Source organism: Panthera pardus, unplaced genomic scaffold, assembly GCF_024362965.1.
Source record: "Panthera pardus isolate Hobbes unplaced genomic scaffold, ASM2436296v1 HiC_scaffold_3, whole genome shotgun sequence".
Taxonomy (NCBI): Eukaryota; Metazoa; Chordata; class Mammalia; order Carnivora; family Felidae; genus Panthera; species Panthera pardus.
Genome location: NW_026526876.1, coordinates 21,430,304 through 21,502,392, shown reverse-complemented (window position 1 = coordinate 21,502,392; position 72,089 = coordinate 21,430,304). Strand labels below are relative to the sequence as shown.

The 72,089-nt window shown below is 42.8% G+C and overlaps 1 long non-coding RNA gene across 1 annotated transcript; it reads right to left on the bottom strand.

Moving 5' to 3' along the window:
* Nucleotides 1–20,729: 20,729 nt before the first annotated feature.
* On the bottom strand, nt 20,730–37,450 carry LOC109277016 (uncharacterized). Its single transcript, XR_002084944.2, has 3 exons — nt 36,306–37,450; nt 31,034–31,121; nt 20,730–21,814 (listed from the first exon to the last, which is right to left on the bottom strand). It is a non-coding gene; the product is annotated as an uncharacterized LOC109277016 (long non-coding RNA).
* Nucleotides 37,451–72,089: the final 34,639 nt, after the last annotated feature.

The window sequence follows — 72,089 nt, the reverse complement described above, 5'->3', positions numbered from 1 at the left end:
TTCTTAGACTCTCTTGGTGTTCACTTCTGGGCTGATTGAAGCTGTATCTTAGCTGGAGGATAAGCTCAAAAAGTGAATGAATCCATAAGCCAGTCAGTTGTAAGGGGGCACATTCCCCGAACCCCATATCTAGAAACATGGTGGAGATCCCTGCTGAGATGTTTATATCTGAGGTTCCCATATCTAAGACTGTTGTGCCCTGTCAGCTCTGGATGGTGGCATTTGATAAGTGCTTCCCTGTGATGTCAAAGGTACGCTCCATAGGGCTTTGCAGCAGGAATGCAGAGCCCCGGAAACCTGCCAGAAGTGTAGGAGGTGAATATACTCTGCCCTACAAATCTCGTTTCCAGGCACAAAAGATGCCAGCAGCGACTCAGCCTGTGACTCAGTGATTCCCAGCTGTGTGGGTGCTAATCACATGAATCCCAAAGGTGAACCATGGGCCACAGGGCATTGAGTATTGATCTTGAATAACACAGGAGTTTGGTAGAAGCAAGAAGGACCACTGAGCGGAGGTCATACTGTGCCTCTTCGGGATCCAATAACAGGCATGGTAAGGTTAAGATGGATGAGGGAGAATGAATAAGGAAGCACCACACACCCACTTTGATCTTCTTATCCGGCAGTAAGTCATTCTCCTGAAGGCAAGTATCACATTGTGGTTAAAAGCTCAAAATCTGCCTCTGACGTAGTAACTTCTATTAGTCAGCCATGTTGGTTCATCTTTTCACCAAGGCATGGGGAGGAGTACCAGTGCACTTGGTTGCCTTTAGGCAGGGCCATGTGACTCGTTGCGGCCAATGGGCTATGAGTAGAAGTGATGCATGTCATTTCCAGAACATAACTGCTATTGAGAAACTCTCTAGCATTCTCTTCACTGCCATTGTAACCAGAAGGCTGTGTTCCCAGATTTTGAAGCTTCAAGATGGTAAAGGCTCCCTCAGTCTAGGTCTTTAATTATGTGGGCCTGTAGTGTACATGAGAAATAAACTTGGTTTAAACCATGAACTTTGGGGACTGTTTGGTGGGCTTTGAGGATTATTGACCACCATGGCATAACCTAGATTATTTCGACCAAAACAGTGTCTTATGAACTGAGTGATCATAAGTCACTCTCCAAACCTAAGTATTGATTTCCTCATCTGTCAAGGAGAGAAAATTGTGGCATTTACCTTGTAAAAGAGATTTTTTAAATATTGCCTGTCAAGTGATAACCAATGTGTCTAGCATATAATAAGCGCATTGCAAATGTTACCTCTTAGCTGTATTTGATTCTCCAGAAGGTAGAAAGTAAAAAGAATATTCTTCTGTCAAAGTATCTCAACTCACATCTGAAAAGAAAAATCAAGAAAGAGAGAGAGAGAATCCTTTGGACACATATTTCATGTACAGAACAACTAATGGGCTCCTCAAGAAAACAACCAGAACTATATTGCCCAAGTCTCACATGCCAATGTGTTCAAGGTCCCATGAGATCTGAACTACTTAAACTATTTTCAGATAAATATATGAGGAGAATAAGGGTTCCAACTAACTTCCCAGGAAAACATTCCCACATGCCAGTCTTCTCTCTCGTCATTATATCCCAAGATGGTAGGGTAGACCTCTGGGAAAGCAAGAATGATTTCTGGAGGCTCTTTTCTATTTTCTCACAGCAGGGAGGGAAGCTGACTCAGGGTGTGGTGTCCCTGCCTGCCACACATGCTCCTTGGGGTGTCACAGCATACCAGAGGTGTGGTTGGGTGAGTATCACTCCACCCATGGGGTGTCTACTTGGCCAAGCCTCATATGACCCAAACTCTCATAAACAGGACTGTGCAGTGGCAGGAATGATAGGATATGTTTAGTGTCCTCCACGGTCTCCCCCAATAGACTGTTGGATGTATCTGCCAAGGGCAATTTGACGTCAATAAAACCCCCTTTCTAAGCAATTCCTTGAAGATCTCCTAGTCAACTATTCCCCTGGCCCAAGTAGGCTTCTTGGATGAGGCCTGACACCATCACAGCCCAAATAGTTAGGAAAGTTAGGGACAGCCTCACACTGAGGCTGCAGGGTACTTCCCAAACATCACACCCAGGAGAGCCAGCCTCTCAACAGGTGCTGTTTAGGCTTGTCCCAAATATAATCACACAGTGGAGTCACCAATGTCCCAGGACAATTATGCAGCCCTTTGGAGCTAGTGATTATAGTTGAGCTCAAAATCCAAACTCCTTCTCCGGTAGGGATAATAGTGCAAAGAACAGTTTTTTCCAAACTCACATGTAGCTACAGAAAAATACATGAACCTCACATTTCCATCCAGGTGGTATTGTTAATGTCCTTCCCTGACCAGTTTATTCTCAATGAACACAACCGTGAAATTTTTTCTAGCAAGTGAACATCCAAGGAGGACTCCCCTTAAAGATCAAAGGAGACAGAGCCTCCCTGCAAAGCTGAGAGCAAAGCCGTATGTATATGTCATGCATATTTATGACATAGATGGACACATTGGACATTGGTGACAGATAGGGGTGTGTGTGTGTGTGTCTGTGTGTGTGTGTGTGTGTGTGTGTGTGTGTATGTGTGTGTGTGTGTACAAAGCCTATACTTAGAGATCTATCAAAATAACAGAGTCAAAATGTAATAGGTAGACCCCAGGCAGGGTCTTTTCCAACTTTATTTCAAAGAGAGCAACATATTTTTGGATTCTTTACAAAAACAGGACAAATGGTACTATTGTCCTGATTCTATAAATATTAGCATTGGAGGATAATGTGAAGACCCTCTATTATCATCCATCTGTACTTTGATTTTTTATAGTCTTGTGTCCCTCCACTCCTATCTTCATCAGGGGTAGAGAGAAAATGGTAACTTCTGCCAGCAGCCTGGACCACAGATTGGAAAACCTCATCAGTTAAGACCAGGAGGCCCCCAGATGTGAGACCCTGCAAACTGCGAGCCTCACTCCAATGGGACAGTAGGTTGAGGGGCCTGAGAAGGAATATGGGAGGAAGATTCATGGGATACTTGTGTACTTCGGGATGACCCTGAGTCTGTTGGCTGTTTCCCTTCCTCCCTGGAAGAAGGTAGATTCACACTATGATAATTTGGGGACATTTAAAAGAACGTAGCTAACCTCATTTTCTGTGTTATGGAGTCAGTGCTCTTTAAGCCTCATTAGAAAATCCAGAAGCATCCTGGGAAAGCAGAGTGAACAGGATCTACTTTTTAGTTTATCAGTAAAATCCTCCTTTTCTTACCTCCAAGAAGCTAAAACATAAAGTAGTAACTATAGCCTCTAATTTCTCTGAAGATTCTATAATATTAAGATCATTTGAATCTACAGTTGACAAACCAGTGATTCTCACTGACCTCTCGATAGCATGTCTTCAAGATAAACAGAACTGGATTCTTCCTTTTAATACTTTATGAATGCTTACATTCCTGAAATGGATTTCTATAATTCATAAAAGTCATAAAAAATCCCATGTAACCAGCCTCCTTTGGTCCAATATAGTCATTCCCCAGGCTCCCTCTGTTGTGTAAACTCAGTAAAAAGTTTGGTGGTATTTCTTTCCTGAACTTTTTGTCGGTTGACTTTATGGATGGAGCCGTGTGACACACAGCGTCTTGTGATTCACAGCTAAGAGAAAGCATTTCTATGTAGAGAAGCGTTTAGCTACACTGAGCTGTTGCAGATAAGGTACACATTTTCAGGGGAAGAGTATTCTTTGACTTATGCAGGGTATCATCCATCCACAGTCAAATCCCCACATTATAAATAAGCACACTGATCACCTCGTGTGTGCAAAGAAAAATTTGGCTTCATATACTTCTCCTATAATACTTTAATATTTCATCTATTTCTGTCTGTTCTCCATCAAAAAAAAAGCGCCATTATTTGAAAGGAAACATTAAAAAATAATTAAATTTTTTAAAATTTTTAATGTTTATTCATTTTTTTAAAAATATTTTTTAACGTTTATTTATTTTTGAGACAGAGAGAGACAGAGCATGAACGGGGGAGGGTCAGAGAGAGAGCGAGACACAGAATCTGAAGCAGGCTCCAGCCTCTGAGCTGTCAGCACAGAGCCCGACGCGGCGCTCGAACTCACGGACCGCGAGATCATGACCTGAGCCGAAGTCGGCCGCTCAACCGACTGAGCCACCCAGGCACCCCTAATGTTTATTCATTTTTAACAGAGACAGAGAGAGAGAGAGAGAGAGAAAAGCGCTAGTTGGGGGTTGGGGGGACGGAGAGAGAGGGAGACACAGAATCCAAAGCAGGCTCCAGCTTCGTGCTGATAACAGAGAGTCCAACGTGGGGCTCGAACTCACAAACCATGAGATCCTGACCTGAGCTGAGGTTGGACACTTAACCAACTGAGCCACCCAGGCGCCCCTAAAAAATTTTTTTAAAGCAAGCAAAAGGCAAATTTCCTCATCCTCCAAGCCCCTTCTAGATCCGTAAAACTGCAGGGAGCTGTCCCGTCAGTCCTGCTCACCACCACCACTTTTCAGGGGATGATAAATCATTCATTTCCACACTGAAACTACAACTGACAACTGCTGAGAGTTTCTGCCAAAGGGTGTGTCATAGCCAAAGGCAGTCAGAGTCCCTATAGGAATCTAGTTCTCAGACCTGGGGACCCTGAGATACCACTGGAATTTGCCTACAGGCCAGAATCAATACCAACAGAATTCCCAGTGGAACGCTCATGGCTTCCTCCAGACTGCTCCCTCACCCTGCTCTAAAAAGTGCTTCTTGAAAAAAGATGCTGGGTATCAATAGAGACCCTAGAGCTGCTCTATCAGCAATCAGGCAGAATCTGCACCTCTCATGGCAACATGTTTGCATTATTTCTCTCACTTTCTATTTTAAGATTCACGGATCAATCCTTGTAGTTCTTAACACTGTTGGAAATAGTTGCTTTTAACATGCACCCTCCTTTATTAAGGGTGCTTATTGGCTGACACCCTACTTTCTCTATTTACTTTTACTTGACATTCGGTCTTTAAGAAAGTACATGGCAACCCAAAATATCACCGTCACAGAATTCTAGGCAAGTTTTAAGACAGGAAAGCTTGATTTAATTTGCTGCGTTACATCAATTTAATGGATGAGAAACATGTTCCTTAGATGGAATGAGTTGCAGAAAGAAATCAATCAGAGGATTGATGGAGAAACCAGATTGCCTTCCAGGTCCCTCCAAGTTAGTGGAGTCACAGAGTGGCTTTATTGTTTAGTTTAGAGGAAATTCCCACTATATCAGCAGGAAGATGTAAAAAAAAAAAAAAAAATGATAATGCTAAACAGAACTTTTTTCTTTAATAATCTGCAATTTTTTTATAATCTCAAAATCAAAATTACCCAATTTGGGAGGACTTTGATAATTTGTACACATGCATACAACGAAGGAGAGCCATATGGTGATACAAAATGATTAGTACTCCAGAGAGGTGAAACACTGAAGATAAATAAAGGAAGGCTTTATGGAAGTCAAGCAACTTGGCTAAAGTTTTAAAAGAAAAGAGAGAGACTTGGAATCAATCCTAAACTCTCAGCCCACAAGAGTTGCGAACCAATACTCTGCTGAGGCATACAACAGGTGTAATGCCACAGCCTACAGCTAATAGCACACACAAAATAGCTTCTTTGCTTACCCAAGTGATGCTAGTTTTGACAGGGTAGGATAGCAGAATAAAATAATAGAGTGGAATAGAGTGTAGAAATATGAATTGCCTATGTTTACACCTGATTTTCATACTCAGCTTGGCCAATCTGAAAATGTGTTCTCCAAGATTGCATTTTTAACTGGCTTCTCTTCCTTTTTGCCAGAGTTCCTGAGAAGGATATGTACTGCTTTTAAATGCATAGAACCCATTTTTAAAATAAGACTGGTTTTTGTTGTTGTGGTTTGGTGTTGAGCAGTAGAAGTTCTTTGTATCTTTTGGACATTAGCCCCTTATCAGGTATATCACTTGCAAATATCTTCTCATTCGGTAAGTTGCCTTTTGTTTTGTTGATGGTTTCCTTTCTGGTGCAAATGCTTTAATTTTGATGTAGTCCCGATACTTGATTTTTGCCTTTGTTTCCCTCGCCTTAGGAGACAGATCTAGAAAAACATTGCTATTGCCGATGTCAGAGTAACTGCTGCCATGTTCTTTTCTAGGATTTTTATGGTTTCAGGTCTCATAGTTAGATCTTTAATCCATTTTGAGTTTATTTTTGTATATGGTGTTGGAAGGGGTCAAGTTTAGTCCTTTGCATGTAGCAGGACAAAGAAGATGTGTAACACATACACACACATGTACGTATATACACATACACACACACACACACACTGACACACACAACAGAATATTACACATCCCTCAAAAAGGATGAGACCTTGTCATTTGTGACTACATGGATAGACCTAAAGGTTATTATGCTAAGTGAAATAAGCCAGAATGAGAAACACAGACACCATATGTCAGTCATATGTGGAATCTAAAAAACAAACCCAATGAATAAGAATACATACATACATACATACATAAATGGAGTGAACCAGATGTAAAACAGAGGTGTCTGGCTGGATACTCATGTTGCAACTAAAAACGATACTGCCATCTCTCATTGACTTTTAATGCTTAGAAATGCCTGTCCTCAAGGTGCATATGGACACCTCGTTTGGGACTCTGCTTGGACAGACTCTTGCTAGGAGAATGTAGCCACACCCTCCTTTGCAACTGTCACCCATATGCCATTGGTGGATAACTCTCAAATCTACCTCTCCAGGCACTGTATCTCTGCAGAGTTTCAGGACTACATCTGACCACCTGGCAAACATTGAACATCACCATTTAGGGTGTCTGACAAGCATCAGCGTCTCTAAAACGTAAATGAGGGCGGCTTCGCAAGGGGAGTGAATGCCCTGAGATGTGCATATCAAGGACAAGTCTGCAGTCTGAACAACAGCCTCATCCTTACCCTCTCCTATGACCCCCTGAAGGTCCATCGTCTCCTCCTACTCGTTCTTCTCCAGTCACATGGACCTTTCCGTTAGCTTAGTAGTAAGTCCACCTTATTCCAACCACAGGGCTGACACCTGCAGTTCACTCTTTCTAGATGCTTCTCGGATTTTTGCATATCTAAGTTCTGATCAGCACATATATCTCAGCTCAAATGCCAGATCTTCCAAGAGGATTTTTCTGACCTAAAGCGTTCTTCTTTCCCTTACTTTTATTCTCTGTCACTCACTAGACCCTGTTCTGTAGTCTTCAGTATCTAAAATTCTTATTCATTTTTTAAATGATTTATCCAAAATCATGCAAGCAAGAGCCCATGCAAGCAAGAGCTTGGCCTGCCTCGGTCACTACTTCCCTGGAACAGAACATAGTAGGCATTCACTAAATATTTGCTGAATGAGTGAATGAATGATTGAATGACACTGTGAATCATCATCCCCTACAGACCTGTCCTTCCCATTATCTCTCTTCCTCAGCAAATATTACTGCCATTATCCTTTTACTCCAACTCAAATAAGGGTTCTTCCTGGTACTTCCTCCTTCCTAATGCCATCATAAGGCACCTGGGTGGCTCAGTCGGTTGAGTGCCAACTTCAGCTCAGGTGCGAGCCTTGTATCAGGCTCTGTGCTGACAGCGCAGAGCCTGGAGCCTGCTTCAGATTCTGTGTCTCCCTCCCTCTCTCTCTCTTTCTGTGTCTCAAAAATAAACATAAAAAAATTAAAAATAAAAAAGTAATAAAACTACCCCCCTCCTCCAATTTTCCTCTGAAATACTTCTCAAATGGACGTCCTCCTCACGGCCTCCAGGTCACTGCCCTAAGCTGAAAGATTTCTCTTGGCTCACCATGATGATTGGCGCCTCTGATTTGAGTCCCCCACTCAACCGAACCTTTCCTATTTACCTTCTAGATTGTTCTAAAAGCTCGTTTTGGTCCTATCAGTGCCTTTCTCCACAATCCTTCAACAGCTTCTCATTCTCTAGGGATAAAACGTGAACTCCCTATTATGTCCTGTTACGTTGTTCATGAGCTGGGTCTTTTTTACCAGTCCAGCCTCTTCTGCCATCTCTTGCTTATGAACTTGAGTCACAGAGCACACATTCTCCCTCTCTACTACCTGGCACCTGTGTTCGGATGATCTCCTGCCTGAAATGCTCGGAACATTTGAATGATAAATTGCTACCAACTAGTAAAGGCTTAGTTCAAGCATTTTCTAACTTGTCTGTGCCACATCCCATCTCACGTCCTTTATGGGATTTTTCACACCATTACAGTGCTCTGTTTTTCAAGGTTATTGTCTTCTGCCAGGCTATGAGGTCTTGGAAGTTCTGTGCCTTCTTCACTTTCATATTCTTAGAACTTAGCGTAGGGCCTAGAACTTAGAAGGAGCTTTGAAAATTTTGTTCTTGTTGAATTAATAGGTAGAGGGATGTCAGTGAATCTATGGGAGATCAATGTTGTGGTGGGTTTTAATCAATTACAATCCTCTGGAATTTCTTGTTGACATATTGGCTTCTGACTAGAAGCCATTATTCAAATGTTGAAAACATTACAATTCCCATAAGAGCATCTGTTTTAGGCTGAGCATACATAGAGGGCTCTGGTAATCATTGCAGAATGTGATAAAGGAGGCCACACCCAAGCTCTGTTGGCTCAGAGCCCTCCTTACTATAGCCATGTGAGATACCATTTGAACGGGATTAGTCTTTCTCATTTCTTATACAGCACAGCCATTGACTTTTACATTTAAACAATGAGAGATGACTTCTTCAAGCCCTGATGACACAGCTGCTATGAGAGTTGCTCTTTCCTGTAAACAAAAATAAAATCATCGGTCAAAATACATAAGGTACCTATTTTCAGCCATTGGAAGATGAATGTCCCTGGATTAAGATCCTTGAGATAAGGGAAGTGTATGAGATAAGCTCCCCACGTTCAGTGGGCTCTCTGCCAGGGAGAATTTCCCAAGCATGGCACAAAGAGGTAGAACCCAAAGAGCCTGGCAGTCCTGCTGAGCTGAGGGGGCAGAGACCAGAGTCAAGGAATACTAACGTGGGGCGCCTGGCTGGCGCAGTCGGCCAAGCATCAAACTCTTGGTTTCAGCTCAGGTCCTGACCTCACAGTTCCTAAGTTCAAGCCCTGCAGGGGGCTCTGCACTGGCATCACAGAGCCTGCTTGGGATTCTCTCTCTCTCCCTCTTTCTCTGCCCCACCTCACTCATGCTGTCTCCCCCTCTCTCAAAATAAATAAATAAATAGACAGACAAATAAATAAATAAAGGAATACTAATGCAAGTAGAAAATTTCAGGGCAGGGTTCTAGAAAGGGTTAAAGTACATGTGGCAAGGGAGAGTGAGGAATGGTACAGGTGGCCTGTGTAGGGTTCTGCACGACCTTATTTAGCCAAGGGCTGGGCTGCAGATTTGCTTGGTGAGACGCTGAGTCCTTACAGAGAGAAGCTACTTCAGTATTAAGAATGGAAGGGACTGCCCCTCCCCCCACTCATGCTCTGTCTCTGTCTCTCTCTTAAAAGTAAATAAACATTTAAAAAAAGAAAAAAGAATGGAAGGGAGACTCTAGGGGTTACATAGTACTGGGAGACACTGAATTATTGTTACACCCAGAGTAGAGAGATATTATTAATGTCTCGTGCATGCTATTGGATACCTGTGAGGCCATTCCTTAGGAAGAAGGCCCGTGATCTACAGCAGGGATCAGCAAACTATGGCCTGTGGACAGACCATATGTTTTTGTAAATAAACTTTTCTTGGAACACGGTCATGCCTAGTAACTTATATATTTTTATGGCTGCTTTCATGCTACAGTGGCAGAGTTGAGCAGTTCCAACAGAGACAATAGAGCTTACAAATCTAAAATATTTATTTGAAATATTTATATTTTAAGAAAACTTTGTCAATGCATGTGCTACAGTAAGGACTACTTTAGATTGCCCTAACAAAGCCTAAACTGAAGCTCCAGCAGGATCGAGGAGAACATCTAGTATATTATTTGCTTGCCAGGGTAAAACGTAACACCTTTGAAAACAGACAATATAATCCAGCCTCCTTACAATGTATTATACATAATATTCATCAAATGACTAAGAAAAATGCGAACCATGCAAAGGAAAGGAAAATGTGACTCATAATCAGGGAAAAAACAAAAACAAAAAAACAGGCAACGGAAAGTGATCTCAAGGTTACCCAGATGTTGTAAATAGCAGACAAGGACTTTAACATAGGTATTAAACATTTGCTTAAGAACTTAGGGAAAACTACAGTCTTAATAACTACCAGTCATAAGAAAAAGAACCAATTGGGAATTCTAGAACTGTAATTTAAAAAAGCAAAAACAAAACATGGGGAGGCATAACAACACACTGGATTTAGAGGAAGAAAAAGCAAATTTGAGTACAGATAAATAACAGTCTAAACTGAAGAACACAGAGGGAAAAAAAAAAAAACAAAAAGATTGAGATACATGGAACCCAAGTAGCTTGTGGGAGAATACCAAGGAATACCAAGGAGTCTAATATATATATATATATATATATATATATATATATATATATATATGGTATATATATACATATTATATATTATTATATATTATATATAATATTATATTATATATTATTAATATATATTATTATATATTATATATAATATATATTATATATTATATTATATAATAATATATATTAATATAATATTATATTATATATTATATATTATATTATATAATAATATATATTAATATAATATTATATTAATATATATTATTATATAATATTATATATATAAATATAATATTATATTAATATATATTATTATATATTATATATATAATATTATATATATGGTATCCCAGGAGGAAAACATAGCAGATGAGAAAAAAAATAAACAAAAACAAAAACAAACTAAAAAAAATTTTTTTAATTTATAAAAACTAAAAGAAAAAAAAGCCTTGAAGGAAAAATGGTCAAATAATTTCCAAATTTGGTGAAAAACATCAATCTATACATGCTAGATGCTGAGCAAACTCCAAGCAGGATAAATACAAGGAAAATCCCTCCAGGGCACATCACAGTCAAAGTTTAAAAACCAAAAATGAAGAGAAAATCTTGAAAGCAGCCAAACAAAAATAGCATGTTATGCAGTGGTGACTACCAGCACAAATTTTGCTAACCTCTCATCAGAACAGCGGAGGCCAGAAGACAATGGAATGACATCTTTAAAGTGAAAGAAATAAAAAGGGTCATTGCATATTATTTTTTTATGCAGGGAAAATATTCTTCAAAAATGAGGATAGAATAAGAATGTCAAGAGAACAACATTACAAGAAATACTAAGGACTTTCTTCAGCCTAAAGATGAACAAATACAAGACAGAAGTTGAATCTACAGAAAAGAGAAAAGTGCACCAAAAATGGTACCTATAGGGGTATATAATAAAATATCAGCTATTTTTCTTTAATTTCATTAGAAGACAAATAACTATTTACAACAGAAATAGTATCCAATCTAGGGTTTATAACATATGTACAAGTAAAGTATAGGGAAAAGGATTAAGGGCGTGGTAACTGAAATTATTCTGCTATCAGGCTCTCGTGATGGTTAATTTTATGTGTCGATGTGACTGAACCATGCGGTGCCCAGATTGTGATTTCGGGGTGTGTCTACGAGGGTGTTTCTGGATAAGATTAGAGACTGAATGTGTGGACTCAGTGAAGGCAATTGCCCCCGCCTCAGTGTGGGCATCACCCAATCCACTGAGAGTCTGAATAGAACAAAAAGGCAGAGGAAGGAGAAATCTGCCCCTTTGTCTTCTGGCCTACCTGTTTGAACTGGGACCATCAGTCTTTTCCTACCCTCGGACTGGGATTTATACCATCAATTCCCCCTGGTTGTCAGGCCTTTGGACTCAGACTAGAATTACCCACCTGGTGTCCAGTTTACATTCAGCAGATGGTGGGACTTCTCAGGCTTCACAATCACATAAGCAATTCCTCATAATAAATCTCCCTTTATATAAACATGAGTTAGGTTTCTCTGGAGAATCCTAACTAATACAGCTCTTATATTTATGATGTATGGTAAATGAAGTGGTATAACACTAATTCTAACTAGACTATCAAAATAGAGGAAGTAAAATAGGTAAGTAAAAGTGTTCAGTCAATCCCAGCCTCACCACAAAAAGAAGAAAAAAGAACACAGAAAGAAACAATGTATAGGACAAATAGGAAACACATAGTGAGATGGCTATGTGTATGGTCTCAATAATGATACTAAATGTGAATGGCCTAAATATTCAGAGTAGAGGGTGTGCTAAATTGTATAGAAAAGCAACACCTTACTATCTGCTATCTGTGAGGAACTCATATAGATTGCCTATATTTTAAATAGAAAACAAACTGAGTAAATACTGCCAATAAATATATTTATACCCTCTCAAAACTTTTGTATCAATTTATTTGCTTGGCTTGTTTATGACTTCTAAATAGAGAACTAAAGTGTGCTCTATAAGTAGGTAGGTAGGAGGGTAGGTAGGTAGATAGATGATAAATAGATAGATAGATAGATAGATAGATAGATAATTCCCTCTCCGCCCCAAACATGAATGAGTATATTATTTGGGGTCTTTCTCTGTCTTCCAAATTCTTTTTTTTAATATTTATTTATTTATTTATTTGAGAGAGAGACAGATTGAGAGAGAGAGAGGCAAAGAGAGGGAGACAGATGATCCAAAGCAGGCTCTACACTGTGAGCGCAGAGTCTGATGTGGGGCTTGAACTCATGACCATGAGATCATGACCTGAGATGAAATCAAGAATTGGCCTCTTAACTGACTGAGCCACCCCGGTACCCCTCTGTCTTCAAAATTCTAATAACTCCTTTGTGGCAGCCCCTCAGCCCAACATAATATTTTTGTAGTTGTTGTTGTTTACATGTCTTATCTTCCTTCTCAGATTATAAGGTCACTGAGAGTTCCAACACTGAATAAATATTTGCTGAGTGCTTATTATGCCAGGCATTGAAGATACAACTGGGAACAAGTTTCACCAGAAGCTTCCAGACTAGCGGAGGGACTCAATAAGTAAGCAGGCAATTACAATAAAATTATTATAAATATGGTAGATAGTTCATAAATAGATGACAGAATAAAGGAATGGGCAAATTTCCCCCATTTAGAAGTTTCAGTTTCCGGATTAAGTCCAACCAGAGCCTGAGCAATCTTCAGACATCTCCATGCAGTGGCAGCTAGCAGAGAACAAAGTAAAATATCAGGCAGGAACTAAAGCCCTTAATAGGATTTGCCCTGAAAACTTGGCATTTCATAAGGCAACAAAGTAAAGGCATTCTATCCTTTATTCCAATCGAGTGCTAGCAATATCTTTCAAATGCATCATATGAATGATAATGTCTTTGTTGTTCTTTAGCTTTAATTTAATTGTAAAGAAATGTGGTATCATGTTTTGTTCCATGAAGAGGGAAATAATCCATGCATTATGCCAGCCAATAAAAACAACTCAATATGAGGTCTAAACTTCTGATTATCTCCATTTCCCTCAATTCTGGTTCTTTTTTGGAGGATTTGGCACTAAATCAAGCTTGAAACTTAATGCAGGTCATATATAGCTTGCTACTATTGTTCATGTTAGAGGTAGGTATCCAGCAAAAACTTGAAAGGACTCCGATTCATCATGCTGTGGCTTTGGCAATAACCAAATTGCAAGAATTCAATATCACTTCCTCTAACAGTACCCGATGTCATAGTCTTCTTCTTTTTATTATTATTTTTTTTAATGTTTATTTATTTTTGAAAGAGAGAGACAGAATGCTAGTGGGTTAGGGGCAGAGAGAGAGGGAGACACAGAATCAGAAGCAGGCTCCAGACTCTGAGCCATCAGCACAGAGCCCAAGGCAGGGCTTGAATGCATGAACCGTGAGATCATGACCTGAGCCGAAGTCGGATACTTAACTGACTGAGCCACCCAGGTGCCCCAGTCTTTTTTTTTTTTTTTTTTAATGTTAATTTACTTGTTTTGAGAGAGAGAGAGAGAGAGAGCAAGGTGGGGGAGGGGCAGGGAGAGAGGGAGAGAGAGAATCCCAAACAGGTTCTATGCTGTTAGCAGAGCCTGAAATGGGGCTCTAGTTAACAAACTGTGAGATCATGACCTGGGCCAAAATCAAATCAGATGCTCATCTGAGCCAACTGTGAGATCATGACCTGAGCCAAAATCAAGAGTCAGACGCTCATCTGACTGAGCCACCCAATGTCATAGTCTTACAAGGGAGACACAGAGGCAATCAAACAATGCAGAATGTGGAATCCACTCATCTAAGCCCACAGCCCTGAATATTGTAGCAAGGGTATGTGTCTAACTCTTAAGAAGTCAACTAGCCTTTGTCAACTTTTAGCAGAGCTGTTTGTACCTTATCTCAATGGAGACATTCCATAAGCCTCTTTTGTGGTACATTCTTCAATATAGCAAGCACTATCCTTTACTGATGGCCTTACCCACACACCCACCCATCCCTCACCCTTCTATGCCAGCCTGCCTGGATTTTGTTCAACTGTTCATTCCTTCAGCTTGTGACCAAAGGGGGATGAATACTGATTAGTCTCACTCGATTGTATAATCCTTTTCTCCTGGAGAGTGATTGGTTTAGAAAAGGACATGTGGCCCACTTCTTACCAATGGGATGTAAGGTAAGTCTGAGAAGGGAGAGGTTTCAAGGAAGAGTTTCCTTGTAACTAAGAAGAGCTAGAAAGCGGAGGCCCCTTTCTGCCTCATGGTGATGGGTCTGTCTGTGACCCCTGAAGCTGTGGCAGTCATCTTTCAAATGCAAGACGAGTTGGGTAAGAACAAAGATCGTATTAAATGATATGCTAAGATTGACAAAGCCTTCAGAAGGAATCCAAACCCCGGAAGACCATTTCTAAACAAAAGAATTAATCACACCTTCATTTCCTTATCCCAGGTCATTTTATTGTTTGACTTTATAAACTTTTCTTTTTTTTTTTTTAAGTGTTTTTTAAATGTTTATTTATTTTTGAGAGAGATAGAGAGACAGAGTGCGAGCAGGGGAGGGGCAGAGAGAGAGAGGGAGACACAGAATCCGAAGCAGGCTCCAGGCTCTGAGCTGTCAGCACAGAGCCCAACACGGGGTTCGAAACCACAAGCCATGTGATTATGACCTGAGCCGAAGTCGGACACTTAACTGACCCAGGAGCCCCTATAATAAATCTTTCTTAATAAGACCATTGTGTCATGATTTTCTTTCCCCTGAGCCCTAGGGGATTCTGATATAATTCTCTTGCTGTCCATTTCTAGGATAAGCACTGATTCAGGATTGTAAAGGACCAAAGATGAAGAGGGGCTCTGATGAATAATATGTGCAGGAAAAAGGATTTAAATTACCATTGAACTGAAATCTAATGGTAACATCCAATGGTGAACTGTGACATCACCCCGAAAATGTTTTGTTCATTTGGGGATAATGCACCCAGTTAGCATCCCCAACTTTGCACCAGAACCTACAGGTCACTAGGCAAGAATACAGTACAAAAGTTGAATCCTAAAGCCATGTAATTTCAGTAGGCCAGGAGCTGGTGCAAACTTCCAGGAGGGTAACCAGATTCCGCTTTTATCTCCTTAAGCTTCAAGAAGACAAACTTCAGTTCAAAACTTAGTCTGATATTTGAGAACTAATTGCTTTGCTGTCCTTCATGCATAATAATGGCATTTTTAAATCAAAATCTTCTGTTCTCAGCCAATATAGTCTAAAGTGAGCAGCAAAGTTAGTTGTGAACCAAGCAATAGGACAAGACCAAATAGGTAATTCTGTAACTGTTTTTTTGTTTTAATACAATCAAATAAATTCACTCCAACAGGCATTACAAAGTTGCCTATTATGTGATCAGTATAATGCTATGTCCTATTACTGTGCGATTAATATAACATCTGAACACAACCTCTTGCTTTCAGAATTGTTATTGTTGAGAGGGAAGGAGGAAATAGGTCTGTGTTTAATAATTATAACTGGAAAGAAAATGGCAGTGTTATACTATAGTTCATTCTACATACCTGAGTATGAATAGAACAATGACTAAGTGATTGGTCATGAAATGTAATTGGTCAGGGAAAATTTTTGGAGGGTTAAGTGTTGAGCCTGCAAATGACGTAGTGAGTATGGATTGAAGACACAGACCTGGGCAGGAAAACCCATTTGGATAGGTACTAGTAGAAGCAAAGAGAGCCAGGCATGGAGCAAGCCATGGAGGGTCTTGCCTTGGTCTGCCAGGATGCTAATCCTCAGGGTAAGCAAACCCCTCTTTCTTCCTATTCTCTATTTTGCAGTTGAACCACTTCTAGTCTCTCAAATATAGCCCTGCTTGAGAGTATCCTTTAGTCCTTAAGAAGAGGGTTCCATATATCCTCTGTCTTTAAACCTCTTTATCTGCCCTCACTTGTTTACCTGAGTCTACTGTTCCCTTCCCCCCTCATTCTCTCCCTGATACAGAACAAAACAAAACAGGGGTGCCTGGGTGGCTCGGTTGGTTAAGCATCTTGATCTCGGCTCAAGTCATGATCTCATAGCTCTTGAGTTTGAGATCTGCATCGGGATCTGTGCTGACAATGCAGAGCCTGCTTGGGATTCTCTCTCTCCCTCTCTGTGCCCCTCCCCCACTTGCTCTCTGTCTCTCTCTCTCTCAAAATAAATAAATAAATAAACAAACAAACTTAAAAAAAACACCTCAATGTCCCATCTTCTGACCACTCCAGCTTCATGGAAAATTCCATGGAGTCTTCATAAAGGTATCATGTAGTTTTGTTTTTGAAAAGATTCATAAATTCATGGACTATTCTTTTAGGAGCTCAACTAATCATATCCATGCTATTCCAATTTCAGGGTATGGTTGACCAGGCAAGCACTCCATGATGTTTTTTTTCACAATTTAAATAACTTAGGTTGTTAAAAAAAAAAAAAACAATGAACAAAACTACACAGCAGAAAAAGAACTCAATATGTCCAGGGACGGATAAGGAGGATTTAAGTGCCTAAAACAAAAATGGCCACATTTTGAAATACTGAAATGTGAGCTCTGATATGGAAGTAATATTTACTAATATATTGTATACATAATTTTTTTCCCATTAATTCTCAATACCAACATATAGGAATAATATAGCCATGAGGAAATTGAGGCTTTATAAGGTTGAGGGCCTCGCCTAACTGGGCACAGCTAATAAACGGTAAAACTCAGAACCCAACTTATTTCTCTCTGACACTGAAATCCATACTTTTCTCATCATATCTCCGCCTGGCAAGAATATAGTTATCAGAAGCCTCCAATTTCCTCCTGACAAGGAGGAAAAAAACAAAATAAAACAACTCCACTTGATCAAAGATGCCAAGGAAATTTCCAGAGGTAGCACTTAGTGGAGAGTGCTCATGCAGTACATTTTCCCATTTCTGTATAAATTATATACATGAAGCATTGCACTCTAGACATGTTAACATTTTCCCAGACATGACCGATGGCCAGTGTCATTTCATAATTTTGCAAGGTAGTGCAAGACCATTCTTCACATGCTGTCCTCCTCGTACGCAATTTCTTTCTCATGGCTTCTTCACATCTCAAAATTTCCACTCCATTTTTTTTTCTTTTGTTAGGACGAGAGGTTCTCTAAGACGAATACCTAAATTTACCAAAATAGTCTTTAAAGTTTGATGCTTTATCACCATAACAGAGCATTGCCTTCAAACATGTTTACCTTCTTTAAAGTCTACTACTTACTTGGTGGTCAAAAGTGGGGCTCAGAGCTCATGGATAAGAGCCTACCAATCTTCCTTCTCCAGGATGGCCAAACCCATGTGTACATCTGCAAGCTGAAACTAAAAAAGAACTACCCATGTGCTTCAGGGTTTGAGGAGTAGCAGCAGAGTTACGGCAATGAGGACAAAACTGGCATTTACATACAGTTACCATCAAATGAATTAATGGCAAATTAGCATCATTTCTCTTGAGTTAGCAATTCAGATGTTTGATTCTAGGGCCATATCAATTTACCACAGATCAACCTATGAAAAACTATTCCAGAAAGCTACCGGCTCCAAATCGAACTCCAGGAGCAATTAGGAAGAGAACAAATGGAAGCATTTGTATTTCAGGAAACAATTTCTGGTCTGTCCCATTTGCAAACACAGAGGCAGCAAAATTGAATCTTACAGAGATCTGATGGGGGGGGGGGTGGGGGGTGGGCCGTGGTGAGAGGCGGAGGCGGGACCAGGAAAAAAAAGCAGTCTGGGTACTGGACCCCCTGCCGTTGGTCAGATTCAATTGCTAAGTCTCAGGAAACCCTGAACTATTTCTCCTGGAAATTAAATTGAGATTTGAAACTAATGAGGGGCCAAAGCATAGAAGAGTGTTGGATAGCATGTGTAGCTAATTATTTCATTCGGAGGGGCCAAAGAGACGTTTCCATGCAGCCTATAAACTAGGGATATTAATCCTAAAAGCTTGGAGGAAAAAAATTAGGATCCCATCATAAAACTACAGATATTAAATCTGCTGATAATGACTCCTCACCTTTCTAGGAGGTTACATTAAGGCCAGATAGGAATTTTCAGTCTCAGTGAGGGTCCGTCTGACTCCTTTGTGAAAATTTGGTCAGGAACAAAAGCTGCAACCTGGGCCAGTCCCAGACTGCCCTAAATATTTTCATGTAAGCATTCAGTGTTCTGTGGGTACTGTTTTATTTTCATAGATAAGTTCTTTCCCAAGCAGGGGGAGGAGGTCAACACTTATTATCAGGAACTGTGCTATCTAGTCAGTCAAGTAACCACGTTTGGGCACCTCCTATGTGCAAAGTCCTATCTTATTACCCTTGTGGCAATGGAGGGCATGGGGCGGGGGGGGGGGGGTGGAGTTGGGGGAATTTGGGGCTCGGGAGGCCAGAGATTAAGAAAATAGGGACATGAGTTTTACTCTCAAAGAGTTCCCAATCAGGTGGTATTCACAATACAGGCTTTATCCTTCTGAAGGGTGTACAATAAAATAATAATCTTGGCCGGTTTTTTCCCAAATCAGGCTGAATCTAAGCATCACTGGTAAAGCCTGAAAATGAAAACCAAACAAACAAAAGTTCTGGGTTCCATCCGCAGACCCTGCTTCATTAAGTACAGGCATCTTCTAAGTTTCCCCTGGTCATACTGATGAGTAGCCAGTTTTGTTTAATACCTAATTTACCCAGCATCAAATATCTGGAGCGATGGTAAAATTTGAAGGAGTAAAAAAAAAAAAAAAAAAAAAAAAAAAAACTATGACTATTTTTATTTCTTCCTGATAATTGTTAACATTTTGAAAAGTCCAAATCTGGAGGCGTAGAAGTAAACAACGGTAAGGTCCCTAAGGATGACAAACCCACAAACACTTAGCAAATATAATTGTTTATGTGGAAATTAACATACTGCACACCGTGTGCTGAAGGGGCAGGCAGTATGCATCCAGTGGGCACAATGTAAAGAAGCCATCAATAATTGCTAGCCACCATTGTCATTATCACTGTGCAGACTGCATTGAGCAGGGGGCCGCAAACTTCTTCCACAAAGAGCCAAAGAGTACATATTTGAGCCTCTCTGTGCCACAGAGCCACCACCACAACTACGCAACTCTACGACTATGTTGAAGAGACAGCCACAGACCCCACACAAGTGAACGAGCATGGTTGTGTTCCGATGAAACTTCACGGAGACCAGAGTTTGAATTTCATAGATTTTTCACATGTCATAAAATGCTATTTCCCTTTGTTTTAAAATTTTTTTAAATGCTTATTTATTTTTGAGAGAGAGATAGAACATGAGCGAGGGAGGGGTAGAGAGAAAGGGAGACACAAAATCCAAATCCCAAGCAGTCTCCAGGCTCTGAGCTGCCAGCACAGAGCCTGACGTGGGGCTTGAACCCACAAACCGTGAGATCATGACCTGAGCCGAAGTCAGAAGCTTAACAGATGGAGCCACCCAGGTACCACTTCCCTTTTCTCTATTCTTTTCAACCCTTTAACCTTTCTTAGCTTGTGTACCATGCAAAAACAGGCAGTGGGCAATTCAGTATTGTTAATGACAGACACTGTGTTCTACAGAAGGTACTCTTCTTCCATAACCAAAACTTATTTCCATTAAACGCCTTCCCCTAAAAATGTGGTAAGAGGGTAGATCTCACATTAAGTGTTCTTCACCCCAAAGTACAAAAACAAAACGAAACAAAACAAAACCAAAACAACAAAAAAAAAACCCAATGGGACACAAGGAAACTTTCGGGGGTGATGGATGCGTCTATCGCCTTGATTGTAGTGACAGTTTCGCAGGTGTGTGCTTATGTCCAAACTCATAAAATTGTATACATTACATATGTGCTATTTCTTGTATATCAATTATATTTCATGAAAGTTGTTAAAAAGACAATCTGTGGGCCTGATTTGGCCCCTAGACCTTAGTTTGCCAGTAACCAGTCTAGAATGTAACCTGCCATTCACGGGGAGGTATACAAAGCAACAGCTGAGGATCTTTTAACTTGCACGGGATCTGGCATCTGTGAACACCCAGTCCCCTGGGAGAGCCCTGGGCCTGTGCACGTTAGGGATGCACCTGCCATTCAGAGGGAAAACCTTGCCATATTTAAAGGTTTTCCCAATCCCTGCTGCAAAGAACATCTGATTTTCAGAATGATGTAAATCCCAGCTTTGCCGGCCAGTAAATTCATGTACATCGTGTTAACATCAGGTTTATATTAAACATTTACATTAAGGATTGGATTGGAAGATTAAATTGTTTGCATACGTTGCAGCCCCGAGGGAATGCCCCCCCTTCCCGCTTTCTCTGCCAGTGGCGTTGAGTTGGTAACCCGTCCAAAAGGTGTGTGAGACAATAGCTTATGGTCCTTGGTGAAGCTGGGCAACCTTGGACCACGCTGCCTGTGTCCTTAGCAGTTGTCAGGCAAGCTATGAGACATACTGTCACCCCCACGGAGAGAGGATTAAATAACACCACTGAAGATAATGATTTGCTCCAACCTGAATATCAGAATTGTTGTCTTTTCCCCCTAACACTGGTATTTTCCCATCCACAGAGTCATAGCTTTTTTGTTAGTTTGATTCAAGTCAGGCAAATGACAGCACCGGCTGTTGTAGGTTGGGGACATTTGGTCGCGCAGCTCAAATACGCTGCAGTAGACCGCGCTGGGGAGAGACCGAGGTGGTTCTAAGTCGGGTTCCGAAGAACCACTGTTGTCTCTCGAGTCTGAAGTTCAGAGCTGGAGAGACTGGACACGGGGGGAACTCAGGTTTGCAGTGTCTCTTGGACCAGCTCTCCCTGCCATAAATGAAGAGTTGCCCAGGACACTCTAACCAGCAAATGGTCTGCAGAACAAATGTTTTTATGGGGGGGAGAAACAACCACCATGGACTCCAAGTGAAGTGGCTGGAGGAGAGTGATGTTGTTAAAGTGTATGATTCATTAAGTCTTGTCTGAATGTCAGATGTTCAGCGTTCGATGCTATTGCCTCCAATTTAAATCATTTTTAAAGAAGGTGCCGGCAAAGGTGCTGAAAGGCACCTCACTCGGTTCCCGCACTTGAAAAACACTGTCTACTTGTGTGCTGTGGTAAAACTTTGCATTTTGGCTAGACACCCTGTGTGGAGCTGCAGCCTGGGCTTTTTTTTTTTTTTTTTTTTTTTTTTTTTTAAGTTTGTACAGTCACCCGAAGGCAGGAAGAGAACATAGTATTTCCACAAGCCAGAGTCCCTCCTGATGGCATCTGCGAAATAAAAAGAGAGTGCTAAGTGCTAAGCAGTGAGAAACCCCATTACGACACAGCCTCCAAGTCTCCCCAAAGGGATCGCCACCTCCGAGTCGCTGAGGGTGTGGGCTTTTCTGTCAGGATCCCGTCCGTGTCTTCTAGAATTCTCTTCAGAAGCCCTGCAAGTCTGGAGCTGCTAAGGGTGGTTTATCATCACCAATAAGGAGTGAAGCTAATGTTGCTATCACCCCCTTGGGTTCCTGTCAGTACCCAGTGACCTCACAGAGACTCTAAACGTGTTGGATCCTTGATACCCCCAGATGTCCTCGAGGGACATCACTCCCACTCTCCTGGCACGAAAAGGGATGGTACCTACCACATGGGTGAACCTTGAGGACTTGATGCTAAGTGGAACAAGCCAGTCATAAAAGGACATATAGGTACGATTCTATTTATAGGAGGTAGCAAGAGTCGGTAAATTCATAGAGACGGGAGGTAGAATGGAGGCTGCCAGGGTCAGGGAGAAGGATGAAATGGAAAGTTGGTGTTTAATGGGGACAGAGTTTCCATTTTGTAAGAGGAAGGAGTTCTGGAGAAGGATGGCAGTGATCCCGTACAACAATGTGAATGTACTTATGCCACTGAACCCTACACTTAGAGGTGGTTAACAAGGTAAATTCTATGTTATGTGTATGTTGCCACAATTTAAAAGGATGACATAGGCCAGGTGATTAGAAAAGTCCCACCTGAGACTCCAAGTTCTTCCCCAGGTAAGGATGACATCTGATTTCCAAGGACATTAATCTGGGATCTGGACTTCCATATTCTCAAACATTAAAAAAAAGTTTTTAAAAAACTTTTTTTTAATGTTTACTTATTTTTGAGAGAGAGAGAGAGAGAGAAAGAGTGTGAGTGGGGAGGAACAGAGAGAGAGGGAGACACAGAATCCGGAGCAGGCTCCAGGCTCTGAGCTGTCAGCACAGAGCCCGACACGGGTCTCGAACCCACGAACCGCGAGATCATGACCTGAGCGGAAGTCAGACGATCAACCGACTGAGCCACCCAGGCGTCCCTCAAACATTTTTGACAAGGACATTGTAAATTTTTTTAGAAATACAGTCCTCACTGATAGAAACTTCCCCAGTTCCTCGGCCCGTTGCCGACCCAGGGCTTCAGCAACAGCTAGAAGATGTTTGACTTAGCTCAAGAGTTGAGGGGTTGTGTTTCCCTACGATTCAAAGAGAACACAGATGGTCACTGACCAGAGCTGGAATTTGTCTGGAAAGTAGACAGACAAGACAGGGCGGATGAAAGCCATTCAGGCCATTTGAAATATAACTGCACGGAGAAATAATAAGGATGTATAATTTTCTCTGCAATGTACCAATTTCCAAATGCTTCCTCAGATATAGACCGCATAGCCCTCACAGCAAAGCCATGGTGATCGTCACCACTGAGGGCCCATGATATGCTTGTCATCATCTTTATCTCTTGCAATTTTTCATCTTGAGCCCAGATTTGGACGTTTGAAGAGGCCAAGACCATCCAGGCTGGTAAGTGGAAGAGACAGGATTCTAAGACAGGATTGTTTATTTGTTTGGGGCATGTTTTTAGCCCAAAATTCTGTATTTTGCCTTTTTTTCCTAATATAAAGGTCAAAGAGGAAAGGAAAAAAGGATAGAATCATAGAAGTCTGTAGGTGATAGATGAGATTCAGGCTTTCAGATAAGCTGGAAGAGTCTCTCATTGATTCCTAGCTCTGCAAGGCTTTAGGAAATATCTTTTTAGGAAAAAACTATAACCAGAATTGAGGCCCTCAAATAAGGCATTTAGTCTTTAATACCAAGACTTTCTTCTTCATCCCATTGAATCCTTTTTTTTTTAAGCAACATAACACATATGTTGTGAAAGCGGAAAGAAATACAAAACAACAACAACAATAAAAAACTTACTAAAAAAAAAAAAAGGATGGGGCATCTGGGTGGCTGAGTCGGTTGGGCATCCGACTTTGGCCCAGGTCACGATCCTGCACTTCGTGGGTTCAAGTCTTGCGTCAGGCTCTGTGCTGACAGCTGGGAGCCGGGAGCCTGCTTCAGATTCTGTGTCTCCCTCTCTCTCTGCCCCTCCCCTGCTTGCACTCTGTGTCTCTGTCTCCCAAAAATAAATATTTTTAAAAAAATTTTTAAAAAGGAAAAAAAAACACCTTAGTTCCAGTTATTCTCACCGTTAGATTGCCAATTACTGGGATGATTAATTCCTTTTTTTTAATCTTTAAAAATTTACTTATTTCGAGAGAGAGACAGAGAGAGCAAGCGGCTTCGGGGCAGAGAAAGAGGGAGAGAATCCCAAGCAAGCTCTATACCATCAGCACAGAGCCTGATGCGGGGCATAAATTCACAAACCGCAAGTTCATGACCCGAGGTGAAAAGCAAGTTGGACACTTAACCGACTGAGCCACCCAGGTGCCCCTAGACGATGAATTCTTTAGGTCAACTGTTGTGTGCCATCATCCAAAAATGCAAACATCTTGACGTACCTGCCTTCCTCTCCTTCCTACCCTGAATACAGATGTCCACCTAAACTTACCTTTCCTACAGTGACTACAGACAGATCTCTCCCAATCGCAGGCTCACTAACCTGGAAGGAGCCCTAAGACAGACCCCTGCAGGTCCCTCCTTAATCCTTTCTAGACAAATGAGATACGATTTCAAAAGGTCATCAGAAAATGCAAATGCCCTCCCTACTTTGGTGACCTGTTTTGAAGCTTTACTCATAGGATCAGAAAAACCTTCATTATCATTACTCTCAAGTTTATCCTTCCTGTAGCAATTTCGTCTTCTTAAAAAAAAAAGTGATCCGTCCAACTTTACAAAACTTCTCAAATATAAAAATGAATTTATAAACAAATAGATTGAGTGGTTGTGGATAACTTACAAAATAATATCATATTCTATGAAAGGACATAGTATAAAGAATCTTTTAATAATGTCTTGTCCTAATACTTTGAAAATATGATTCAGCACAGGAATATTTGTGATACAGAAAACTTTGCAAAGACACAAATATTGAGTAAGGTTAAAGACTGTTGCACATACGAGTTTATTTAGACAACGCTTTCTGGGGTCCGTTTCATCTATCTGTTCTTATCACATGCCTGCATAAGCAAATAAAATTTTTCTAGATATATCCACCTTGATTGGACTTTGCTGGTCTGTATGCATTTGCATCTGTCCATGAATGAGTCCATTTCAAGCACATGTACATGTCTGTGCATGGGTAGAAAGATAAGCTTAGCAATTGTGTGATTTGTTTCTGCTTAGGCAGTAAGTTACTAATCTCCTGATTGGAACCAGATTTGTATGAATTAGGAGTTGAAATTGGAACAGTCACTGCTGTGTGCAGGATGTAAAGTGAATAAAATGAATGGGGTATTAACCTTCAACCACTGAATATTAATCAGCTTTTCATAAGAAAGAAAACACAGAGCTTGCCACACTAAATATTTTCAGCGCTTATTGACAGGATATGATTTCTTTTCTCCCTTAGTCTTGTTACTTCCAGTCAAGGACCTGAACACCGGACAATAGTCAACTTGACCCAGACAGATGTATGATTTGAAAAACCCCAGGTACTGTGGGTGGGTCAAACTCTGTGCATGTGTGTCTTCCAGTCACTTCTATAAGCATGGGCCAAACTAAGCCCAAAGGGAATTCACAGAAGGACCACGGACAGGAAACCTTGATGACCACAAAATGAACATGTAAATCGAATATATTTCCCATTGTCCTGGAAAGGACTTGTAACGGGAATGACTCTGGATATTTGAATGAGATCTACATCTACTCCAAGGCAGATTAAAAGAGAAAGGGTCATGGAATAATGGAATCTGGGTGAAAATGAAACTTGTTATAGGCTTGTTTTGTTTTGTTTTGTTTTGTTTTTAATGTGGTATTGCAGTTGGTTTTATTTGAGAATGTGAGGTCTTGTATTTATGCCTGTATAATGATAACATACTTATGTCAATTTCTACATTTATCCATATCTATCTATCTATCTATCATCTCCATACCAATACTTACGGACAAATAGAATGTATATACAGTATATATACATAATGTCACCAAACAAGGCAGTGGAGTCTTACTTCCTGAAGATATTTTGATATAGCATATATATTTTATTTAAACATTATGCATGTATCTCTGTAAAACTACTTACATAGTGACAAAGAGTACGTTAAATAGAAATTGGGTGCAATTATAAAATCTAAGGAGGGTGAAAGGGAGAAGGGAGGATTTCTTCCCTACCCAGCTCAAGCAAATCTCTTCAAATATTTTCTCAAATCTTTTTTAACATATTTGAATATTTTTTCCATTTATTTTCAAAGCTATATTTCCAGTGAGCATGCTGTATATTTCTAGATATTGTATTAGTTACAAATCAGTAGATACATCTCAATCTCAAACACAGCAGCATAGTGTTAAGTAAATGATTTTCCCCCTTGGTCATCTCTATTTATTTTATTTCATTTTATTTTATTTTATTTTATTTTATTTTATTTCATTTTATTTTATTTTATTTTATTATTTTATTCCATTTCATTTCATTCCATTTCATTTCATTTTATTTTATTATTTTATTTTATTCCATTTCATTTTATTTTATTTTATTTTATTTTATTATTTTATTTTTTCCAATAAGTGAGCCTTTCTCTGTCTCTACAACCTGGCTTAGATCTTCACTGCCCTCATATACTCCCTGCCAAAAGTTTCTAACCCTTGAACCTAAACACTGAAGTAATCTCCCATGTAATGTCCCATTTAGCCTTAAAAAAAAAATCATCCTACTCCTTTTAGCTGGCAGCAATGCTGGAAACCCACCTATTAGGCTAATTTCCTAAAGGTGCTGATAACTGATAATAAGTATGTTACCTGTAGGACAACTCTTTAGAATCTGATGCTTCCTCCACACCCCATGATTTCCAGCCCTTGGTTATTCAAACATTTAATTTAGGTATTGTTGTGTTAATTTTCAGAGAAAATTAAAGTTACTAATCATCTGACCTTACGGTAGGGAGACTATCCTGGATTATCCAGCACAAGGAGGCCAAAGGGGAGGCCAAAACTTAAATTTTGACTTGTCTTGCTGTTGCTGACTTTGAAGAAGGAGGAAGGAAGCTGGGAGCCCAGGACAGCTGGCCACTCCCTGCCGACAGCCAGCAAGGAAACAGGGGCCTCAGTCCTGCAACCCTGAGAAACCAAGTTCATCAACAACTGCATGAAGCTGAAAGGGACTCTCCCCCAGAGCCTCTGGTGAGGAAAACAGTCCTGCCGACACCTTGATGTCAGCCTGGTGAGTGAGACCCATGTTGGATGGGCAAGCTACAGAAACTATGAGGTATTAATTTGTGTTCTTTTAAACCACAAAGTTTAGGGTAACTTATTATGACAGCAATAGAAAACCAATACAGGCAGCCTGCCAAAGACTCCTGAGGGAAAACTTTATGAACCCAAAGGAATAAAATCACAAGAGTGCCCCAGAACAGCCTGGAAAGAGAAAGATTGCCATAGATAAGGCATCCCTGTCTCATCTTTAATTTTTTTTTTAACGTTTTTATTTATTTTTGAGACAGAGAGAGACAGAGCATGAATGGGGGAGGGGCAGAGAGAGAGGGAGACACAGAATCGGAAGCAGGCTCCAGGCTCTGAGCCATCAGCCCAGAGCCCGACGCGGGGCTCGAACTCACAGACTGTGAGATCGTGACCTGAGCCGAAGTCGGACGCTTAACCGACTGAGCCACCCAGGCGCCCCCCTCGTCTCATCTTTAAACTACCTGTGGTTTACAATTGCCTTTAAATGATCATAGCTCCTCACCTAAATGTACTGGTGCGAGTGTGGTTAAGTCTTTTATAATAAAAGGTTAATAAAAAGAACTGTGCACGAGTGACACAGAGACAATAGCCATCAGTGGCCCCTCCCATTGGTTTTCCTACATATTTGGTTGTAGCATCTTAGTCCAGTTTCCACTGGAGATCTCTGACCCTCAGACAAGTTAAATGGCTTGCTGAGATCATACAGGTTATTAGTAGTAAATCAGAAACTCAAGTTCAAGTTCTCTAATGTCTTATCCTAAACGTCCCATATCATTTCCCCGAATCCCTACTTACTATGAAAACTGGCTGAAATTAAGAGAAAGCCCTAATAATGAGGCCACAAGAAACTATGTCGTGATAGTATATGTAAAGGGAATATAGGAGTCTACCTTGATTGTTTGTAGGCTAAGCCATATCATCAAAAGGCAGTGCTGGTTGTCTGACTCATTGATAACTCAGAAAAAAAGAAAAAAAAGAGAAAGAAATAGATAACCAGATACTTGGGACAAGGAGGATTTTGATTTAGATTACCTAAATTGATGTTTCCATAATTCTCTATTGCACTTTCCCCAGGATCTCCTGGCCATTCTCAACTTTAAATAGCCCTGATACTAACAAGCCTGGGTCTGCCTTAGCAGATAATATCAATTTGTAATCCTGGAAGGCAAACTGAAAAGCCCTAGGAAGAAAATGGAATGACTCAGCATGCATATTGAGAATGGAATCCAGAAACTCAAGGCACAAATGCCCAATTACTTGAATGGAGCCTTATTTGGAGGATGTTAGAGTCCTTGCCACCCCCCCCCCCCCATCTGAATTCCATTGGCATTGCTAGCATCTTCCCTTCCGTCTACTGGGTTTCTCCCTTTCTGTCATCTTCAACCAACAGCCAAACATCTCAAACCCCAAAATCCTGAGGCAAATAACTGTTGCTGGCTGTTGGATTTTAGGATCAGACCACAGACCCATCCCTCTTCCCAGTCACCTCACTGAAACATCCAGAACTGGAGGAAGGTTCAGGCGGTTTCTGCTGAAGCAGTTTATGAACATCCTGTCTAAAGGCTACCCAGTACAAGAAGGGAACCCTAAAAAGAGGTGGAATGATTTATATAATGTCTTGGTTGAGATCATAAAGATGTGGAGCACCCCTCACTTCATCTTTTGGAATAAGATCCATAAAGAAGCAAAATGATCTAGAAAGCAACCTTCAAACCTGATGGGTATGAAATGTCCACCTTAGACATTTCTGCAAATATTTAAGCTTTAGCCTAGGATTTTCACCTCAGTCTGTGAGACCCTTAAATCTCTAGTTGAGTTTTAGAAAATTCTTTCAACTGATAAAGAGAAAAGGATGGCTTCATTTGAGGTTCCTACAAGGAAAAGAAAATTCACTGGACCAAGAGTTGGAGTGACATCGGACACAGCTCCAACTTCTCCCCCTGTACCCCCTGTACTGTCCGATTCTAACATCACGTACTTTCTATCAGTTAGAAGGACCTGCTAATGGAGGAGGAAGAAAAAGAAGGGCATCCTGATATGTAATTATTTTGGGCCAGAGAAAGCCACACAAGGCTCCTAGGATGCCTACATTTATTCGCCTCTGATCCTCTCTACTTTGATTTGATCATCTTTGGAAGTCAAGAGAATGGACAAACCCCCAAACAATGACACTGGCCAGCCCGGACCCTGGCCCCCACTCCCCACAATACTGCATATAACAATGACCTCCAATACATTGTTACCATTCCTCTGGTAGCTACATAAGAAAGCATGACTGGATATAAAATGTAGTCTCTTGTCCCCTAGACTACCCCCTTGTGATGTCACTTTTAGGGCGACATTTTTTTTTCAGTGACTCTACAAGAATATAAAAGCTGCCAGCTTTGAATGATACATATTTCCTCAAACTGGGAAGTCTTCCTTCAAGTCCAGAATGATTATAAAGTGAGCATGTTCTATCCTTGGGAGCACAGGGCTTAGAAAGGGGAGGAGGGAGTAAGGGTCATGACACCTCTCCTACAGTTATACAATCCCATTCCAGAAGGAGAGACCTCGGATGATTAAAATACTGTTTTTACAGCTGTCACACAAACACTATTTAGAATTCGTATTCTGTATCCCAGGATTTAATGCAAATTGTCCACATAACAGAGGGTCAAAATGACAATTTAGATGCAATTAGCCAGATGTGTTGGAATGAAATTTCTCCCACAACCCCTCAAAAATTATCTGAATAATTTACACACACATAATCACCTTACTCCAGTGGGAAAATTGTATGCCCTTGTTTATTTCCCCCAACTACCTAGAGTTTTCAACAGTGTTACATCGAGAAAGTGCCAACTTCGGGAAGCAAATAAGATAACTCTGTGAGGCCAAGCTGTCTCTCTTTTAAATGCAGACAGAATTAATTTGTTTTCATTAACTCCTTATCAAGTTACCTGACTTTGATTCCCAGCACAAAATGTATTTTCAAAAGGGGGGTGGTGGTGGTCGTGATGGTGGTAGATTTTCAGGAAATAGCAAGTTCTTTTTCTACTGAGATAAAAATCATTTGGCAAGCCAGGGTGAAATACTTCTGGCTTCCAGTAGAAAGAGACAGAGAAAAAGAAAAAAAAAAAAATAGAAGATGCTAATGAACCACAAAAGAAAAGGAAGTATTTTTTTTTTTAAATAAGACCTTACTTTTGAAAACAGCTCAGTTTGCAACCAATTTTTGACGAAATGTCAAAGTGATTCCTTCGGGAGCTATGTCAGAGCGAAACCAGGCCATAGGAGGAGAGGAATAAAGAAATGAGCAATTCAGATGACTTTCATGAAAGGGCCCAGGACCATCAGAACTGACCTTTCAGACACAGCCTTTTATCTCTAAAAAGGATGAAGCTGGTGAGAGCCAGTGATACAGCGCAAAAGAAGGGAGTCTTGAGCCTAGGTGCCCTACTGCATTGTGAGGTAACTGTCTTGGGGTGTGGGTACTGTGGGCTGCTCCTTGGGAAAGCAGTCTGTTTTTATAATCTTTGCATCTGAAGCAAGGGGTCATACCCCACAGGCTAGTGAGGAAGAATGAGACCCACAGAGGACTCCCAGGGCTCACCTGCCCTCATAATTGTAAGGAGCCTTTAGAATCCCTCATCCCCCAAAGTGCTCACCCCCTCCTCCCATGCTCCAGGATTCAGATGCTAATGTGGGAAGAGATGTTCTGCAGGAAGGGCTGGGAAAGAAGTAAGAAGGGAAGCTTGGAACCCTGGGTGACCCTGCAGAAGATCAACCACTGGCTTGGAGCCATGTTCACACCAAGAGCTGCAGGACCCTTTAGTTCTGGTCTGAAATGAAGACAACCCAGGCATCGAGGTGGCATACAAACCTGCCCCCAAAAGCAGCTCGGAGACGGTCAGTGAGGTCATCAGCCCTGCTCCCACTCCAGTGAGAAAACAAGTCTTCATCCGTTGGAACTGAGGTGGGAGGCAGAAAGTAAGGAATCAGAATCACAGGGTCTGGAGGAGAACAGGAGATTGTGGGATCTTACTGTTTGAATTTATCCAACTCCAAGGAGGGACGACCAGCCTTTTCTCCCTCCCTTCTGGGGAGGATTATGACATTTGAGAACCCCAAACACTGAAAAGATTATTGTCCTCCTTATCTCACTGTCTATCTTTGTATCTATCTGTTCTCTGTCCATCATTATCTGTCTACCTACCTACCTATCTTCTATCTGCAGAATTGTGATTGTCAGGCTGTTCCCCAATAGGCTTGGTATTTTCCTTCCATGCACATGGCAGTACCACCAGTCTTCACCTCCTTAAAGTCGTATAAGCCACGAGATTGGCTTGGGCCAATGGGATGTGAGCAGACGTTTTCTGGCAGGAGACTAACTTCAACGGCCAATGAACAATTGCCCATGCTGTCTCCCCTCTGCCACTGAGGCCAGGGCTGTTTGTGACCGTCCTGCTTCCCTGAGCGAAGGCTGAGTAGTACAGAATGACCCCCTGTCCCTCTCGGGATCCACTGTCCCTCCTGGCCAGCCCACAGTGAATGTGTAATACAAATTAAAAATACACCTTTATTGCTTTCAGCCATGGAGATTTTGACATCATTTTTTTTACTGAAGATGCAAAAATATAAAATCGTAAGAAAGGAGGCTGCAGGATTCCTTTCCCAAGTGACTACTTTGATAGCTTGGCACTTCCATGAAATAATCAAGTTCTTTCAAGAATTTGTCTCCTTCTTTTGATGTTTATGCTACTACAGTGGTATGTTAAGTATGCAACGTACCTGTCTGTTGAGCAATCAAATCCTTCTCACCTTAGAAATTCTATGGTAAGCACAGCAGACTTCACTGATATTGTTTTGTTGTTATTAGTTTATTCATTTTTTTGAGAGAGAGAGAGAGAGAGAGAGCACAGGGGAGGGGCAGAGAGAGAGAGAGAGGGAGAGAGAGAGAATCCCAGGCAGGCTCCACACTGTCAGTGCAGAGCTTGATGCAGGGCTCGAACTCATGAGCCATGAGATCACGACCTGAGGCGAAATCAAGAGTTGGACATTTAACCGACTGAGCCACTCAGGCTCCCCCTCCCTGACTTTTAAACACTATGCTGAGATCCCTCCACTGTCATTTGCCAATCACGTGTCCTTGGAAAGTTTACTCAAACTCTCTAAATCTCAGCCTCTGTAGCTATAAAATTAATTGTAATTCCTATATCTCTGACTTATTGTGCCATGGGAGGAAAAGTATAAAACTTGTATACTAGTTCCCTTCCATACAATGGGAATGACAATACCTACTTCCCCACCTGGTAAGTAAATTGGCCAACATAGAGAGCTCTTCGCGGGTCTATGCACTAAATTCGTAGCCGTTGATGTAACCATTGTGATCAGCATTACATTAAGAAATTGCATAGGACCTTGTATGTAGTCAATAAATCTTAGCTGCTTCCCTTGCCCTTGATGAAAGGGCGCTTCGTGTTTAGGAGTGGGGTCATTCAGGATAGCATTATCCATAGCTAATCAGGAGGGGGGCCAACATCCAAAAAAAAAGAACTAAAAAAAAAAAAAAGGCATCTCTGCTTTAGACCCATTTATGATGAGACATGTCTGGATCCTCAGGATGCCAGGTTTTTTCCATTCTGCAAACACATGGCTTCCATTAGTTGACCGATACTGACACATTGGAGTCTTCCAAAGTCCTCTGGGCCTCTGATGAGTGAAAGGTTTGCATGCCCAACAAGAAAAAGGCAGCCTCTGCAGGCGTGGAAATGCTGCCAGGGGCGGGGCAGCCGAGGTGTTGAGTTTAGGTAGGAGACCAAATCTGGCTCTGTTTTTAATGACCATCCTGTCCACACCTGAAAATAAACTAGCCACACCTGGTGAGATTCCTAACACTCTGGAGCCCCGATACTGATGTCAGTGTGCATATAGGGCCTCCATTAATCAGAGTGATGCTGTGGGGTGCGTGCTCACCCCGGGGCTGCAGGATAGTGAATGATCTGCAGCGTGAACACACCGTCTCTTCTGAGCTTTCTCATCCAAAGCAAACCCAAGCTCCCGTGTCATGCTCCTTTTAGTTGGTGTTCTAAGGACACCGTGGCTTGGTTGGCTTCTTTGGAACAGTCCTGCATTCTAATTAGCTTGCAGTGGGAGTCTGCGTAATGGGAACTCAGCGCCCCGCCTAGCCACATCATCTGTTTCCCTGCCTTCAAAGCTGCAGGGTCCATTTTTGTACTGCACGATAGTGACGGTAGGGACCTCATTTCATGTTCTGTGTCTCGGCAACAAGTGCTACTTAACAGGGGGGAAAGTCGGGGGCATCGTTGATCTGAGAAATTTAGGGCAATTCTCCGCTCTAAATTTCATCCCAAGGAGAGGCTTCCATGGAAATAAGTCTTTGTATCCTTGATCACAGAGGGGACCTTGATTACACTTAGGATAATCTCATTAGCTCTCAAAATGTTTGCACGACTATGAAGCACGGATGAGCAGATAAGAGTGTAATGGAAGAATGATGAAGGCACATTTGCCTAAAATTTGCAAGCTGACCATGTGTTTTCAAATCACTTGATTCTTTCTACAACCCTGTGAGCTACATGAGTAGTTCCTCTTAGCCCATTTTACAGGTGAGGAGAGTGAGGCAGAAGGAGGTCAGCCCACCTCGATCTGCATCTCAGCTCCCACCCACTAACTCTTAAACCCAGGGCAAGTTTCTCCATCTTTCTGTGTGTCCTCAGAAAATGGGGGAGAACATCAGTCATAACTTCACAGTTGCTGTTACTTTTAATGAGTTAATGTAGAAGTGTAAAAATGTTTAAAGATGATTTGTGACACACCAAGTGTTTGATGTGTGTTGGTTATTTTGAATACGAGGAAGGGGAAAAAGTTGAAAATTTGGGACCCAAGATACTTAGGGATGAAAATATCCATGGGAAGGAGACTTGAGCGGAGGTGAAATCCATATCATACTAGCACTGAGAAAGCAAACAAGCAAAAGAGCATGCCCTTATCTTATAGCTGTTCCATTCCTGTGCCGTCTATACCCAGCACTCTACCTTAGAATATCTGCACAAGGGTAGATGACATGCTGCCCCAAGTCCCTCATGGTCACTGGAAGGTTCTGACCAAATCTGACAGCTGGTCATGGGAGGTTATATCTCCTTCTTGTTTGGCAGAAGCACATCCAAAATGTATGAAGGGAAATAGGGATAAAATTTGACCCCTTCCAATCCATGGCTAAAATAAATTAAACTTTTGTTATGTGCCAGGCATGATGCCATGAAAGTTACATGTATTTTCTCATTTGTTTCTCATAAATAGAGTGACCAATTGTACTGGTTTGCTCAGGACCAAGGAGTTATCTGAAACCTGGGATTTTCAGTGCTAAAACTGGGAAAGGTGTAGGCAGGCCGGGACAATTGGTCAACCCTACACAAGGTTAAGTACTTTCTGCACCCCATTTTGCAGATGAAAGATTTGAAGCTTAAGGAGTCCCAAGCTCACACAGCTAGCTGGGCTAGTTGGGATTTTTTTTTTTTAATGTTTATTTATTTATTTTGAGAGAGAGAGAGAGAGACCATGAGTTGGGGTGGGCAGAGAGAGAGAGGGAAAGCAAGAATCCCAAGAAGGCTCCAAACTGTCATCACAAAGCCCAACGTGGGGCTCTATCCCACGGACCGTGAGATCATGACCTGAACCGAGATCAAGAGTTGGACGCTTAACCAACGAAACCATCCAGGCACTTTGTTAGTTGGGATTTTTAAACCTATGCTTTTAAACCATTAGAAGATACTAGCTAAGGAGGCGCCTGGGTGGCTCAGTTAAGCATACGGCTCTTGGTTTCAACTCAGGTCACAATCTCACAGTTTTGTGAGTTCAAGCCCCATGTCGGGTTCTGTGCTGGCAGCACGTAGCTTACTTGGGATCTCTTTCCCCCTCTCTCTCTCTGATGTCTACTTGCACTGTCTCTGTCTCTCTCAAAATAAATAAATAAACTTTAAAAAACTTAAAAAAACATACTAGCTAAGAAAGAGCTTCTTCTTATGGGGGAAGTTGTGGCTCATCAGCAAATGAGTAAATTTAGCTATGGCTTTCCTTGTTAAAAAGGGCTTGATATTCTGTTAGGCAGCATTTCTCTGTTGTTGATACTATTCTTCTTTTTCTGTTCCATTGTTGTTATACTTCCAAGTGATTTAGGGCATATCTGAAATGCTAATTAATAGACCTTTAGTTTTTAACCAGTGTCATTCCATCTTTGAGGAAAAAGGACAATGACGTTAGTGTTAGCAACTCCAAGAGAATCAAGACTTGCTTCGTAAGAGATGAGTTGTATTATATTGTCTTTTCTGGTTTCCACTCAAAAGAGATCTTGGCTAGCAGTGACTTTCTGTGAATTATAATTTCAGAGGCCACCAGTGACTCTCAAAAGACATTATCTTAGCTCCTACCCACTTTCCAAATGTATTTCATAGATATCACCTACTGTACTGTCTTTATAAAACAGACTCACAGAGTGGGATCCATGGGTTGCGTGACCCAAAGGGGTCATCATCTCAAGTTATAAGAGGGCCCAGGAAGAAAGTTTCCTTGTAGAAAAGGATTTTCCAGTTTCCTGAACAACTTCCGGAAAAGCTTAAGTACATCTCAAAAGAAACCAGCGATCATAGCTGCGAGATGAACACTGTGTACATTTAAGGGCTACCTGAGGACACTCTAAAATCCCAAGGCAAAATTGACCTTCTTGACTTGATAGAGAAATAGGGCCAATTGGGAGCACTGGAGGATTCTGTTTCTCACGAGTCATTTTGTCTGTGGATATGCCTCACAAATTAAAACATACATAAAAAAAGAAAATCCCTAGGTGTGAGATGATGGCCGTTTCAAATCTGGTCATTTGACAATCGCAAAAGTGTTGGATGCAAGCCTGCTGTTCTGAGGATTTTAATTTTCTTTTTAAAATCCCGCAGGTTGCTGAACTTACGAAGAATCCTTGATTCAAATAAAAAGTGAGGGCTTTTGCAAAGGGTCATTCTCTTTGCTCTCAGATGTATTTTAGTGTATAGTTTTCGACTCTGGCTTATGTGGATGTCTAGGCTTGCTTCTACTAACTCATTTAATCTCTGACTTTATAAAAAAGCATGTTTCCTGTTTACCTTTGTCCAAAGGGAGTGCAATCTGTGCTTCCTAGCTCTTTCAACAATCCCAGTTTTCCAAACTTCATATCAGAATGCTTGTGTGGCACGGTGTTTCCGTGTTTGTCTCCGCAGGTTGGAAACTGCAAACTCCCAGAGAGAAAATTAAGTTACTGTTCGCAAAGACATCCACTTACCAAACTATGATTTCAAAAAGAAAAGATCAACACTTTAATCTACTGCAAGTGAGTGAAGGAGGGAAAGAAAATTTAATACAAATAAGTGCTGAGCTACAAGTTTAAAAATGAATAGAAGAAATTCCCCCCCCCATACGTTTAATTTTCATATATAAGCTAGTTGCTGAATTGAAGAAGGGTTAGCATTCAATACAAGCACATTTGAAATCAACCAAAACCAGACAATCGAACCGAATTCACTTGTTACACCCCTCTATTTGTCGAAGCTGAGAAAATTGTGCTTCAGGGAAACTTTGATAAACAACCATTTGACCACAGACGTCAAATATTTTATTTTCTCATTAAAAATTTTTTTTAAATGTTTATTTAACTTTGAGAGAGAGAGAGACAGAGAGAGAGAGCACAAGTCGGGGAGAGGCAGAGAGAGAAGGAGACACAGAATCCAAAGCAGGCTCCAGGCTCTGAGTTGTCAGCACGGAGCCCAATGTGGGGCTTGAACTCATGAACTGCAAGATCATGACCTCAGCCAAAGTTGGACGCTCAACCAACTGAGCCACCCAGACACCTTGAGGGCAAACATTTTAATATTACATACCCACCAACCCAACATACAGATGAGAACATTGAGGACCATCATTTGTTACTAGTAATAGTAACTTGCTTTTAGTATAGTCCTTGTTTTTAATAATTTGTTCTAGAATTTATAAATATATCATCCACTTCATCTGTATTCATCATTGCACCAAAGGGATGTCCAACATCCAACATATAAATATACAAATCAATGATTTTTATGACCACAGACATTTGTTTCCCAAAAACATTTCAAAATTTTGTCACTTTCTCCATATATATTTAGAATCTGTACTATCTCAAATCCTTAACTCTCAGAAAATCAAGGTTTGAAAGAAATAGCAATTCTCTACCCCACCACATATACACACACACATACACGCATGTGCACACACACACACACACACACACACACAGCAATAATTTTTGCAAATGAGTGCACTGGTGAAGAAAAGAATGTACAGTCACCACATATCATGAAATAGACTCACTTAAGTTCACTGTTCATGGGGAACAAAGTCTTAAAAAATAGCCCAAAAAGTTCATGTTAAAGGCAATATTTTGGGTTATTCATGTGTTTTCATTTCCAATTCCTCATCATTTGGGTAACTTCAATCTTTTAAAAAAGAATATATTTAGGGGCGCCTGGGTGGCTCAGTTGGTTAAGCATCCAACTTCAGCTCAGGTCATGATCTCACAGTTTGTGAGTTCAAGCCCTGCGACAGGCTCTGTGCTGACAGCTCGGAGCCTGGAGCCTGCTTCAGATTCTGTGTCTCTGCCCCTCCCATGCTCATGCTCTGTCTTTCTCTGTCTCTCAATAATAAATAAACATTAAAAATAAAATAAAATAAAATTTAATTTAATCTAATTTAATTTAATTAAAAAAAATAATATATTTGTAAATAGAAGTCATGAGTTGGCAGTTGAATTCAGGTCTGACCATTTCACCCGAGCAATGAAAAAATAAATGCCATGGAGCCCTGCAAAACTGTCTGCCTCCCCCTGGCAATTCTCTTGTTTCCTCCTGAGATTGTCTAATTATACAATAATGCTGGAGTATTCTTCATTTGTCGATTAATTAGCTTGTGCCTAAGCAGTTCTTTGAACATAAGAGGCAACATGTAAATCTAATTATTCATCCTCAAGCTAATGATCATTTAATTAGTGTTTTCGGCTCGTTTAATGGTCCATAAAAAAGAGGGTAATTTGGGGAAGGGTCTTCTACTGTAGCTGTTAAGAGAAGTTTAGGATTGCAGCTCTAACTAGAATGGAAAACAATGTTCGATGTTCAAATAAAGCTCTTAAAATTGGAAGTAAATTGGAAACTGACTCCCTCCTCTGCTGGTAACTAAGAGCCATGAAAGAACTGAAAATGAAGCATATTATTTGGTTCATTTACATATTTTCAGAATTCAGAATCATAGTTTGAATTGCGCTCATCTGATGCTTTGTGGAGGTGACATTTATAGTTTTGTTTTCATGTTTATTTATTTTTGAGACAGAGAGAGACAGAGAGACAGAGTGTGGGCAGGGGAGGGGCAGTTTTGTGAGGTTGAGCCCCCATCTGGCTCTGTGCTGGCATCGCAGAGCCTGCTTGGGATTCTCTCTCTCCCTCTCCCCCCACCCCACCCCAACACTTGTACTGTTTCTGTCTCTCTCAAAATAAATAAATAAACTTTAAAAAATCAAGTAAATAAAAAAACTTGACGAACATATGTCTAGCCTTATTCTTCCTAGACAAGAATTTCCTTTGCCAACCCGTAAGTCAAGTCGCACAAATGCAATTGGGAGGTCACGGTTCTGCTATTTCGTCATGGTCACGGGCACACCTTCCAGCCAAGCTTTGGGGGATGCTGTAAAATTAAATACTCAAAAGAGTTTAAAACTGCAAAAGCAGTTATAAAGATACACAAGTTAGATAACCTTTTTCTCAAAAGAAGAAAAATCAAAAGAACACAAAAAATTTAACAATGCAATAAACTATAGCATAGTTGGAGGGACTATAATGATAACGATGCTATTTGAAATTTTACTGAAAAAAGAGACACTTTCACAATAAGAGAGAGATGACTACCTTAAGGTACCCAAAAGTCGACTCTGCTTTTCAGAAGGATGTTTTTCATGTTCCTTTTGGCACTTCTGGAAGAATTTCTAAATCTGATTTCCTCAAAAATATCGACATCCATGTCAGACAACACGGGCAACACAGGGTAAGGCATTCCTTACCCACGAGGCTGGAAGGACAGCAACACGGGTAAGGCATGGCATTCCCCAAACGCATGCTGCCTGCACTCTTGCGACCAGGGTTTTGCCTGGCTCCGTCTCTATCCTCCCTTATTTCTCGACCAGCTCCAATAACACCAACTCCTACAGCATAGGCACGATCTTGTCTCTGCACCTGAAATCACGTAAGAGAACTGAAGAAAATATATCTTGATGGGAATAAAACATCAGTTTTTAAAAAAATTTTTTAACATACATTCATTTTTGGGAGTGAGAGAGACAGAGCATGAGCAGAGGAGGGGCAGAGAGGGAGGGAGACGCAGAATCCGAAGCAGGTTCCAGGCTCCGAGCTGTCAGCACAGGGCTCGACGCGGGGCTCGAACCTGAGCTGAAGTCGGACGCTTAACTGACTGAGCCATCCAGGCACCCTGTAAAACATCAGTTTTTAGAGGGCCTGAATCTTTTTAAAATGAGGCAGGAGAAAAACAGATATCGCTGATACCCAGGGAAAAAAAAAGCCTCCGTATAATAATATATTTGTTAAATCTGAAGAGAAGTGCCGTCTAACATTTTTCCTCGGCTTCTTTTCTGAATATGAATGCTTTCTGCATTTCCTTGAAACTATGAGGATTAAAACAAAATCCAGGGGTGCTTGGGTGGCTCAGTCAGTTGAGTGTCTGGCTTTTGGTTTCGGCTCAGGTCATGATCTCATGGTTTGTGAGTTCCAGCACTGCATCCGGTTCTGTGCTGACAGTGTAGAGCCTGCTTGGGATTCTCTCCCTTTCTCTCTCTCTCTGCCCCTCCCCTACTTGCATACCCGCTTACTTTCTCTCTCTCTCTTTCAAAGTAAATAAGTAAATGTAAAAAAATTCCAAAAACAGAACAAAATTTGTATCATGGATGATTTCTTTTATTCTCAAGTTTCCCCCCTATTTTTAGAAAAACAGAAAAATAACAACAATACGCCACAAACAAACAAACCTGTACCAGGGATGCTAGGCTCAGCAGCCTCTACCGCTTTCTGTTGGTAAAACAGGATAAAATATGAGAGTGCCTGTTTACGGAAGTGACAGGCATTGCGAAATGTAACGTTCACTTTCACCATGGAAAGCCAAGTGAAAGAGGGTGAAAACCCAAGCAGATCCTACTCGAATAATTAAAATACAAATGTCTTTCACGAAGACTCTGATTCCAGACGGCTGCCCCCACGGGCCTTCCCCCCCTTTCATGAGAGGCTCTGAAACCATTTCGCTTGGGGGTGAAAGTAGATTTTAGCAGAGCGAGGAAAAATGCCAAACATCCACGGCAACTTAGAATTTTTCCACTTTCTTTACATGTTCAATTGAGACGTTCATAAAATTATAAATGAAAGGACACATTATGAGCACTTTCTTTGAAGGGGAAAAAAAAGGGTCTTGCCTGGAAGTAAAATCTTGGAGTCTGTATCCTTCTCTGGAGAACACTCGAGAGCTTTCTCTGCCAACAGCGGGACCCCTGAAAGAGCTTGCCTTTGCCCTCAGGATTCAAAAAGGTAGGCCCAGTCGTTCCCCCAGATTGTGGGGGAGGCATGAAGCACCAGGAGGGGGCTTGTGAAGCACGGGGGGCCCCGGGCTGGTGTCCCTCAGGGACTGAGGTCCGTGTGTCTGGGCGCCTTCCTTCCACCTCCCTCTACCCTCCCCTTCCCCTCCCGCCACCGGGGATTCACTCCTGTTTACACTGGGGAGACGGTAACTTCTGCTTCTTAACGTTTAAAAGAAGTTTAAAAGCTTATAAAAAGGCTCTTAAGATTTCTTGGACACCAAATGCCTCTTGCAGAACAATATTTTGATGGGTTAAGTGTAAATGAATCAGAAACCTACATATTAAATTTCCCTTGACATACACATCAGTTTAAAATATTAATGGAAAAAGTGCCCAGGGCTCAAAATGTTTGGGATTTCCTCAAACCCAAAATGCTTGAACATGAAGAGTGGAAATCCATTTGAACCAGTCAGGTTTGCTGATTCTCCACACCCCGCCCTCCCCCAGAGCTTTAGTAATAATGGCAGGAGTAGCGTGTCCCGGCCAGCTGGGGACAGGTCACATGCCTGGTCATCATGGGTTGGTCGAGGCAGAAGCCCGGGGCTGGGCTGACACTGTAGAGATGTTGAGCCACTGTTTGTGAAGGCTGACCCTAAAAGCTGCCTTTAAAAAAAAGCAAAAAAAAAAAAAAAAAAAAAGACAAAACTAAATAAACAATCACAGACGATCATATATCACCGGCGAAGATATTTAGATTTGAAAAAGCCCCAGAAAACAGAATGTGCTGCAATCTGTCCCTCACAGATAAACTCCGTTCTGGGTCCTGTAATTGTGGCTCTCATGACCTCTGATGGTAAATGGCACAAAGGTCAAAACTTGAGAACCATTATAGTTTTGCTGTTTGGGCTTTATTTTTTTATTTGTTTTAATGCTGATTCTCGGTCCAAGGAAATACCCACAAAGAACAGAAATAACCCCAAATCCTGAAACCAGGCTCGATCCCTATAATCATCATTCTTGTGATTTTCTTAATTCATTTTTTCATTCTGTTGGTTTTGTTTTGTGAGTGAATGGCCACGCTAGGTGAGTAGCTAACAGGAAGACAGAGCCAGGTAGAGAGGATTTCGGTGCTGTCCTCATGTGTCATGGAGGCAGTCTGACCGTTGGGGGCTGTGTGTCACACAGATGGCAAATATGAGTGATTGCTAAGTTCTGAGTGGGACATTACCATGTACCCAGGGCCTCACAAGCACCGTGGGGCTGCCGAGTCACCAGGAGGCCTGCCTTGGGCAACTTGAGCCCCAGCGCTAATCACAGGGCCCAGCGAGAGGGGAATCGTGGCTTTGAGCTCATGCCTGGCTGTGTAACAGGTTAAAAGCACGTGAAAGCTCTGTGTGAACTGCAAAGAGCTACCTGCACATAAGCTGTCTTTATTATTAGTTTCAAAATTCACATCCCCTATCCCCTGAGGTACCCTCCCAGTCCCAGAGTGGTTCCACGGAAGCCAGTAATGACCTCCGAATGGAAATGCCAGAGGGAGTTTCTTCTGATGGGTGTGAGCCTTGTTCACCCTTTCACAAAGAAGTTCTCTCAAAAGCTTGGCAGGGTCTTGGGGGGCGGGGAGATGATATTTAGGGAAACGTACCTCTGAAAGACAGTGTTAGGCCTTATTCCACTCGATGTATGTCCTGGGTGGTGTTTGTTGAATGACTGAGCAATGGAGCAAAGGATAATTCTTTCCCAGGAAAGTTGCATCTACAATGGAAAGTTGGAAGAGTTACAGCGGTAAGAGCTTCAGGGGACCTGGCAGACATAGAAAGGCTTAGAAAAATACCCAGGCTCCAGGATGCCCGATCACAAGTCTCATTTCTTCTCAGTGAGATCTGGGGTCTGGAGAAAATGTTCTCAGCGGCGAACAGGACAGCCATGAGAAATGGCCAGTTCCAAAATGTCCTCTCCCCCTCCTTTCCCAGCTGTCCTCAAGAACGTGCAAAAATAAAGAAGTACTCCCACCACAAAGCGATTCCTTTTCATCCTAAGTAATCGATAGCAACCCTGGTGGGGCTTCTCTTACGCCACCTGATAATTCAGGATCAAGATGTGTGATCCCTCTAACGTTTGCTCAGGGAGATGACAGAGCTGGAAATAAAAAGTACACGGTCACCTACGTTACCAGGTGTCCCTTGATTGTGGGCAAGTTTGGGGACCCGTAGTTATCCCCCACAAAGGATCTGATGTTGGCTCTGGGCACTTTCTCCCGTGCCTTCATCCTGTGTTCTGGGGAAACCCATTTTTTTAAATTCATTTTATTTTTTATTTGTATGTGAGCGAGGGAGAGCGACAGTCTGCAAGTAGGGGAGGGGACAGAGGGAGAGAGAGAGAGAGAGAGAAAATCTTAAGCAGGCTCCACACTCAGCACAGAGCCCCATGTGGGGCTGGATCCCTCCACCCTGGCATCATCACTTGAGCCATAATCAAGAGTCAGATGCTCAGCTAGACTGAGCCACCCAAGCGAGCCAGCGGAAACCCATTATAATGCTAGCTGGGACCCTCCTACTCTGTCCCCCAGGGAGAAATTCCACGCAGGGGGAAAACAAGCAGAATAAAACAAAAGTTACACTTGGAGGCCTGAAGTGCCCCTCCCAGCTGCTCAGCACGCCCACCCCCTCCACCGCCCCAAACTGATTGTAGCAGATGGACTGTAAGTTTCCTTGCACATTCAAAGGGTCACAGAGATGAGGTCTAGAAATCCAGCCCGTGTTTGACTGACATCTTCTGGGACTTGGTCCCACCCCCACCCCTAGTCCAGGACCTGATGCGAGATTGCACAGACTCGCTCCCCTCTCCCTTTGATATGGAGCCTGTGCCTACACTGGCGCTAAAGAAAACAGTCAGCCCCGACTCGCCTCCTGCCCCTGCTGCTGTTAATCTGCAACGTGCCGCTGCCACGGTGTTGCTGCAGTTCAGAGTTGGTGTCGTGGGGGGCAACATGGTAGGGGTTCTTTCTTCTTCGGGTTTGATACATCCTTCCTTCCGCGGCTCCTTGCAATCAACCACCAGGAAAAGGAGGCAAGCGGGCAGGAGGGACAGCGGGAGACTTCCAGAAATCTCTTTCCTCCCTTGCCTTCCCAAGTTGCCCTGTACTGACCCTGGAGATTTGCACCTGCCCCCAGTGAAGGAGTTGGTTACTTGCCCGGAGCCCTCCCAGGCACCACCCCCCCCTGCTCACTTCCCCCTCTTCCTGCTTGCAGCCTCTACACCCCCAGCCTCCCGTGGCTTCGCAGCCACATTCCTCGTCTCAGGAAGAGCAAGATGAGCTGACTTTTAGTGAGCTTTCAACGAGCTTCAGTCTACATCCTTAGTTGCCGCTAAATGCACAGACTCAACCAGTGGCTTTCCTTGGTATCATTTGTGAATCTAGAAGCGTGAAGGTGGGTTCACAGATAGCACGTGGCATATACTTCTTTCTGTTAATAAATAATACTCGGGGAGAAATTGCTTTTTAATTTAGATTTTAGAACTGGTATAAAATTTTTTTTTTTTTTTAACGTGCAGGCTCTCTACCTTCCTCTGGAGTCAAGTTGTGTAAACCCCAAACTTAGAGCTCCTGCATTTTTTTAGTACAAGGAGAGGGGAGACACCACCCCCCCACTCACCCACTCACCACCTCTGCCAGCATTAAATTATGCGAGCGTTTCCTCTTTGCCAACCTTGCAGACTGAAAGCAAGGGTTGTATGTTTGTATGTTTGTTCCTTTTTGCTGCTTTTATTGGAGGAATCGTTAGGGCTGAAAGGCAGGTGTGCACCTGTGTTAGTTGGGCTCTTTTATGAGAGGACTTACGGGTGCTCAGGCTTTTTCATGGAATCAGCCCCCTCATTGCCAATTAATTTCACTCTGTTTCAGGGTCACAGATCATACCCCTAATCCTGGCGGTTGTGTCACCGATGAGGCAAAAACGTATAGAGGGCCAGCATAACCATTGCTTCTGTTGGAGAAGAACGACTCCAAGGGCATGTGCCACAAAAAGCAGACCACGGTTAGAGGCAGGCATAATTGCAGTCACTAAATTAGCAGGGATCTCTCAGCCAGGGGCTAATCTAAGCCAGACTTCATGTAACGTCAGGCCACGAGTACATCACAATTGCAATTAAAAAGAAAAGAGAAAAATCACCCTTGCTTCCCAAATGTTTATTTTGAACATAGCAGGTACTTAGTAATAATGTGAGATACTAAGGCATCTGGAAGAACCAAGAAAAGTAATTTGGGTTAACAATCTTTGAAAGGCTAAAGGACTTTATATGCATCTCCAGGACCAAGCCCGTTGCATGCTTCCTTTCTTTCTCCGACATCAGCCACATATCTTTTGCTACCTCTTGGTTCTTTTTTATTTATTTATTTATTTTGAGAGAAACCAAGACTGCACGAGCTGGGGAGGGGCAGAGAGAGAGAGAGAGAGAGAGAGAGAGAGAGAATCCCAAGCAGGCTCCGTGCTGCCAGTGCAGAGCCCGACACAGGGCTTGAACTCATGGAACTGTGAGATCATGACCTGAGCCAAAACCAAGAGTTGGACGCTTAACCGGCTGAGCCACCCAGGCCCCCCACTACCTCTTGGTTCTACCTAAGATCTTGCACCCTGCATTGCCTCACCTTGTGTACCGCTTCATCTGGACCTCCTGCCACCTTCCATTACTTGGTTAACCTAGCCCTCCGAATCCCCTTGACAGGACATAGGCCTTGGACCCTCCAAGTTGGATCTCTTCTTCTCTTTTTAGGTTCTCCTAATGTCCATCAGGCCCCGTGCTTCTAGACTATGCCCTAACACAGAATCTTTAATGGTCACTTCCACATAAAGGCAGGAATCAGGTCTAGAAATCCAAAACAAATGTACTTTCTCAGTGGGAGGGTCAGGAGTGAATTTTTTCTCCTATGGTCAACATGTACTAATTTTGCATTCAAATATATATATATATATATATAGTTCAATTTCAAAATCCAATATACCAAACTTTGCTTCTCTTGACTTTTTAAACTCTTTTCACAATCCCACAGCCCCGGATTCACTAGTGCAATTGGTCTTTGAATGTGACCCTTGGGTTTTTTAAATCAAAGTGGATATCAGAGACTCGTGTTTCTACAGGTCAAATCATATTGCAATGTTGCCAAGAGTTCATTTCTATGGGTGAATGGGAAGCCTATTTTTCACAGTTTTCTTTTTTTTAGGGACTACTGCCTTGATAAAAATTTAGGCCTTTTCTTGGCTGGGGCCTAGTAACCCTTCCGGCCATATTACAATGAAATTTTAAAAACTTGGCCAAGTGTTGGGCTCTCCTGGGATTTCACCTTTTTAAATTTTGGAATAAGTAGGCTATCAGCAAGGCCATGGACAACTTTTGATCATACACAGAAACTCATTGTAATAGGATTTTTTTTCTGTGTTAATTTAATGATTTAATAAAGACATTTGGCACATAAATAAGACTCTCGTAGACCAAGCATTTTTAACAATGAGAGGATTAAGATCAGCCTATCGGGGATATTAGTAAAAGTGTCTTTTCTAGCTTTAGTAAAACTCTTCCATCTGTTTAGAGGTAAATTCATTATTCTTAACTAAAAACCCTCCTGAAATAGATGTGGTGAAAAATGCTCTGCCCCTGTTATGAGACTTTCCAAACAAGCCTAAAATTGCTTAAAAACAAAAGGCAAGAGGAAAAAGAAAGGACCATGTCTCCAGATAATGAGGTCCTGCCTTTGTGTTTTATCTGCAGAACAGCACAGTTTGAAAAGTCTGGATCCCATTTCATTTGAACTGAACATAAATGTAGTGCCTGGAATTCTCCCAAATGAATAAATTCTTTGCCGATAATTTTTAAGTGAAGAAAGATCAACAGGATAGGGGCATGAGGGAGGATTATAGGCTGCAGGGTGTGTGTGTGTGTGTGTGTGTGTGTGTGTGTGTGTGTGTTTGCATTGAGCAAGACAATTGGGATAATTCTGGACATGATTATTTCTTTTTTCTTTCCTTCTTTCTTTCCTTCTTTCTTTCTATTATTTATTATTACTTTTTTGATGTGCTATGCTGCATTCTGTCTTTCTTTGTTGGAAAACTCCAGTAGATTTATTTCCCCTAAAAGACCCCTGCTGACTATTTGCTCCTGTTAATTCCTTCTCAGTTTTCCTCTCCCATCCTGAGGAAAGCAACTCGACAAACCTCCCTTCCTTACAGCAGCTTCTGATCTTTTTTCTCTGTTTCAGGAGGCTGGTTTCTCTCCCCTGGATGGTGGCCAAAATGACGCCAATTTATGGTGGGTAAGAATACGCCATGGACCATTTCTCTCTTTAATTTTCCTGCATTTGGTGAGGTCTTGCTGAGCACAGACTGCAGCTTCTGTACTGATGAAGGGCCAAAAAGCTGTAGGACCATCGCATTCACTCTCAGGACCAAGGTCACCAAAGGAAGAACTGAATGATTTGTTTATATAAATCTCTCCACCGATCCTTGACAAGTCTTGCAATGAACACAATTCTCTTTGGGGCTTAATGTTCTCATGAAGCTTCTTTGTTTGAAAAATGAAGGAAAAAGAAACAGCCGTTGAGTCTCCAACTTCTTTGACCACTGGAAGAAAGGTAGAGAAAAAGGAAAAAAAATTAACAAAGAGAGGACACACGTCCCTCCTCCTTCCTTCCCCTCTCCCCATCCACAGGCAAAATCTAATAAAGATGATTAAATTACATGTCTTTCCTCCCATTGAAATCCACTGCACACTATTCAAATATTAGAACTCAGGAAATAAGGCAGGACAAGGTCCCTCATGAAACCTTAGAAGGCAGCACAGGGGTCTGAGCTGGAGGTCTGCCTGGCTGGGCGGCTCTAATTAAGAAATCACCCCGCTGAGCAGAACTTAATCTAAATAAAATATAAAAAGGAATTCAGTGAAAACCATTACCTCCTCCCCACACACCTCACGTCCAGAGCCTGCAGACTCTCCCTGCCAGTACTGGAGAGTTCTCTGTTGTTCTGTGTGCCCCCGGCACCATCAAATACAAAGACCCCCCACCCTCTTGAAGAGGAAGCTGGTTCTTGTGCCTGCCTTTTGCTGTTTGGCCAGACTTTCGCAGGGCCACGGCAGGTTTAGTCCATGTTGTTTTGGTTTGGAGGGGAATAGGAGATGGGGTTTGATCAAGGATTGACTCAAGAGCTGGATATCTGGCCAACTTCCTCAGTGTTACTATGGTGAACTGCCAACCCACAGCCTCTCCATAGGTGACTGAATTCTTCTAGCCTATCCATCAGCTGCTTCCGATGGAGTGGCCACTTGAGAGCAGAGACCAAGTCTGTTTAACTTGATTTTGGTCAATATCCTTGTGCTAGCGAGTACTTTAAACTATATTGAGTCAGCCTCAGACCTCTGCCCCATTCAGGTCCTGGGCTATCCCTCCAATGGCGAGTAGCTTTATTTAGCCTTATTTCCATCTACACCCCATAGAAACCTATTTTGTATTCTCACTGTTGACCCCTAAAAGTGTATTATTGTGTCTTACACATCTGTGGCTTTGCACAGGCTGCCATGTCTGCCCGCAAGAGTGATTCTTAAACAGTTAAAAAAAAAAAAAAAAAACCTGTTGTGAGAACCGGACCCTCTCCCTAGCGGGGAAGAAACACACATATGCATATAAACACAGGTTTGGCAAACAATTTCAGGGGTACCTTAAACCCTCTAAGGATCCCGTAGTCACCAATTTAAGGATATTGAAAGAGATTGTCCTTCTCTCTTTTCTCTACTGACAGACACTCAAAGACTCTCTCTTCTGACCAAACTTGAGTCAGACTGTTCTGAATCCTCTTTCTGACCCGGCCCCAACCTTGGGCTCTGTCCTTGGATCGTTCAGTCTAGTTTCAGCAGGAATCCTGCTGGATCAGTTTTGCAAAAATCCCCCACCCTGGATATCTGATCAAATTCCTCATCCTGCACCCTGGATATCTTATCACCCTGGCCAGTCTTCAGCAAAAATCTTGTTGGGTTGGTTTAGCCAGAATCCCCCCAGTCTTGATATTTCCTCCTAGTACTTTTCCACCAAGGGACCCCACCCTGCTCCTTGGCTATGCATCTCTGCCAGCCCTTGTTGTATTCAGGGTTGAGTCCCCTCTATCTCCCTTTCTACAAAATCCACATTGCAGCAGTCTCTTTTGGGTAAAGTCTTCCTGAACCATCTTTAACAAGCGCCATGAATAATTTTCTCTCTAACACCTCCCATTTCAGGAAAACCCTTACTTATTCTCAAGGAGACCTCCACGAAGCCTTTCATCACCAACCCAGAAGCAGTTATGAACAGAATTCACGCCTGTGTGCTCCTGACGACCCTGGTATGTGTGTCTAGAATATCACGTATCATAAGGCGGTTAATTATTTGTTTGTATGTCCATCCTTCTCCGGACCAGGAGTAGGCAAACTTCCTCTTAAAGAGCCAGACTGTAAATATTTTAGACTTTATACGTCATATGTTCTCAACTCTGCAAAAGCAGCCATAGACAATATGTAAATAAATGGGCATGATTGTGTCCAAATAAAGCTTTATGGGTACTGCAATTTGAGTTTCATACCATTTTCATGTGCCACAAAACATTTTTCTTCTGTTGTTTGTTCTTTCAAACATTAAGAAACGTATAAACCATTTTTATCTCATGAGCTATAAAGAAACAGATGAGGGCAGGGGTAGATTTGATCTATAGGATGTAGTTTGTTGAACCCTTGTCTGGATTGAGGAGAGACCCTCAAAAGTAAATCTTACTCACTTCTGAGTCCCATGATCTAGTCTTGATTACCTCATTTCTGAGTCCTGTGATCTAGATCTTGATTGCCTCAAAGGTAATTCATCTTTTTTTTTAAGGTTTTTTTAAGTTATTTATTTATTTTGAGATTGGGGGGAAGGAGAAGAGAGAGGGAGAGAGAGAATCCCAAGCTCTGCAGTGATAGTGCAGAGGCTGATATGTGGCTGCATCTCATAAACTGTGAGATCATGACCTGAGCCAAAACCAAGAGTCAGACACTTAACTGACTGAGCCATCCAGGTGCCTCAAAGGTAATTCATCTTTGAGTTTCACTGTCTAGCATTAACCGATACATAAATAAGTGAATAAATAAACAACTAAATGACCAAAGGACTACGAAACTTTCCTTGAGACAGATGTTAAATAGAACAACTATAAATATGGCTTTTGGGACCCTGTGGAGGCACCCTGTTTCTCCATGATTAGGGACATAACACCTTAAGTGGTTAGCTCTCAAGGCTCCAGTCACAAATTCTGCAAGTCAAGGATCATTCCACAAATCACTGGGTAGATGCCAAAACCTAAAGAAGCCCAGTGTAGTCAGAAAACACCTCCTTTTGTAGAGAGAAGATTTCTTCCACCACTCCCTGCTTTGACAGAATCATGGCTTCTTTGAGCCTCACTTTAATAATCTCTTAACCTTTATGTGTAATAGGCAGCTTCTTACATAGCTCCCAGTGGTCATCCCTGCTGGTCTAAAGACCCTCATGTAATCCTCTCTTTCTGAGCATGGGCTAGACCTGATGACTCACTTCTAAACAATGGAATACACAGAAGTGATGGGCTGTCATTGCTAAAATTAGTTTATATAAGATGGTAACTTTGGTTTGTCAGCAGAATCTCTATTGCCTTCTCAGCTTGCATACTTTGATAGCAAACTGCCATGGGGGAGAGGGCCATGTGGCAAGGAACTAAGGGTGGCCTTCAGCCCACAGCTGGTGAGAAATTGAGAAATTGAGCTTAAGAAACCATCAAGGAACTGAACCCTTCCAACAACCCCATTGGTGAACTAAGAAATGAAAATTCCTATAGTTGAGTCTTCAGAAAGAACCGCAGACCCTAAACCAACACTTTTTACTCTTATAAGAAAACTTGAGGCAAAGGATCCAGCTAAGCCATGCCCATATTCCTGACTTACACAAACTGTGCAGTGACAAATGTGGATTATCTCAAGCCACTAAATTTTGGGGTAATTTGTTACACAGTGATAGATAACTAATACATTTATCTATATAAATGGATATATATTTATTTATTCTCCCCACCAAAGTGTGAAGTTCCTCCAGGGCAGGACTTAAGTTACATCGTACTCATCTTGCCCAATAAAACAAGTTTACAAACGTTTGCCAAATTGACCTATAGTTTGGGTTTCATTGAATTCAGTCAATTTAAACAACAACAGTAATATTGAAATATGTATCAGTGATAGGACAGAGTAGGCAGCTGGTTAGGGCAGAAAGTTTTTGAAGATAATGAGGGAAAAAAATATTTGAATTTGTACCTTAGTGTTACCCATTTACAGCTTAGACTTTCAAAGGGTTTACTTCATTTTCAAAAAAAGTCTTCAAAGTGGGTACCTCCTAACTACATGAGAGAGATCTTGGCCCTCATTGACCCGACCATTACAACCTGTCCACTGGACAGTCTACTTATTTAGGCAATTATTCCCCATTCCCTTGTTCTGCATTGTACATGAGCCATGAGAAATACTATAAAGAGAGAGGAAAAGATGGAAATAGCGGGAACTGAGGAAAAGTTGGAAAAGTGGAAAGGAGGAAAGAGGAATGAGCAGTGGGAAGAGAAGTGGCCAGAACACCCAACCAGAGGCAGAGAACTAAGTCAAAAGAAAACGTCCGATTTTCCTGGCTCTGATCGTAAATATTTTGACACGGAGCTTAGCATTTATCAAAAGGGAAAAAAGGAAAAGCGGAAGTTGTCTTCCAAGACGTGTTGGAAGTGTTGGGACCCAACACTCTTGAAATTCCATGACCTAATTCTGTGCAAGGTTGCAGAAGAGAGATGGCCTCCCTTGTCTGAATGTCATGGCGCTGGGGCCTCTGTTTTCTCAAAAGAGATGCCACTATCAGAGATTAGGAGTAGAATGCAGGGGATGTGGGGTGCTAGGCTGGGTACCATGCTTGAAAATGTATTTTATTTTATTTTAATTTTACTTTTATGTTTATTTATTTATTTTGAAAGACAGACAGAGAGAGAGAGAGAGAGAGCATGGGAGGGGAGGGGCAGAGAGAGGGAGGGAGAGAGAATCCCAACCGGGTTTGATCTCATGACTTGAGATCGTGACCTGAGCTAAAATGAAATCGGATGCTTAAGCAACTGAGCTTACTTACATCACAGATTCTTCCGCTGGCATCAATATTCCAGCTGTGGGCATGACCGGTACAATTGGTGCTTAAAGCAGATCTTGGAGGTTTTCCAAAAGAACCATAAGAAAGGAAGGAAAGAGATGTTCGCGAAGAGCTGCCCAACAGAAGCGACTCCCTTTGCTGTTTTTGTGGTTTTGTGCTTATTTGGGTTCACAGGTGTGTTTTTTTGCCCAAATTGTTCTTGCAAATTCTAACAGTTTGCTTTAGGTGTTTTGATATCACGCTGTTTTGAAGGTACAAATGTTTTTCATGGCATGTCTTGTGTTAAGTGTACAAACTGAGAGGTGAATGTTGGTGACGGGACGGAGGGCAGTATTCCTCAAAGTTTTAACCAAATAGATGCTAATAGCACAGGGAAGTGCAAAAAGATTTCTGGGAGTCTGGTTGCGGCCGGCTGAAAATACATTTTTTTTCCACCTTCTATTTTTATGTTTAGAATCCATGCACACTTTACTCTCTATGCTATTTTTTTTTTTTTTTCATTTGTTTCAAGGTAAATTTTGTAAACTGACTCTCAGCATTGGGCCCTTTTTATCTGGTGACTTTTACTACTTCCCTTTTTATTTTTTTATTTTTAAAAAATATTTATTTATTTATTTTGAGAGACAGCATGCAAGAGACAGAGCACACAGGGGAGGAGCAGAGAGAGAGGGAGACAAAAAGAGAGAGAGAGAGAGAATCCCAAGCAGGCTCCGTGCTGTCAGCACAGAACCTGACCCAGGGCTAGATCTCATGACCTGAACCAAAATCAAGAGTAGGACGCTTAACCGACTGAGCCACCCAGGCACCCCCTTACTGCCCTTTTCAAGCACGCATGATGCACCATGAAGGAAAGATCATGGCCTTGGGATCGGAGGAGCCTACCCCAAAATTTGTTTCAATAATAATAATTAAAAACTGCTCAGCCTCATCAGGATCTGAGTAAATCTTACAAGGATTCCTTCCTCATTATTCTTCCCCTTCCTTACCACACAGCTTTGCTCTTCCTGCCTCATTAAGTGAATCTTTTTGCCCCCATGCCCACCACCCACCACCCACCACCATTCTGATTTCCTCACTTCCCTCTACATTCTGTCCAGACGTCTTCCCTTCCTGGAGCCCTGTCTCTCTATGCCCTGCAAGTTCTTCAAATTCCGTCTTGAATCCACGACACCTGCGAGGATTTCTCGGATGAATTAGACTCATGCCGGCCACCCTTCTTGCATGCTCAACACGCCTCGTCAGCTCATGTTGACGACCTCAACACAGAGAAATGCTCTGATTTTAAGTTGTTTTAATATTTTAAAATCTAAGAATGACTAGGGAACAGCGGTGTCTGTCTGAATCTAACGAATGTCCTTGCGTGTCCCAAATAATATACTTCCTAGTAAGTGTTAGATTCCATATTTATGTTTTACAATAAAAATATAAACAAGAGCTGATTACAGCCTCCCCTAAGACCCCAGTTATAAGCAACTTGAGGACAGGAAGCTTGTTCATTTTCCACTACGGTTGAACTTAGAAGTTTAGATATTTAAGACCTTCCAAAAATGTATGTTGAATGAAACTAAGAATGAATGCGTGATTGTATTTTTCCAGTTCATTTCTATGAGGTTTAGCTGTTCTTCATATTTTGGCAAGAGCACGTTTTTATGATGCCTTGTTGGTGCTGTGCTAGTACAGCCTGTGTGTCGTCCGCAGTTGTTGGCTCATCCAAGGCCCGGTCACTGAGTCTCCCTTATTCACCCTTGACCTCATCCACACTCTTCAGGGAACCAAGCATCGGACTTGGCCCATAGTGGGCAATTTGGAAATGCGATGGAATGAATGTCTTTGCTGCATAATACAAAGAACACAGGCCAAAGAATTTGGGGAAAAAGTGATCAGTAATAGTATATAAGAGCCAGCTCTTATATACTATGTACCAAAATACGTATAAGGTTAGATGAAATGTTCATAGAGGGGGTGAAAATCATCTGATGAAGAGTAGTGGGCAAGTCTGGGGGTTAGGGAAGGACCTAGACCAGCCGAACAAATACCGCCGCCTCATTTTACTTTCCAGGGTGCTGGGTCGATGTCTTCTGGAGGAAGATGGGAGCACGATGTTTTTTTCTAGGTATCTGTGCTTCACCAACTCCTGTCTCCAGGCAGAGAGAAGGTCTGCCTATTAGGAGGAGAGTGTGCTTGCCGGGTGGTCAAGCACTGAATGAAAAATCATAACTTGTGTTAATAATGGGGTGGCCACAGGCCAAGGCTACTGAGCTTTTTCACTTGTAGTTGCCATCAAAATGAAGACAAGCCAGCAGTCATCGAAATTGGAAGTGATACCATCGACTGAAGGCAAAGGGGGCTGGCTGATAGAAGTAATAGTGGGAACTGGGATCAGAGTGGGGACCTGGGTAGGACTCGATAGAACGTGGTCGTATGGTGTTGCCTAGACTTAGTCAAATACCAGGGGCTTTGAGCACTTTCCCACAGCTCACTTCCAACTGGGAAGTTAGAAAGTAACACGGAGAGCTTGTATGCTGGGCACTGCTTTACAGGAGCAACAGGTCGCATGGAGCATTGTTTCATGGACCCTTTGGGCTCACTCTTCACAGCCCCAAGTGATCGTCCTATGAGGCAGCTGGAGACCACGTTTAATGGTCTCCATCTTTTGACCAGTGAAATGCATGAACTCCCCACTTGACAAAACCCATCCAGGTATGACAAGAAGACAATAGTTTTTGGGAGAGGCATTGGTTACACACTTTGATCGAAGAGTTGTAAGACCACATTACCGGCATCTAAATAAAACTCAGTTACAAATACATGATAAACGACTGGAAAATCTTCAAGTGGATCTCTCAATCCAGGCATGACCAATTTTTCCAGGAAGAGTGAAGCTGCAATTAGACGGAAAAAAACTCAAGAGAAAAATCCTTCCGTTAGTGAGACTTAGCGTAATGGGAGATACAGCACAGGAGGTGTTCTAGGCTGACCTTGTCCGGGGCCAAGGTCAAGATACTCAACCTGGTATCCATAAAGTGGGTCTAATGGCATCTACCACATGGTGTTGTTGTGAAGGTCAAATGACATAATGTATGCAGAATGATTCATCAAGGGCCTGGTACACAGTCAGCATATAACAAATGCTTGATCCACAGGTAGAGCCAATATCCAACCCCACTCCCAACTTCAGACCCACATTTGGACTCAATTTCTACCATCGGCTCTGATAGAAAGCTGCTAACCAAGATGGCCAGACCTGCAGAAAGCCAATGGAACTTTCCTGCAAAGCCAAGCTACTGTTCATGGAAGATAATGAACTATGTCTTCACCACACGAGTCTACGCGATGCAGGGAACGCTCCCCATAGGACTCTTAACCAACTGTGACTTACCTGCTGCGTATTTCCACCACCGAAATTTCTCCCTTCACTTATAATAACTGTCCTCTCGGTAGCTGGGGGCCAGCGGGCTAAGAAACAGGAGGCGGTTGGTGTCAGCCTCCTGAGCTGCCAACTGGAGATATTTTTCTCAGGTTTCTGGGTGGGTTTTTAAGCCAACAACCTTGAAAAGGAAGCAGAGCCAGCATGCCACAGGCATCTGGGACACAAGGCCTACACAGTATTTTTGAAAAGTCAGTATCGCTCACTGACGATAAAGGGGCATTCACTGTGGGCAAAGCCACTCCACAGGAGTGGGTGGAGTTGGGGCCACCAGGCAGGCCTCGGACTGAGTTAGCAGCCAATTTTCTTTTTCCACCATCTCTAGAGTTGAGTAGGTGCCAATACAGCTAAAAGCTTTTGGAGACACCCATAGACACAGATAGCGAGCCCCCCGCTCCCCCCCAACTCCCGTCTTTTCCATGGAACTTAGCAGCAGCTACCAGGGGCGTCATCACAGAGCATTAATTTTTTCCTTTGCCTGGTTTCCCACATTCTTTGACCACCTCAGAGTGTGCCAGGGAAAATACTGAGAGCCTAGGTAAATGAAGGGGAACCCAGCATTCACCAGTCTGGCCTTAAAATAGCCAGCGGAACGCCCCCATCCCAGAGAGTACACAGGCGGCGACTGTTACCTAGTGTGCTCAGAGCACCCGCCCACCCCACCCCAACAGCTCACCCCGATTCCCGTGAAAGCCTATCTCAGAGAGAGGATGAAGGAGTAGCCAGATGACTTGGCCGTCTCTTTCCCTTTGGGCCCCGTGACTTGGGCGAATACTAATGAGCACACAGTGACCTGATGCAAACCAGCGCACCCACTGGGCAGGGTGGAGACCTTGGTGGAACGGACGTCTGGGCTGGTGGAGGCTTGGGCAGAGCAAGCGGGGAGAGCCAAGAGGAAGAGTGCTCCTGGAGGAGAGTGGAGGCCTTGGGAGCCACAGGACACACCCCAGGGTTGGGCACACGGGCAGAAAGAAAAACGTCTCCATGCCGGACAGCCTGGGACACAGCCGTACAACTTGCTGTGTGTGGCAAGGTTGCCCATTCTGGAAGGTGTGCCTGTAGCCGGGAGGGAGAAGCAAGGAAGGAGGGGAGAAGATACCGCGTGTGGTGAGAATAAGGAAGTACATAGAGCCTACACTGCAGGAGCCTCGGCTCGTCAACGTTCTCTAGGTGCTCTCCGTGCAGTTGCCAGATTTAGCAGCATGTCTGGTTAAATTTGAGTTTCAGATACACAACAAATAATGCTTAGTATAAATATGTTCCAGGTAATATTTGAGGCATAATTATACTAAAAAAATATGTGGTGCTTATTTGGAATTCAGGTGTAACTGAGTGTTCCGTATTTTACTGGCAACCCTAGCACCCCCTCAACTAGAACAAAGACGGTCAAGGGCAGAGATTGTTTCTTCCATAGCCTCTTTGTAAAACCTAATGCCGTCCATTCTACATGCTACTTTGCTATGTAATGTCGTGCAGAAGGCACGCTCTGCAATCTGTCCTAACTTCCCCTATTATTAGCCATGTGATCTTGGGCAAGTAACTTGCTCACGATTTCCTCAATTTTCTCATCTGCCAAATGGGTAAAGTGGTAGGTGCCTGCCTTAGAGGATTGTTATAAAACCCTTGCACAACCTTTTACTGTGTGTGCTAAGCTCATAGAAAGTCCTCACTAAGTGTTAGCTATTATTAGTGGGTAATAAGGGCATGTGATAGAAAAAAAAAAATCTCATGGGTGTCAGAGACCCACCTGAGCTGACCATTGGGCTTCTTCAACCAGCTTTGTGAGTTTGAGAAAGACTCTACCTTTCTGGGTTCCTTTTCCTTAGGGTTCGAAGATTCCTTCTGATTCTAAAATCCCACAATTTAAATAGATTGAATGGATGGGAACCAAATGGAATAACAACCATGTCAATAGAAATGTATAAGGGGGTTAGGAAGTAGAAGTGTGATAGGGGATGTTTCATTGGTCACAGAGAAGAGTCCGTCCCCAAGTGCAACACTGGCCTTCTCAGGGCTCTGATTGTAGGAAGGCTGGGTTTCAGAGACTGAGGCAAAAGACAACCTGTGTGAGAGCAGAGTATTCCTGCCTCAGCTAGGACTTAGACCAAAAGGATCCTAGCATAAGGCCAAGTGGGAGAGCCTCCCAGTAGGCAGCCAATCCAGCTGCAGTAAATAAATTCATGTCAGCCCAGTGCCAACACATCACAGAAACCATGGTCCCCACTATCCACAATAGTGGGGCCTCTTTTGGGGCCCAGAGTTAGTTTTCAGTGATTTGCAACATTTTGACATAATTTCAAATCTCACTAGTGACCTTCATAGCTATGTCTCACCACCTCTGGGAAATTATCACTTAGTCACAAAGCAAATATTTGTCCCTCTCATGTAATTCTGAGGAGAGGATGGTTACCGAGAGACCAGTGATAGGCAGACATCCTCACAGAGGTGGTTTCCTTCCACAGGGCTCTTTCCTGTTCCAGGGGATGGAGAAGAAGAGGGTCCATTGGTGGCACTACTGACAGCATGGATTCACAGAACAGTGGGTTCAAGAGTCCTTGGAGAATGATACAATAAAGAGAAGAAATAGCCCCCTGCCCCAGAATATTCACAGTGCACCTGAGAGGCAAAATCTTTGTTTGATGTAGCAATGACTTCAAAGAGTCTGAACATAATATACAGGTGCAAAAAAATATAAGGCAGATGGAGTGCATCTGGGTTAAACTGACAAAGAAGGAGCCAAATGGGCCCAACCAAGATGTGAGCTTTCAATGGGTATATGGATAGCTGGGGAAAAGGTGAGAGTCTTGAAAGAATAAAGAATGTTCTAGGCACAGATGAAAAGTTTTCAGAGCATGCCAGGAAACGGGCATGAACGGGAGCCTAGGTAAGGAGTCAGACCGGAGACAGGTGAAGTCTTCAGGATGGGGGTGGGCCGGGCTCTAGCCTCATTAAATTAGCTCACAGGCCATTTTGCACCCAGATAATTGGATTATCTATTGTTTTTCCTACTGTGCTGTGATTTAAGGAGATCTGTGGAAGCATTGAATGGACCACCAGTTTAAAAACATTTCCTCCACCAACTTGAAATTTCATCCACCAAATCATGTTGATTAGATATCACTGGGGGCATATAAATTCATCCACTCTCTATGGAAGACAGTATGGCAATAGCTCGAGAAATTACCAATCACATTCTCTTCAAGCAGCAATTCAACTTTTGGAAATTTATCCTGAAGATACACTTGAATGTGTACCGGATTTTTATTTCAGCATCGTGTACAAAACCAAAACGTTTGAAGCAGCCTAAAGGCCCATCACAAGGGGACTAGTTAAATCATGTATGGTGTCAATACATTCACAGAATCAGTGAAAATTAACAACAGATGTGGAAGTTCCCAACTAATAATGGAGCCATCTCTAAAATACATTGTTTAAAAAAAGTCAAGGCACAGTAAAGGTTGTGAAGTAGGCTGCCATATTGTTAAGAATGAAAGGGGCTTCCAGGAGGCAGAACATAACTCTCCCCATTGAGTATGGGATGCATTTGGTGACTTTCACCAAATGATTTCAAAGAATACAGTATGGAGGCAGAGGAAGCAACTTTACAGTGGAGAAACCTGGCAAACACGACCTTGCTCAGGAGATCAAGGGTCACATCCCCAGTGATCAGTCATGTGGACGCCATGTATGCATGATGCAATGATGAAAACACACGTCACCACTTAGGTCATCCTCCCCCAAACCCATACCCCCTGGGTAAACATGAGAAAAACACCAATCTGACTCAAATTGAGGAGCATCCAATGACTCCTCCCCAAAAAAAAACCTGTCAAGATCATCAAAACAAGGGAAGTCTAAGAAATCATCACAGACTAGAAGGGGCTCAGAGGAGATGACAACTGAATTTAAGGTAGTGTCCCAGATGAGATCCTGGAGCAGAGAAGGGACTTTGGAACGAAACTAGTGAAATCTGGTAAACTCTGAAATGTGGTTAATTGTAATGTCCTTACCTGTGACAAATGTACATAATAACATAAGGGGCTCCTGGGTGGCTCAGTCGGTTAAATGTCCGACTTCCGCTCAGGTCATGATCTTGTGGTTTGTGGTTCGAGCCCCCTGATTCAGATTCTGTGTCTCCCTCTCTATCTGCCCTTACCTCATTCGAGCTCTGTCTCTCTCTCTCTCTCCCTCTCTCTCTGAAAAATTGAAAAAAAAAAATATGTTAAGGAGAGGGGGACTGGGTGATGGTACACATAGGAACTCAGTAATATCTCTGCAACTTTTCTTTAAACTTAAAGCTTTTCTAAAATAAAACATTTATTACAAATTTTTAAAAAGGGAGAGATAATATATTTTGCTCACATATGCACAAAACGTCTGTGGACAAAAATAGGCCGTAAACTAGCAATTTCAGTTGCCTGCAGAGAGGGAGCTGAGTTACTGGAGGAGAAGATTTCACTACATGCACATGTATACTTTGACTCAGAGGTCATGCGAATTTGCTACCTCTTTTAAGATAATGACATTTATGTTTTATAAAAACAAAACAGAATTTTTAATCCATGTTAAGTTGTTTCTAAAAGATGCCTTCATTTTGAAATTCATTTTTTAAAAAATGCATTAAATCAGTAGGCCCCAAGCAATTTATTAATTTGAATTATTCCCCATAGTAATACGTTGCATGGCCCAAAAGTTCAAAGCTCCAAGGAGAATGGTCCTGGGGACGTGGGAGTTTTGAGGGAAAAGGGAACACTGGGTAATGTTCTGAATATGTGATATTGCCTAAGAAGATCCTGAGTGCCCAACTGACAAAACGAAAGCACGAGGCACCAGACAGATGGTGGGAAAAGGAGAGCTAAGATGCCTGGAGGAACTGACTCCTTCTCACAAAGACTAAATTTGCTGCATTAAAATATATGAGATGGGCTCTCCCTCCACTTCCCAACAGACTGTGTCCCACGTCTTCCCAGTTCTGGAATGAGCCTTCCTCTGCCTTTTGGCCCTTAAGCAAGAAAAATGTACTAGACAGTTGGATGTCTAAGGGACACTCTGGACCCTTGAGAGCTGACTCTGGAGTCATTCTTTTTGCCCTACCCATCGCCCTCCTGTTTCAGCCACCACTTGGCAAAAGCCAACGGGAGCGAAGTGAATTCAAATTTGACTTCATGAGAGAAACCGAGCCATTCAGGTCATGCCTGAAGCCTGAGAGAAAGGACACAGGATTAGCAGGTCACCGAGCCAGCCGGAGGCAAGGCGCCAGAAGGACACCCACCAAGAGAGGCAGGGAAACGGTTAATAACTCACGGTGACACATTAAGCCAGCTACTCAGGGGCTGGAGCTTGGCTGATTGTGAAGTCAAAACAGAACTGTCGGAAACTGGGAAGGCACTGTCACTTCTACTGTATTTTCCACACGTATTTTTATTTTATTTTATTTTTTTTAATTTGGAAATGTTCGTGGGGAGCTGGAACACTCAGGCTGAAGAACTCCCGGGGTCTGAGAAGGAAGAAACTGTGTCTCTGCTTGGATCTTAATCCAGTTCAGACCAGCAGTTCCAGGGGCATCAGCCACTAGTGGCAGTTAGGTGGCCTCCCGCTGCCAGCCCCCATCGTCTGTCCCCCCCCCCGAACACACCCTGTCCTGTGGAAACACGCTCACCTCCTCTCCTTTTCACTGCCCTCTGGTGCCAGCATGCAACCTCCTGCCAAATTACACGAACTGCGTGCTCCATCCACCACCACACCAGCCTCCTTGTACTAAACCCAGCAGTTGCTTAACGGGGAGCAGATGGAGAGGCGGGAAACACCCCCCAAGTGGGCACTAGGGAAACCTGGGGCTGAGAGGCGGAGTGGAATTAAAATGCTCTGCGCTTACCCCAATTGATATGTTGGCAAGGACCCTGCTTTCCCAACGCCTCACATGTGAACGACCAGCCCGTGGAAATTCACTAAAAGGAAATAGTAGGGCTCAGGATGTTTAACGTGATTATGTGCTCCGTTTGGGGGAGAGTGTAGGAAATTGGCACGCACGGTGACAGAGGCACTGTGAGGTTTACCTGCTCTTTGGATCTTATGACCCTTGAGATTCTTGTTCTGACCTTCTAGGCAAAGGTATTTACCAAGTACTTGCTTTATAAATTACAGGGAGAATTCTCATCACAAGTGAACATTTAAATAACATTTTCTCCACGAGAGGACATGTCTGCATCATAGACCAGTCTTGCAGATTAATTTCACTCCTGACAACTGGACTTTGACCTTATATACGAATATGTTCACCACCCCCCGCTGCCCTACAGGTGCGCACACACACAGTTCATTCTGTAGGGACATCCCCACTTAGCATCTCTGCTCCAAGTGTGAGTTAAATACCATCCATTCCGGGGCACCTGGGTGGCTCAGTCGGTTGAGTGTCTGACTTCGGCTCTGGCCGTGATCTCCTAGTTCGTGAGTTTGAGCCCCGTATTGGGCTGTCTGCTGTCAGTGCAGAGCCTACTTCGGATCCTCTGTCCCCCTCTCTTTCTGCCCCTTTCCTGCTCACATTCTCTCTCTCTCTCTCTCAAAAATAAACATTTTAAATAAATAAATAAATATCATCCATTCTAAAAAAGAGAGAAAAAGAGAATGGTTTTACTGAGCGAATTTTAGGCGAGAGAAAACGGATAGTCTGCAGTGTATACATGAGCAGGAGTGAGCGCGCACACAGCCCTCCCTGCTTCTCTTCCCTCTCGGCGAGAATTTCACTTGCTTCTGAGGTCCCCCAAAGGGCACTGGATCTGACAACCCCCGAACAGCTGCTGTTCCATTGGCTCAGCCAGGGAAAAGTTTCCCTGTAATTTGGCCAGAGCAGTTGTGCTCTGCTCACCGGTTCCTTCGTGATGGCTTGGGGCTAATGTCGTGGGTCATCCATCGCAGACCTTATCCACCCGGTGGAAGTTCCCTGACCTATCTCATGGAATAATGCAGAAACACAGTCCCCCATTGTTCTCTGACTTGGGTATTGAGGGGAGGGGGAACATGCGAGCGCACAAAACCTCCCTCCAAAAGATTAGTGCAATTATTAGCCAACAGTAATGGCTATAAGCCAATCTGCTCTCAACTCCTCCCAAGCACCAAGTCACCTCAGAGCCTCTTAAAGCCCCAAACACAAGACTGTGTGTTCTCCTGCGTTTTGCCGTGTTGTTCTCGAAGGCTGCGGGGCCATTGCTTAATGCTGCCCTTACCCACAAGGCTAATAAGCAGAGAAAGAAACAGTGAATAATGCACATGTCTGAGCCCCGGGTCCCCATGCCCCCATAAGTCTGTGAAAGGCAGATGTCCGGGGCCAGACATCACTGGCAACCGCTTCATCCAACGTTGTGCCGGCAAAAGGCTTATAGAACACAGCAGTAGATTGTGACTTGTGGTTAGTGTTAATGGTAGAACTCTCCAGAATGATGTACTCTCTCCCCCTTTCACCTCATATGAATAACAATCTCTGACCCCCGTACTACTACATCCTGCTGGCCATTCTGGAATAATGAGTATATATTGGGAAAGGAAATTAAAGTCTATTCCAGGGCTCTGTATACACTGCAAACATATTTTAAGCGGTGGTCTCAGAGAACACGAACTCTTGTGTTAGCCTACACTGACACATATATGATATATGTCAATAAAGTCCATAATACATCTTGTGGATTAAATGCAGATAATAGTGAGAGATACACAAAGAAGAAAATTTGAAGCACAGAAAGGTTGGTGATCCATTTACATAATACCAAAGCAATCAAGTGATTGCATTTAAGTTACGGATAACTAAGAAAAGAATAGGTCGGCTGAGTTCAAAGACAGCTGGTCCAGTGACTCTGTGAATATTCTACTCAAGAGAATACCTATGTGTATAAACAAATATAGAGGTGAACATCGCCTGCAGTCAGACACTACTCAATCATTCCTTTATTCTTCAAAAGGTTACTGAACCCCTACTATGTTCCCAGCACAGGTGAAGGCCAGACATTTACTAGCTTTCTCTTAGAGGAGCCATATTAAACGCCCCATTACTTCCAGAGAAATCAGTGCCATTTGGAAAATACAGGCACAAAAAAAAAAGTCTCAATGCTGAGCAAATAAAAAGGAAATTTTCTATGAGACAACAAATCAGGACAGCTTTCAACCATCTATTGCTCATTATCAAGCAGATCAACATTCGTTAAACTTTGTGCGTGTCTAGGAAATGCGTAGATGAGGTATTACATAGAACCCCGTTCCTACGAATTAATACTACGTGTTCGCAGTAGGATGCTCTCCGAAAAAGCTCTGTTGAAAAATCTGGAGCCTCAGCCTAAATGACCAAGCCACAATGACTCAATGTTCTCCCATAAGATTACTTCACAGTCCTGTACGCACACCTAAATAGAACGAGCACTATACCACTATGTTGTCTACAGCTCCCACGGTGCATGTTTTCATATGCACACGCACACACACAGTCTTTCTCATCTAGGAAGTTTCAGGTTTTAGTTAAACTCCAGAAGGTCTCCCCTTTGTAATAACTGGAGGATGACTCCTGATGAATGATTTTCAAAGCTGACTCCCAAAACGGAGGTTAAAAATAAATAATAATCTGTAATAATAAAGAAATCATAATAAAATAAAATAAAAAGTAAAATAAAAATTACTACTACTAATAATAATAAATGGGCCATTTGGGAAATGCCTAAAATCCCAAGGCTAAACATATTGTATCAACTTACGAGTGTCTAATCCTATAGACTGCATATACTGAACCACTGTTTGGCATTACTCACTAATGGAAAGATCGAAATGAATACATAGATGCTACGACAGTTTGCCCTTTAGGACGTGCAGATCTAAGCCCCTGCTGTAATCACACTGTGTATATGTGGTACGAGCATTTTTGAGGCTCAGTAAAAGCAGGTCTTTGAAGGATGCGTGTCACATCCTCGGATGTGTTCCTCCGCGCACACGCGCGTGCACGCACACACACACACACACACACACACACACACACACCAGCCTTCCATTCCCATCTGCAAACTTGAGATAATTTCATTCAGGTCTGTTATGAGGTTATATTCCCAGCAATGGTGCTTGTGATCCAGGAAAAAAAGGACAAATAGCAATGCGAAGAAGAGCTAGGCTCTGATGACACACAGAGCCCCCAAACCCTGGGGTCCCCGCTTTCATCCTTACTCTTCCACTCAGGGGCCGAGCCTATAGGAGCCCAGCTCACCAGCACCTGTGTGCGGATGAACTTTCTAGGCCAGGGCACCGGGTACCAATTCACGAGAGAAACCAGATCCACAGCCGGTGCCCACCATTCACTCATCTAAGCTCCTTGTCTTTGAAACCAGACGGTTCTTTTGGGTGCTTTTGGCGAGTCTTGCAAATGGAAAGCACAGGGCAAGTTATAGAGAAAGTGAAGGCAGAAGGCAGAGGCCTGGCCAGGAGCAAGAGGCTCATGGCGAGAAAGCTTGCCTGTCAGGAGAAGGCTCATGCGTGCTCCCCTTCACCCACCATTGCTGACTATCCTCCCAAATCACATGAGCCCACCCAGCTCATTCCTGCCCGAGGATACGATCCCCGCACAGCGGGACATGCCTCTCATGCAGCAGGTGGCCAGAAAGGACTCCGCTGAGAGATTGTCCCACTAGTGCCCTAAACCGTGGCAAAGGACAGAAAAAATAAGAGTCACAACTGAATCAACGTCAAAGGGAGGCGGCGGTAGTCAGATTCAACTCAACGACGGCGTTTTAACCCAGGAGGCTACTCACCTGGGTCTGGCATGAGGACTGACAAAGAAACTCAGGTCAAAATCCAAAATCCAAAGGAGCAAATCCAAGGGTCTCTACTCTGCCGTCTTTTCCTGTGTCCCTTAGCCGTCAGGTGTGGGTTAGCCGACCAGGGACACGGCCCTGATGGATTCGGCAAGGTTCCAGAAAGGGAGAAGGGGGTCTAGCCTCATCCCACCACCATCTCTCCGTCCCGGCCCAGCTTTTGGAGCCGAAAGCACCAGCGATGGTGTGCAGAAGCCTCGCTCCCGACATTGAATGAGCCCACGGAATACGTCAATCTGATCTTTTATAGTGCTTTGTTTATTACCAGTGTGCCCTTATTTCATAAGGGAACCGAGAAAGAGAGAGAGAGAGAGAGAGAGCAGGCATGTTGAAGATGACTATTAGTAGCAATCCAAAGACAGCTTTTCTTAAGCTTCATTCATACCAGCAAATGTGACCAAACAACCTAGCAATTGTTCTCTCCAATGTCACCTCTCTGTATGGGCCGCTGTGCCGATAAAACCCGGCTCTCTAGTTTTTGCTCCCCGGTGCCCCTCCTAGAAAAAAAATTGCCGTGTTATCCTCCAGATATCTCCAGAGAAATCGAACCAACAAGGAAACCTTTTCTTCTTCTCCCAACCACCCCCCCAACTCGTTTTTTCTTTCTTCTTCACGCAGCTTGAACAATTTGGCTCTGTTCTGGGTGCATTCCTGTGGCCCATTCTCTTTCAGTCCCCTGTGCAGGCCTGAGGACGGTGGACCGGGAGAACACAGGCCCACATTCAGACCCAGGACGGCACTCGGTTTGGGGGGGCGGGGGGGAGTGAACCAAATGTACCTATGATTGTTACACCACCAACTTAATACCTGGGCAGAGAGACAAAGGCTCTTTAGAAAAAGTCTGCGCTGCTGGTTAACCCATCCCCCAACCCGCTGGAGTTCAAAAGATAACAGAAGCTGAAAATAAAGCAGTAACTTGATTAAAGTTTTCCAACTCATTTCAGAAGCTATTACAAATGATGACCAGAGGACTCACTGCTAGTCCTTTTTGATGAAGAGCCTGTGCTCGTACATGGAGAGAGTCTTTTCCTCCTTGCGTGTGTGTGTGTGTGTGGACAGGTGCGTGTACACACACAGGCATCCAGTCCTGGACAAAATGATCGATATTCTCAGAGCCCTGCCACCATTTCACATAAGCAGAGGCGTAACCACTGCTTGGAAAGTCCCTGATTTGAGGGGAAATCTACAAAATGAGGAAGCCCTCTCGACATGAACCCTATTTTGTTCTTAACAAAGGGTAAGTGGGTACTTTAAAGTTTTTGTTCCTGTGTTGATTTCTGTTCGGGATCCCAGAATTCGCACTTGCCCAAGGAAGAGGATGGAGGCCTTAGAATTAAGTTCTGATGATACAGGAAGGGGGGGGGGGTGGTCACTGTGGTCTAAACAAATCGCAGATGTTTATAAAAGGATCTCTCTTCTAAATGGGGTGGGTGCCAGGTCAGTTATATGTAGATTTCAGACTCGGATACAGCACCTCGTAGCATAGCCCTCAGCTCCACGGTCCTGAGCCAAGGTTCTTCATTAAGAGGAAGACTTTTTAGCCAGCAGTGACAGAAACAGCCAGGCCTAGAAGGTAACTAGGAAATAAAGACGGAAGAAATATGCACCTGAACCAAACAGGATTTGTCTAGCTCGTCCTTAAAAATCAAAAACACACGTAGAAAACTCTCTAAATCACTGCTTTATTTGTTTTCCAAAGAGACTGTAAGCTCCATGAGAACCAGGATTGTGTCACTAAATCCCAACATCTAACCCGTATTAGTACTGAATACTCTTTCTGAATGTTGACAAGTTCCAGGTTCTCAAGGAAGAAAAAAAAGCAAATACACAGTCGTGTGCTGGGGCCAGCTCATGCCCAATCCCAGGGGCTGATTGTTAGATTTACAAGAGTTTTGTGAGCACAGCCTCTATTAGAAGTGAAATTCTATAAACTTGCAGCTAAATAAATTATATTAAAAACCAAGGTAAATGAGCTATCACTTCTTTTTTTTTAATTTTTTTTACATTTATTTACTTTTTGAGAAACAGAGTGAGACAAAGTGTGAGCAGGGGAGGGGCAGAGAGAGAAGGAGACACAGAATCTGAAGCAGGCTCCAGGCTCTGAGCCATCAGCACAGAGCTCGACGCAGGGCTTGAACCCACAAACTGTGAGATCATGACCTGAGCCGAAGTTGGACGCTCAACTGACTGAGCCACCCAGGCGCCCCAATGAGCTATCACTTCTTTACTATTTCACAAAGTTTTACCACGATCAATGGACTTGAGGTTATTTACATATATTGTGTGTATATGGTGGAACTATCATCTAATGCTGACCACTGCCCATCTTTTCCCTATTCTGTGTTCTGTGATGTCACATTTGTAGCTTAAAATTGGTCATGGTGGGAACATCAATACCATGGAAATCTAAAAATGCTATACATCAGGATTTGATTTATGGTTTTATAATTGTTTAGACTTGAGAATGACAAAGAAAATACTATGGATGTAGATTACACATAAAATTCTATCACATCTATAGTGCTTACCATATATATATGTGAAATACTCTTTCAGTATTTAAAACTATTCTCTGACTCAGTGAAGAAATCGCTTACATCATCGACTAAGAAGTGAGGCTCCAACAAATGTCTTCATTCTTTGATTCTTTAAAGAAAATGCAAATATCATATCAACCAGCATTCATGTCAGAAAGAGTATAGACTCTTTCATCAACTACAAAAGAGAAGTCGGTGGAATGTTTCTCAAGTATCAATTAACTATATGGAATTTACAGTAAAGAGTTTTGCATATTTTATAATTATTCGCAAATTATGGGCTTCATATCCTTTATGTGAATGAGATTCATAATCTACTTGTGTGTGTATAAACCCAAATATGCTTTCTTCAGAGAGTTGGTTGGTTTTTTTTTTTTTAAGTTTATTTACTTATCTTGAGAGAAAAAGGAGAGAGAAAGAGAGAGACAGCATGAGCGGGGGAGGGGCAGAGAGAAAGGGAGAGAGAGAGAAACCCAGGTGGACTCTCAGTGCAGATCTTGATGTGCAGGCTCATGAGGGGCTCATGAACTGTGAGATGGTGACCTGAGCTGAAATCAAGAGTCAGAAGCTTAACCGACTGAGCCACCCAGGTGCCCCCAGAGAGCTGGTTATTAAATAATTACCAACACACCATTGTCCCATAGCATAACTACATGTAAGGAAAGGGGATAATTTTAACAATTTATAGGATGACAATTACATAGACATATATGTGTATGTACACGTGTGTGTGTGTGTGTGTTTGGTTCGTCATCTGGCTTTGGCTTAACAGAGGCAGATCACAAAACACGGAGAGGAGGCTATTGGTAGACAAACGACACAGTATGAGCTCTTCCTATTGGCCTTGCTTCATCAGGCCTGCCAAGAACTAGGCTCATCAAAGGACAGGCAAAGGAAGCAAGATGTATACAATTTTCATACATCTGGATAGTATTTTGCAGTTTCCCAAGGGACTTTTGCACAGACTATATCATGAGAACCTCATGAGTGTTTTGTGATAAAGGTAAGACAGAGCATTCCCACTTTACAGATGAACATATTGAGGCCCAACAAAGCATATGCCCTTTGCCAAAGTACCCATGCAATTGAGGGTGACTAAGATCCAAGAAGAATACAGATCTTCTGACTCCCAGCCTGGTGTTTCTCAAGATCCGATTAAAATCCCCAAGTTGGAGTAGTGCTTCTAGAAAGTTCCTTACCTCTTTGACCTGTGTGTAAGCAAGGAGGCAATGCGGTGGGAAGAGAAGGCACTTGGGAATCTGACGGTTCTGTTGTCAAACCCCATCATGCTTACTAGCTGTATTTCCTTGGGCAAGAAACCTATAACACCAGAGCCCCCGTTTCGATCTGTCTCAGCCACCTCCCCAAGTCAGCACCCATGTGGCCAGAGAATCAAACTTGGTCGATTAAACCCACTGATTCGTGTGCCGGTTTTCATACTATTTTTCTTTTTTTTAGAATAGCAGAACTCTTAAGTTTTTCAAACAAAATCCTACACAAAACAGCAAAATATAATTCAGACCAAAGAGCAAGTTTCTGTGGTTGCATGGGGATAGGGAGAACGGGATAGCCAGGGATCGTTGGCCACAACTCCTATCTGCTCATGGGGACCCTCACAGCACCAGCGAAGAAACTTAGTCTCCTTGAAGTGCCTAAAAAATCCACATTAGCGTTTAATGTTAATGAAGGTAATGTGTGTACATGTGTGTCTGTGTATGTGTGTGGATCTGTGCGTGTGTGTGTGTTTTTGCGTGTGAGTGCTGTGTGTGTGGTGTGTATATATATTGAAGGGCAGAGGGCCCCATGTTCTGTCTTTCTCCCTATGTTTGGCTAAATATCTTGGAATCTTCTACCGCTGGCCACAAAAAGACAAAAGGAAAGAGTGGGGCCCCTCAGTGAAGTAGGTGGAGAAAAATTAAGCTTCACTCATACATCATACCGTAGAAAAGCAAGGAGGTAGGTCCATAAGCATTTTTATAACATCCCTTACAGATCGGTATCTTCATCATCATGACTTCGTACATGGGAAATTCAGGCTTACAGAGGGTAAGGGACATTCTCAAGCTTTTAGTGCTTCTAAGTGGGGAAGCTGGGACCGGGACCAGCTTCCTAGGTGGGCAACCATTGCAATCATCCAGAGAGATTCTAAGGGCCCATGCTTGGGGTATAATGTTCTTCAGGTGTTATCTTCAAATTCTTAATAATTTTATCTTTGAATTTGTGTTCTGTAAATAAAGTCAAATGGGGTATGTGCGGGGTCCTGGGGCCTCTGCTCACATATGGTCCTGCCTCCCACTGCCTACCAGCCTTCCTGGGATGGGTCCTCATCCACCTGCTTCCCCTCCCTGATGATCTGGGCCTGCCTGTCCTCCCTTCTGCCACCCCCGCCCCTAACCACCGGGGCAGCAGGTAGACAAGGAAAATTCATGTTCCGTCATCAACTTTCGCACCCGTGGCACAGGTACACATAGGGACAGGGTCAAGTGCCTGTCCTGTATTTCTCCAGAGAGGAAGGCTCAGCCATTCCCACCTGGGGGGAGGAAATGAGGGGGGCTCTCACTCACCCCTAATCCAGATTCTGAGCATGTCCTGGAATGGAGGTTGTGATCTCATTGATGCCCCCCCCCCATTATGTAGCTGGATCTGGCTCAGATTCAAACCCAGATAACTCAAGAGATGGAGTTCTTGATCCCTGTGTGGGATGCCTCTTCTTTGCTACCCATGAGGGTATTATTATTATTATTATTCCCCAAGCCATTCAACCAGCTTCTTGCTCCAGCGCTGACAGACTCTTCCCTTGCCAGCACCCATGTGACAAGAAGAGGGAATGTGTGCACCTGGTAACCACAAGCCCTGGGTTTGTCCTACGTTCATCCCTTCTCCCACAGGTATATATGCCTACACGTATTCTCCGCAGGTTCCATTGACCATAATTCTAGCAGCACTAATGAGCAACACGTTTCCCCTGGAGGATAGAAGCCAAGGTTCCCCTGGCTCATGAAATAGCCTACAAAGGATGCAAGGTGCTCCAGTGAAAGACAATATGCACAGGCAAGGAGCCAACAGCAGTTCCTAGGTCTGGCTTCCTAGAATCATGCCAGTCAGTTCCACCGTTTCGTGGGATGACCGGTATATGAATTCCCCAACGGGCAGAAATTCTGCCTGTCTTACTTGGCTGCGAGCACAGGCCAGTGCCTCGCAGACAGCAATGCTTACTACGTCTTTAGGGAATTGATATTGTTGGAGGGTCTACTCCAGATGCAAATTGAATAGTTTTTAACTCCATCACTGGCATTTGTAATCATCTTTACCACTGGATTTTCTGAGTTAGGAGTAAGGAGGAAAACCCTCATCCTCCCTTTGGTCCCTTCCTTTCTTCCCCTTCCGTCCATTCCTACAGTAACCAATAGCGAATAGGCCGGGACCCCTTGGCTCCTTAACAAAGCCAAACAGGTGTGAGAGATTAGTTCCCTGGACAAAGCCTCTGTCCAACAAAACATTGTCAAATTCCCCCCTAATAAAGTCCAGAGCTGTAAGCAATTCCCCTCGTTATGAAGAGGGAAAGAAAACACAGCCCGACTCCTTCCCAATTAGCTCAGAGGACCCTCCGATGAGCCGAATTTAAACCAGAGACCTGCCATGATCTGGCTTCCAGTGCAGACGGGGCCTGCCTTCCCCAACGAATGGAAACTCACTGGCCCAGGTTCCCAGCCATCTTGGCACGAGGGCGCAGACGGCCCCCAAGCCCCCACCCCAGTATCCATGGGCTGTCTCTGCCTCTGATTCAAACCATCTTTGCAACTCCCTGCCAGATCCCTTACTTTGATTTTCCATATGGAGGCTTGGTCTCCTTTGCCAGGTTAGTGTTTATAGGGATGGGCTTTTTGACAGTTTCACTGTCAGTGAAAGAGGGGAAGGGATCCCCCCCGCCCCCCGAACATGAATCACTTTCTTGTCATCCAAGAAGGGGAGAAAGACCAACATCCCGAAGCAATAACAACACCATTGAAACCCCAAAGGGATATGCAGTGAGGATGTCTTGTCTTTCCTTTCCTTCTCTCCCCTCCACCCCCTCCTCAAACTGATAGGTCTCGGGGTAGGAAACAGAAAGACTCCAAGGTGCTTCCAAAAATGGCCCCTCTCTCTGTTACTTTGTGTTTACACATGCGGTTATGGCAGCGCAGACCCCTCAAATCATCTGATCCGTGCCCCCACCCCGTCTCAGACAGCAGTTGGAAGAAATCTCTTCCAATCTTGAACATCTTACCTGAATAGGGGGTGTTTAAACAGTCTT